The sequence below is a fragment of the Misgurnus anguillicaudatus genome, chromosome 21, assembly GCF_027580225.2.
Source record: "Misgurnus anguillicaudatus chromosome 21, ASM2758022v2, whole genome shotgun sequence".
NCBI lineage: Eukaryota > Metazoa > Chordata > Actinopteri > Cypriniformes > Cobitidae > Misgurnus > Misgurnus anguillicaudatus.
Genome location: NC_073357.2, coordinates 31,661,221 through 31,718,050, shown reverse-complemented (window position 1 = coordinate 31,718,050; position 56,830 = coordinate 31,661,221). Strand labels below are relative to the sequence as shown.

Sequence of the window (56,830 nt, the reverse complement as noted above, 5' to 3'; positions counted from 1 at the left end):
TTTGTATGTAGTGTGACCTTCCCTTACTTGAAGAACAGCAGGCTCTTTTATACTTAAATCAAAATTGAATCCTCATATCTAATTCTAATCTAACGAATTCAGGACTTTAGTCGCCTCAAAAGAGTTCAGAATTGGCTTAGTGCCCATGGAGCTTACACCACTGATTTCTGCCAGAAAAAGCTGTTTAGTTTTGAACAAAATTCAATTTTGTGTACATTTCCTGTATTTTCTGTTTGTATCATCATGAACAGATGCAAAAAATATACAGGTATATGGATTGCTATTTTAAAACAAATTTTAAACAACAAATTTGGTGGTGGCCGAAGACTTTTGCACAGTACTATATGTTTATGTATTTGATAAATACATTTTCTACACAGGGTGGGTTACTCATAGGGGTTAATGCTGAAATCACTACATTACAGTGACAAGTTATAACCACTAGTGGGCAGAAGTAACCTTTCCACAGAAATCTCTACAGTATGTCCACATATGTGGACATCACATTTTTTGTTGTTTTGCACCATAATACTTCATTCTGTGTAACTGGAACATGTTGTACACAAACATGGACAATTACACTGCTTCATGTTCTAAAAAAATATTTGGTTATTATATTTATTGGTTCTTCCTAACCCCCAAAATAGCTGGTAGAAATCTGAAAAAAAAGACAAACAAAAAGGAAGATATACAGTACAGTATAAAATCAAATGTTATCACATATGGCAGAAAATCACATGATGATAGATGTGACAATAATGTCTTCTTAGATCATTTGCAGTTTAGATGCTGAGTGCACAAGATGTTATTACACGTTTTATTCACCAACAACAGAGACATATATGAAGAGGAAAAACTCAAAAACACATACTGCAAAGACCCAACAACACATTTACAATTTAGTCCTACTTCAAACATACTGTGAAATGTGGGTGTGCCACCTTGAATTTCTATGTGTTTTAGTCATAGACTTTCAATAACTTCACAGCTCAGAGCAACACTCGTGCAATGTCCTGCATATACATATAGCTAAGGGTGGCTGTAGTTTGTATGTACATTTGTCTATTTATTTATTTATATGAAGTGAAATTATAAAAAAAAACATTAAAAGCATAATGTGCACTTTCAGTTGACACTGAAAAAAAACTTCTGGACATCAGTTGCACATGATTAAATTAGGTTTTCTTGAAAGGAAATAATTAATAATAATTAATTGAATCCTGTTGAACTGGTGTACATAATTAAATTAAGAAAACTTAATTCAATCATGTGCAACCAGAGATTTTTTACAGTGATAGCTAAAGTAAATATAAAATTATATAAATTATAAAAACAACGTTTTCCTATCTGAGCATGCTACGCAAGTCCTAGTCCAGGCTGGACTATTGCAATGCGCTACTGGCCGGACTCGCAGTCTCCACAACCAAACCTCTACCAATGACTCACAATGTGGTGGTAAGAGTGGTCTTCAATGAGCTGAAGAAAGTGTACGTGTCTCCTCTCTTTGTCCAGTTACATTGGCTTCCTATAGGCGCTTGCATCAAATTCAAAGCTCTGCTCCTGGCTCTCAAAACTCAAAAAAATCAAAAAATTACCTACACTCGGTTATACAAACTTATAGATCCCTGCGCTCTGCCATTGAGCAACGTCTTGGGGTGACATCCCAAAAAGGAAAAAATCGCTATCAGATACCTTCTTTGTATCTGTCCCACATCTGTGGAATGATCTGCCTTTTTGCTCTTAATTTTTTTTCTTTGTATAGGCTTGAGAAAAGCAGTTTTTTGCACTTATGTTGCTCGAATTGCTTGTTTATCTCATTTGAAAGTAACTTTGGATAAAAGCGTCTGCTTAATAACTAAATGTAAATGTGAAAATGTCCCACAAGAGAGATTAAGAAATGAATGTGAAATGAAGCATATTGCAATACAGATTATAATGTGAACCAGTTTATTCTGGAACTTTAACGGTGCCTATAGTAATGCCACTACAAACTTCCTCAAATCCACACTATAGATGATAACTCGGTGTGATAGAAATCCACATTGTCTTGCTGCATGTTTTCCCAAAGCAAGCCAACATCTTCTACATGCTTGTTATATTGTCTAATCTACTGTATAAAAATGTCCATGTAACTATAACCTTATGGTTCCTGGAATGGTATTCCATGTTCCTAGATGCCTAACTTTATAGTCTGAATGATTAGAGCACAGGGAAATGCCATCACTCTGACAGACAGGTTCACTTCAATAGGCTGTACATTTTAAGCATTTAAGCATGCTCTCCATGGTTTCCAGTCCTGGTTGAGTCAATAGAGGACTAACAAACATGCTTGCTGTTTGGGACTTGTCCGTTTATGTCATTTGCGCCTCACGTGTACTAATTTTGAAAAACACAGGACGTCATAAATATCATGTTTAAGTAAAAACACTCTGTGGGTAGGTTTTGTAAAATGTGATGTGATTGTGTGCCTATTTGTGGTCCTACTATAATTAGACTTCATGGCCACGCAAGCTGCAGACTGATTGGAAACAGTAGAGTCTTACGTCCTGGTGTACCACCCCAGGAGCCTTAACAGCACAGAAAGAAACACTGAGTCTCACAAGTCCAGAACGTCTGAACCTGAGGGTCTAAGGAGAGGGGGATCTGCTGCTGAGATGCTGTAATGATGGAAGACGAGCAAAGTTTGGACAATCGATTACATTTTGCTGTTTCACGTTAACAGGTTATACGATTATGTTGGATCCAATCAGCTGACTCCTGTCAGTTTTGTTCCAGTTGAGCTGCTTTGAGTGGACATATGCAGATTGAGAACATGGGGTCAAGAAGGCTCATGAATCGTTCAATGTCGACTGATGGAAAGTATTACGGTGGCAATGATATCACCTCTCAGAATAACAGGGGTGGATGTAGGAGCTACCTAAACAGTGTCCGACCTGAAAGCAGGTACATCTTTCTGATTCCTGACATATATTTACATCATTCAGACTTAGCGCTTTTCTTCTGATGAAGATTGCGTAGCTTTTAAAAGTAGGAATACATTTCATGCTCTCTACTAACGAAGAAGATCCATTTGGTATTGTGGTTTTAGCTATAGTGTATTGAAAGAAAGGTTGCTGGTTTGATCCCAGAAGAAAGTGATGTCATCCATGAGCTGTCAACAGTGTGGCCCTGTGCAATGCTTTTTATTCCCTATAGGTCAATTCAGGGGTGTTGTCCCAATGGCTGCCCTATAATGTTTGCTTTATTTGACCAAAGCATATGCTAAATCAGAGGTTCCTAAAGGTTTTCATTCTGCAATCCACTTATAAAGGTGTAATCTATTAAAAAAAACCATTCTACCCATTCTCACCAAGATGCGTACAAATACGCAGTGTGATTATCGTGCAATAGATACGCCAAATTCCGCTTTTGCGTGCATGATACGCCAGTCCTTCCCATTCACTTATATGGCGAATCGTTTCGTGTCGTTTTATTTATTGTTTTCCCATTTTCGCTTGGGTTTAGGGTTAGATTTCAGATTTGTTTAAGCAGGTTATTTAATATACAGGTTTCTCCATGTTTTTGTCTATAGACGGTTTCATCGGACGCACGTGATACACGTCTGGATCCGAACCCTACTTCCTGTTTAGTTTTTTTAATGGTCTGACTAGTTGCTAAACTGATCTCTTGAACAAATGCCTCGTCGAAAATAACAAATGTTTTGGTTTCCTAGGTAATCTATGTGTTGTTTTTTGTGCTTGTTATATAAATAAACTACGTTTAAAGAACTTTGTTGGTATTTATTCTTAGCGGAGTTTACCGGAAGTTACGTGCGGATCGCGACAGCCGCTTGTTTATGTTGTTACCTCTTTCCCCGCCATTGACGAGATATCTCGTCAATCAAGAGAAAACGCTTCCCCGCCAATGACGAGTATTTCCGTCTTTCCGCAATACCTTCCCACAACTTTTTAAAACCGGAAGTATTGCCCTATGGCAAGCAGCTGCATTTCCGTGTCTGTTTTAAAGATGGCTCTGAATGGGATCTCTATGAAAAGTCCGTCACAAAAATGGAATTATCTCTGCTTTTTGCTCAAAATGTGGTGTTTTTGCAGAAACCTACCCATATTCAAAAGCTGATTACAAAAGAACTACTGAAGGTAGGATGAAACTTTTTTTGTTTGAAAGCAGAGGGTCTGTTCTTTCATTTGGTATATTGTATGTTTATATATTTGAAGAAGAACATTTTCTGGAAGGCATTAAACTTTTGTGAAAATCATGAAAAACGCTGGCGCTGGCTGGCAACTTTTAAAAAAAACGCTGGCGGTGAAAGAGTTACTGCTGAAACCGTCTATATTTAAGCCTTGGTCGCTTGGAGTTGGGGTTAGAGATGGGGTTTGGGTTAGGATGTCATTTTTAATATAACAAAAAGTTGTTCTAACCCTAAACCCAATAGACAATGGTAAAAAAAACAGAAAACAAATGAGAAAACAATAAATAAAATGACACGAAACGATTCACCATATACATGAATGGGAAGGACTGGCGTATCATATGCACGCAAAAGCGTAATTTGGCGTATCTATTGCACGATAATCACACTGGGTGTCATTTGTACGCTTTTTGGTGAGAATGGGTTGATTTTTTTATGTTAATGTTTGGAACACTTATAATTGAGTATTTTTTATTGTCCTTGTCATTAAATAAAATGTAAGTTTAATTGCAGTATCAAAATAACATGGTATATCAAATCAAAATCACCGTAGCCAAGCGACTTTATTTTTTCAATGCATAAACAAGTTTTTAACCCCAGAAAGACCGCAGTAATGCAAGATTCAGTTGCCTCACTTCTCTATTACATCACTGACTGCAGTTCAGAAACCTTGTGGTCTGTTTGGCTCTTAAAGACCTTGTGTGAAGGTCACACTGTTATAAATAAATTTTATGTGCTACCACTGTCTATAAATGTCTATAAGTATTCACAGTGGCCTTGTTGCAGCAACTTATAATCTCCCCAAAACACAACAATCATTCAATAATGGATTCCTTGTTTGCTTCATCTCTGCTTAGCTACGCTGGCCATAGATTATCTCAATTCAAGCCATACAGGTAAACAGATTTCGTAACCAGAACTAATGTCCTGCAGCCCCGAACAAACAGACATATTAATATTTATTTTCTGAGAAACATTACAGCAGAAACACCTAAGGAACTAAACAAAGCCTAAACAAACACACAATGACATTTCTTCACAGATGTGATTTATATGAGTCGTTGAGTCATATAAAACTTTGCTTATGGAAAACAGTGGTGCAGTAATAATGTTATAACTATAAGGGTGAAGTAATGAATTAACTACAATTATCCACAAATAATCTAATTTAATACAATAACTGTTGAGAGTACTGATGTTGGTGATGAAGTTTATTTAATCACACCAATTTAACCTGAGATCAATAATCATGTTTATCTCCATGTTCAGGAGCACTTTCTGCAGTGTGATGGCCCAATTAACTGAGGAAACACAGCCAACATTTGACACCACCTTGAAATCTAAAGCTGTGTCTGAAGCAACTAATGTCAAGTTCCTCTGTGTGGTCTCAGGTATCTAACATAACATGTTTTTATTTGAACGAGTGCATTTAGATACATGAAACATTTCAGGGGTTGTCCATAGTTTCCCGATTTCATTTTCCATCAACACGTGTAGGTCACCCTGCCCCTGAAGTGACATGGTACAAAGATGACGTACAGCTGGACAGATACTGCGGTCTTCCAAAATATCAAGTTTTACGCGATGGAAAGACTCACACGCTCCTTATTTATGAGTATGTTGCTTGTCCAGGATAGATTTTAAATGACTTTTGGTTAAGATTAATAATATTTTGATATTCCTGTCTTAGCTGCACTCTGGAGGATGCCGCAATCTACCAAGCGTCGGCACGAAACATTCGAGGCATTGTGTCTTGTTCGGGGGTGCTGGAGGTGGGAACCATGAGTGAGTACAAGATCCATCAAAATTACTTTGCGAAGCTTAAGCAGAAGAACAAGAACCGTTGTCGTGAGCAGGATGAGCCACGACAAAAAGACAATGAGAACGTTCCAGAGGTCCTTAGGAGCAGTCCTGAGAGAACCCAAAGGAAACGCAGGTCCCCAATGGAAAAAACCCTGAGCTTTGGGACCGCCATCTCTTCGGAGGAGAAAGAAGAGCTGAACGCTCTCAGTCAAACATCTCCGGCAGAAGAAAGACTACGTTCTCCTGTTCAAGCACCTGTTCACTACCACTCTGACTCTGAAATAACTACGGACAGAGACAAAGCCAACCAGGAGCTTACATATATTCACGATACTGTGCCTAATGCCTCAGCCAAAGAGACAGCTAAGGATCATTATGCCAAAAAGAAGATCAAAATCTCAACAGCCACATCAGAAAGAAACAAGCAGACAGAAAGAGAAAAAGGAATAGAAATGAAGGTAAGGAATGAGAAGGGGACTCCCGTTGAGAAGATGGAGGTACAAAACACCGTCATCCAGAACAAAGTGGACACGAAACAGATTGAAAAGCTATCAGTTAAAGCGAGTAAAAATGCCACAGAAATAAAGAAAACACAGGTGGCTCAAAAGCCCATTTCAACCCAGAGACGCCCGTTGGTAAAGGTAGCCATGGCCACTCAAGACACAAAGCAACATGGATCATCTGACAAACAGAAACGTATTGAAAGAAGACCTCTTATAAAAGCACATTCCCAACATGAAGCTCAAAATACTATACATGTTCTAAACCAGACAGCGGAAAACTGTAATCCAAGCTCCCCAGACAACAAGGTCATGGATTTCGATGACAACAAGACTAAACCAGTAGCAGATACATGTGTGAGAATCCTGCCTCATTCTTGCGGCGGGGGTGACGTCAGCGCGGATACAGCGGACAGGAATGTGTCTGCACCCTCTCATAGGGCTTCGGTGAGTGTTTCCTCATGATCTGTCCGTGAGCTCATACGGGTGTAATGTTTCCAAAGGTAGTGGGATCAGAAACCCCCACTTGCTCACATTCACAAACTAAAAATAGAGACGCAAGCATGACTTTGAAGATGTGGTTAAATTACACACAAGCAGGGTGACAGACAATGATAATGATCCCATTACGCACACCTTAACTTCTGGGAAACAAGCTCCATTAGATTTGTTTGCTGTCCCAAATAACGTGGTTTCAAAAAACGACAGCGTAAGAGCTGTAAGAGTTAGTTTGACAGATACGTTCTGCCCAGCTGCTCTCCTTTTAATATCCAACTCTGATCTCATAACGCTTTCTTTATGAGAGTACTCTCTAAATATGGCCAGTCCAACTTCTTCCCCAAGGCAATAGATGATAAACAAGAAGCAAAGATAGATCCTATCAACTGAAGACAGGTGCTTGGCACACTAACGTATAATCAAATCATTATGGTTAAAATCTGACGACAGGTTCTTTCAATTCTGCCTAATAGTTGGAGTCAACTCAGTCATCTTGTCTCCTCTTACTTTTTCTCTTATCCTACCTAAATTAGTTATAATCGAGTGCTAATTTAGCTAATACAAAGCTCTGATGATTGAAAATTAACGAGACAGGTGCTAAGAAGTAAAATCTTCCTATAGGTTTTCAGTGGTTAGGGTTTTGGCATTAGCACGGCACAACAGAACAAGTATACTGATCTGGTTCAGTTATATGGTGAGCAAGTACACGAGTCTTTAATTTTGTTCACACTTCAACTTCTTAAGCTAAGCAACTTCAACTTGTTTTAAAAAGTTGCTGTAACTTATAAAATAACTGAATTTGCTTAACTTAATTTGATAAGTTCAAGTGTAGTCACACCTTAAAACAATTAGTTAAAACAGCCAATTTGATTCAACTTAAAATTTTGAGGCAGCTAAATTTTTTTTACAATGTATAAGAAACAATAAACAAGTATACCCTTTAGGGCTGCAAAATGATTAATTGTGACTAATTGTTTGCAGAATAAAAGTTTTTGTTTACATCATAAATGTGTGTGTATAATAATGTATGTATAAATACATACACAGATGCAAGTAGATATTTAAGAGATATTTACATGTGTATATATTTTTTTTATTTATATATAATTTATATTATATATAATTTATATTATATATAATTAAAAATACTTAATATATAAATAGTTTTTTTTTTCTTAAAATAATACATGCATGTGTGGTTAAACAAAAACTTTTGTTCTGCAAATGATTGGTCACGATTAATCATTTTGCAACCCTAATACATTTACTGTAGGAAAATCATGTTAAACCTACGGAAAAAACGTACAGTCATCTTGTATTTTTATTTAGAAGCAATAAGCAGTAGATTTTACTGTAATGTTTGTTATTAATTATTAACATTCAATAACAATAACATTCAGTTATATTTTGTTTCATACATGTAATTATACACTGCAAAAAATGACTTGTAGAAATATCTAAAAATTCTTAAATTAAGACCTAAAAAATAAGTCTAGTTTTTAGACAAAAATATACAATTTAAGTGAATTTGTGCTTAAAACAAGCAAAAATATCTGCCAATGGGGTGAGGAAAAATCTTTTTTTTTTTTTTAATCATTTTTCTTAAACACTTAATTCAAGCACATGGGGTTATGAGGCCCTAGGCGAGACCTTGAAAATGGGCCCCACTGGTGTAAAAAATTTCATAGCAATGCAATTTGACAAAATGAAAATGTATATATTTAAGTGTAGAAGTAGTGTAGTTTTTGTTAAGTGCAACATATTAAGCAATGTTGCTAGTGCAACAACTGTAGTGCAACAGAAATACAGTACTGTATGTGAAGAGTTTCGTTGCAAAACGAGATAAATCAATTTTTTTACATTTTTGTCAAAACATGATTATTATTATGTTATCATGTTATTATTTTGTTTTATGGTGCTATAGCTGTATGTTTTAAGTTATAAAGGTTTAAATCAAAACAAACCAACTGCAGTTGAATTGATGTTAATTGAAATGCACAACCAGAAAACGAGATTTCTGAACAATTAAAAAAAGGAGTTATCTCGTTTTGCAACGAAACTCTTCATGTATCAATACAAAAATCATAATTACTATAGGGTGATACAGTATTCTGTATACTGTTTTTGAACCCTACTATAGTATATTTTAAGTATCTAAGAATTTTACTATACAGTTTACTGCAGTAAATTATATAATATAATAGAAGTAAGCATGCAGTGGGTACTACCTGCTGATTGCGTCTATGAGATTTGTGTAACGGCAAAATAGTTTTTAGGCATGGAGGGTCCTTGTCTTGTCAAATTCACTTAAATTGTTTAATTTGCTTAGATAATTTTGCTCATCAAGAACATATATCTTTATTTAAGAATTTTTTGATATTTCTACTGAAAACAAGACAAAAATACTAAGTTACAAAGTAATTTTTTGCAGTGTAAGCACATACTGAACTGTGTATACTGTAAATGTGTAAAAAATGTGTAAAACACAATAATGTGATTTCAGGCTGGTGGTGATACTCACACTGAACCCAAAGAGCCAGCAATTTGTGGAAACATTCCTTCTTCAGAGAGAGAGGTGGCCAAGGAGTTAAACCAGCAACCCCCACTGACATCTGAGGTCACTTCCTGTGTTACAGATAAACATTCTAAACTCATTTCCCACCCGCTTGCATCCCAAGGACAAAATGAAAAAGCAGGTGATCAGTCCACAGCATTAACATTCAAAGGTACACCCTCTGTCACTGGGCATCATAAGCCAGATCTCGAAAGTGCTCAGACTGGTGAAAAAAAATCCTTGGGTCATGATCCACACACGATTCAAAATGGCCAAGTTACAACAGCTAAGAGTTCATCATTGCGAGAAGACATGCCAACTAAGATGTGTGAGAAGGATCAAACCAAAGATGGAAAGCGAACGATCAAAAGAGTATTTGAAAAACCGAAGGGCGAAATAAAATCTGTGGCCACATCTCTAAATGATACGAAGGTAAATGAGAGGGGAATAAGTGTAATGCTAAAGAATTTTAAAGAAAAGTCTACCACAAACACAAAGCAACCTGTATCTCTAGTAACAGAATTTGTGCAAGTTCACAACCTTGCAAGCGTCTCAGATCCAGATGTGGTGAAATCACAGACCATAAGTGACTCCTCAACTGATAAAACTCCAATAAAACATACAAAGGCCACAGAGATACAAAAAGACTCTGATGACAATGTTTCTAAAATGGACATACAGGAACAAGAGCCATCTAATTCAATCACATCGAAAGTACCTAAAGCAATGAATCACAAGAGAGAAAGTAACACTTCGAAAGATAACAATCAACACTCTTCCACTTCTAATACTTCAAAAATTGCTTCTGGAGATAAAAATAATGACAGTGATCCTGAAGCAGCTCATTTTGACCCCTCTACATTCCTTTCACAAAATTCGAAAACCTTACCCCCAAAATTTACCATTCCTACCATTTATATTACAGATGTGGACGGCACATCTTCAAATACAGAAAACGTGGTATGCATAATTCCTAGTAATGAATCAGAAACAGTTAAATTCTGCGCTGAAACAAATGTGTCAAACAGCAACACTGTCACTCAAATAATTCAAACATCAGACACTGTGAACAAAACTGCAGCCACCCTGAAATCTGAAGGACTGCCTGATGCGCACGTTGATCTTTCCCTGTCCTCACAACCCTCTATAGTCAACCAGCATGATCAGCAACCATTAGTTCAAGAAAACTTTCAAGAACTCGAAAGTCAGCATTCCTCTGAAAACGTTGCTTTAGACATCACTGGACCAATCAGGAAGCCACTTTGCAATGCTGCGAAAAGCAATAAGACAAATGAGTCAGATTTGGACACCAAATCCCCAACAGTGGTGGCAAAGCCGGATCTTAATCAGAAAGCTGAACCTAATTCTTTCATTAAGCAATTGAAGACTGCTGCGCTGGACTTGGAGACGTCAAATCAAAACTCGACTTGTGCCACGGTAAATGCTACACCAAATGGAGAGTCTGGGCAAGTGAATTCTGAAGTGATCAAACCTGGTATGGAGGAGTCTGCTTTGCTTCAAAGAAAAAACAATTTAAATACTGTTTCTCCGCTTAGTCCAGCTTCAGATGTAACAGTTCAACTAAAGACTACAGATGATCAGATCTTCACCTCGACTGCGACACACAGTGAGCTTACGGAAACAGAAAAGAGCAATGTGGGAATGGCCGCATGTATTAAAAATGCAAATAAACATGCACAACAGGAGGATAAACTGTCACAATCTGCATCTCAAATACAGTCAGTAAATAATTCATCACACAAGACATTTTCAGAGAAACACTCTCCTGGTCTCACTCGGAAGGGTGTCACAGCTGACCTCTCCAAGCCAAAAGAAAACGAGAGCATTAAGACAAAATCATCAGATAGAGACAAAGAAAACCAGTTTAAAGGTAACAATATCAATAATATACAAGTGCAGCAGTCATAATTGAGAGTGTAAACCAGTGCTTCCCAAACTGTGACCAAGGTTAAACCAAAATCTTAAAATATTCAGTTAAAACCTGTTAGCCCTCATTCCATTTTCCGAACCCCCCCACAAAAACTGTCATAGCCAAACTAAAATAGATACAGTTTATAAAGTCTTTGCACTAAAAGCATAAGTTTGGTCTCATTTGAAAGCAGACACTTGGAAGTTTATTAAGAGGTGAACATTAGTTACTTTCATAATGAAAAAAAGTTGTTATAGAGAGCTTAAATTATTCTTTTTTATAAACTCCACCAAACATGTATGAAATATTGTTATGAAAATCTAAATGAAATTGGCCTTGGAGCAATCTAGAAATGCTCTGCAGTTAAAGCCACAGGTCTGACCATGTTCTGTTTTAAATCTGAAGATGATACCTCTAAAACTCTGTATTTTATGAAATGTTTTTTAGACCCATGTCATGTAAATTTATATTTAGAGAAAACAGCAAAAATGCTAAGCTAATGTTTGTTTATTTATATCTCACAACATCCTTTCAGTTTATTGTCCTATTGCTCCGTGTTTTAAACAGACTCATTAAATAAGCATCCGGATGAGTCATTAACAACTTTTAATCCTGGATATGGCTGTCTAAATGTGTATTTTATTATTATTATTATTAATAATAATTGCTCATAATTTCTATTTAGTGTTTTATTTCCTCCTTTTGTCTCAATTCACTTTCTTTTTATTAAAGTCCTTTCTTACAAAAAGAAACTTACCTTAAAGAAGCTTTACCAGTCAAAATTATTCCTAGAAACATATATCTCATATCTCCAGACAGCAGATGTTTACAGAACAGCTAGTACGTTAGCTTAGCATACCATCAAAACACTACAAATAAAAGCATTTATAATAAAACTCACATTATAACATCAAAAGTCGAGTGCTTAAACAAATCATGAGTGATCTGATGTGGCTTTGGATCATAAAATAAGACCGAAAATAAACAATTTTATGTTATTTATGCTGTTAGCTTAGCATAGCATTATAATATACAGTACTGTTATGAAAATAACAGACATAGCGTTAACAATACAGACAAACCATATATAATCTTAATCGTGTTTATTGTCTCCATGGTTTTAAAACATCAAAACATCTTTATTTGCATGTTATTATAAAAACAGCGATCGCTCGTTGCAGGTCACTGTTCAAGTTCACGTCTGACTGACAGCTGAGCTGAGCTCTGACGTCTTGCTTTATGAAAGTTTTCATATGAGACTTTCTGACTTTAGCGCCCTCCGGCTTCACGTATGAATGAAACAAACTGAGTGAGAATGACTGCAGACTCAAACTTGCTCATATCGCCATTTTTGGAATAAAAATGGGTGAAATATTACCCCCACTGCAGAAATTTGAAGTAAACATATAAAATTTAAGTAATATTTCTCCAAATATGCATACTTTGAATTAAAAGCCCCGATGGATGTTGTTTTATCGAGTGCTTTCATGACGATCACGGAGGAGTATTTTTATCAATGAGTGCGGCTGAGGGTTATATTTCAAATTAAAGGTATGTACCGTTTTTCATTTTCATAACGCCTGACAAAAATGAAGAAATTACTGTTACTAGGATTCCCAGATTAAAATAAAGGTCAAAAACTAAATCTGAAATCAAAACACTTTTTAATGATGTATAGTTGTTTAATGTAAGTACATTTAAACTAACAGTAATTTAAATTATGTAAATAAATAGCTCTTCAGTACATCCACGTCCTCGCGCAGGTTATCAAGTTAAAAACATAATTATACATTTTATGATATGCTATTTTTAGGGCTGTGCAAAAATATTGATACAGCTAAATATCGTGGTGGCCATTCGGCTAATGTTTCAGAAGTTAGAGGGAGTGAGAAAATGGCAGAAAACTTAAAAACAATTTAACAAAAAATGTTAAAAAAAGATTTGAAAGCTGCAGGGGTTTTACGTTTTTTATAAAAAAAAAGTATTGCAATGTATCGCAGCATGCAGCGTATTGAGAAAATGTATCGTTAACACATCAGGATACCCATGTATCGTGATACGTATCGAAATAATTTACACAAAAATATATTTGTATTTCTACCTGTATTTACAGTAGCCTATACATAAAATGTATATTTTAAAAACTATAATCATGATTTATTAACGTTATAGGGTTTCTGAAATTTATTATCTGATTTAAGATTGGACAATCGTGTTCATAAGCTTTGAGTCTTACCCTCTTGCGCGTGCGCTCTCTCTCTCTCTCTCTCTCTCTCTGTCTCTTAGTTCCCCAAGTTATTCGTAAAATCCGTCCAGAAGTATTTGACAACTCTGGGCATCTGAAACTCTGGTGTCAATTTTTCAACGTAGTAAGTGACTCAACAATAAAGTGGTACAAGGACGACGTGGAGATTGCTGTAATAAATAGGAGGTAAGCACTCCTGGAATGTTACTGACCCCTAGTGGTTGTGACGTGATTATCGTTATTTTAGAGGTAGGAATAAATAGTTGGGTTTGTGCTGTCATTTTTTGGGTACAGTTTTGAATATTATTATAAATGTGCTAATGCTGCTGGTTCAATGCTGTGTTTTCTGTTTTAGTGCGGGAGTGGAAACTCAGGTGTGCCTGGCCATTGTGCAGATGTCCAAAAAGGATTGTGGGGTTTACAGATGTAGCATCACTAATGAGTACGGCCAAGATTCCACAGAGTACCTTCTTGGCACAGAAGGTAGTCATTACACAAAATACAGTGGATTAAATATTAGTATGCATACTGTATGTAAGAATTTATGTATTTATGTACACTCTCAGAAAAAAGTACAAAGTTGCCACCGGGACAGTACCCTTTTAAAAAGCTCCTAATATGTAGCAGTTTGGTACAGATATGTACCTTTGAGGAACCAGTATGTACCTCTAAGGTACCAATGTGTACCTTTGAGGTACCAATATGCACCTTTTAGGAACAAAAGTGTATTCTGTTTAAAAGGTAGGGACTCAGTGACAACTTTTGTACCTTCTTAAACCTTTATTCTGAGAGTGCATGCATGCATGTATGTATGTATATATGTATGTATGTATGTATGTATGTATGTATGTTTTCTAATTTCTTATTTTCTTCCTTTCTGTTTTTATTTATTGACAGTTCTTCCCAATATGGTCCTATGCCAGGAACTCCAGGAAGGTAGAAAAAATAAAAGCTGTATTTGGTCACAGTTTTTTATTTTTACCCCAGAGTTCCTAAAAATAACTGTTATTATCTATTTTATTCTCTCTCTCTCTCTCTCTCTCTCTCTCTCTCTCTCTCTCTCTCTCTCTCTCTCCCTCTCTCTCTGTGCGTCATGTATGGTAGTTGGGGAGGAGATTGAGATGACTCCTCTGATCTTTAGTAAAGGTCTTGCTGATGCAGGCTGTTGGGGCAAAAATTTCTATGGGCGTGTCACAACAGAGGATGCTCAGGTCGGAACGGGATGCGAGCATAAAACCAGACGGATGAGGGTGATCTATGGATTAGATCCAGTGTTTGAATCAGGCAGCTCATGTTTAATGAAAGTGCGAAGCCCTATTGCATATGAAAGCAGAGAGGAGACTGTTTTGGCTGAAAAGAATCTTCAAATGACCAAACAGGTGACAGATGAAATGTGACGAATAATTAAAAATCAAGATAATTTCGTGTTAGTCGTTACACATGGTTGATCTCACAAAATCATTATAATATCAGACATATTTGTAATATTATAATTGTATTGTTTACAAGACAAATGCATGTATTTCAACGATGTATAGGACTGCAGAATTCAGAACATGGCACGAGAGTACTTTAAGATCTTTGCAGCAGAGACAAGAGAAATAGAAAGCTTTGGTTCAACATTGGAGTGAGTGTATTTTTTTCTACTACACAGTGTCAGAGTGTACACTACGGTGTCCAAAGCAGATGATATAACACCGTATGTTTTATTATAAATTTAGTAATCCATATTAAAGCAATCCAGCATCCCAGTTGATACCACAAGGTGACAGGTACGTTTGTGACTGTATGTATTTTTTCAGGATAATCCCTTTATACTTTATGTATCGGCCAGCAAGCAGTGTTCCATATGCGACTGTGGAGGCGGAGCTTAAGGGTGTCTATTTGCGGTACTGTGGATTGGACCACAGTGGGTCACTGGTATTTAACAACAGATCAGATGTGGCACAAAAGTGTTCCTCTCTTCAACACTGGATACACCAGTGGACAAATGGCAATGTGCTATTCTCCAGACTTGAGGGTATGTTCAAGAAAAAATATTATATTATTTAATTAATGAACTAACTGATGATGTGATGACTCTTGTTGCAGGAGTTGATACAATATTAACAAACATTGGAGTAGTGACCAAGTCAAAGGGGTAGGTACCTGTTAATATTATAATAGGTAGTTGTAAACACCAGTAATATAGCATCACAATGGTGTGATACTGCATCCAATACCCTCATACTTTATGAAAACTAGAAATATGTGAATTATTAAAATACAATACTTTACAAAAATATCATTGGTGTTTTATTCTGATGCAGATATCAAGGGTTCCCCTGTGAGCCTAATCCAAAAGTTTTTGAGCAGTTCCAGTCTCAGCATCAGTGTAATTACTTTTGTGGTCTCCTGAAACTTAAACCTCCTAAAGTCCTAGAAACTTCTAGATTCAGAGGCTCCACCAGTCCCCAGACACAGCGCAAGACCTCAAAGAGCCCCAAACTATCCCGCAAGCCAAATCCTCAGACCTCCACCTAAAGCACAGATGTTGAAAGTTTTAAAAACTCAAGGAAATAAATACAGGGATGTCTACTGAAGGCGCAGCTAAGGTCACTCAGATGTGACTTGGTGTTTTGTCAGAATTTTTTTTTTTTGATATGTGTGACAATTAAATCAAATTATATACATCCATAGAAATAATCTCATATTGTGTTGTGCATTGGTCTTTTTCAAGATCTATTTTATAAGCCCCTAAAAACCTGATCTGTGAGTCTGCAATGTGTACAATGTAAAAAAATGCAGCAATTTTGTCATATCAATATATATTACTTTAACTTAACAAATTAAGTTAAACAATTTCAACTTGTTTTTATAAGGTATGTCAACTTATCACAGGTCAAAACTTAAAATAGTAGGTTTGAATTGACATGCTGCATTGTTTTTACGGTGTATAGGACAATAATAGCGCAACCAAACCAACCTTTTATCTTCTGTGTCTCTAAAGAAAGTGCTGTTGGCTGTCTAGAAATAAATAATTTTTAAAAATTATACATTTCTTGAAATTAGGAATGAGCTTTTTATTGTACAACTTTTACTGTAGTTTTTTTTATGTGTATCAAAAATGAATCATTTTATGTATAATCTATACCATTACCTATTGGATGCTGTCAGTTCAGTTTGATGTGTTTATTGTTCAGACTACAGTACACTTTTCATGGTGAATATTATGTTAGTGTATCTAATATCTAATAGTTCTTACTGTAAAAAGTGTTCATATAGCTGACTTAAGCCGGATATGAGAGGGTATAGGTGGAAACTATTATATTATATAAACTGTATGACAGATTCAAATGCTGAAAGACATGTCTCATAAAAATTATATAAAGATCTGATCTTATAAGATATCAAATCTATCAAATCAAAACTGCAGTTTGAACTCTTGACCCCTTACTCTTGAGTGTGCAATGTGTAAAAGGACTAAACATTTTACAGGCAATGCAAGTCAGAAGCAGGTAACCAATCTGTGAAAAGACCTATTGTAGTGCTTTAAATAATGTAGTAGACAATTATTAAAACTCGGAGTAGATTTATCTGAATTGGTTTCTATAAACATCTGCTGTCAAACTAACAAATTAAAGACAGATTAATCTGCTAACAAAATACAGAGGTGACTAATGACTTTCAATAAGAGCTCTTGCTATATAAGAGGTATATGGAAAACCATTGATAGATGTTGTTTTTCTGTAATTTGTTTAAGCAAAGTTTGTTTTCCATATGGGACCAAATTTGACTCCACAACCTTTTCATTGTTTCAAAGGAAGCGAAAAAAAGATTTTTGATGAAATCTTTTATCTCTTTAGCCCTCTTAAATTGAAGTAAAAGCCGGATTTATGTTAGAGCACGAATACTAAAATTGCATTGTATGAAGGCACATGCTCCTACCATCAGGCCAAAGGATTAAAGAATTAAAATATGAAAAAGTCCATAATTAAAAATAGAATAAATATGATAAAAAATGGACAGAATGTAAAATTTCTGTTCATTTCCTCATTAAAAATCTAATATTCAAATCTGATTTTTTTTTATAAAAATATAAAACATTATTTCATTGTCTTTTGGGCAAATGTTATGTGCAGGGCAAATCAAAGCAAATGTTTAATATTGACAAGACAACACAATGAAATGAAAATGAAACATTTCATACATATGATCTTGTGCAGAATAATGAATGCATTAAGATACTCTCACATATCAAACAGAGCTTTGGTGATGCGAAGTTGTCATGTCCTCTGATTTTGATAATTTACTCCAATGAATGAATTTATATTCCAGCCTGAGATTTTGCAAATGTCTATCATGAAAGATCCCAATTATAGAGCACCGGCATGTTCTTACGCATAATTGCCTGTTCACGTCATGATGAAATGCATTAATAGGATAAGCTACAAAGTGAAGTGTTAGCTTCACTATGAATGGGTATGAATGGTCAAACTCAATTATTTATAACATAAATGCATAGTGAAAAGTCAGAGAAAAGGGGCTCAAGTTCAGTTTAAATTTATAAAATGTGTGCTTTTAAAAGGGCTAGGCAAAATACATAATCAGAAATGAAAAATGATTAAAATGTCAGGTTAATTTCTTTAGGATAACCTGTCTGGTTATCTAATTTACTGTCATCATTCTCATGGCTGTAATCATGATGACTCACAGAATGTAATTTTGTGCTAAATAGGGGAAGCACCTAGAGCTTTGGAAATGTCACAATAGCGCTGGCATTTTGACAATTTTTATCTCTTATGCACTAAAAGTTGGAGGCAGCGATTGTGTCTGTGCCATCACTGTGGTAACTGTCATTGGTGGTATAGGCTATCTAGCTCTGCAGAACGTGCGTGAACTGCACACAGCTCTGACATTCAGGTAACAATCTTGCGGTCTTCATGTTGTGCATCTCAACAAGACGAAAGGCTAAACGTTCTCAGTTTAAAAAACAGCTGGTTTATTATGTGATCATGCTTTTTTAAAGTATAAAGGTTAGATCATGGTTCTTCAATTCATGTTTTATAACTTTGGTATCCTGAATAAACAGCCATTAAAGAGCATAATGCTGGTCTGGATAATTGCATATTTATAATTTGTAACCCTGTGGCCTTTTATGGCTATACAGACTTTTATACCAACGGGCATAGCAACCGTAATTTTGAGAAATTTCCGTTGGGTCATCTAATTTTTGGGAGATAATCAAAATCTAATTCTCCCTACTCCTACACACACACACTACTCCAAATCATTCATGCTTCATATATAAATGCTGGGTTGTTTCAACACATAGTTGACATCCCAGATTCACTGTTATAGAGGTTGTATATTCAGTTATTTCTAAAGCTCTCTTAACAAGTTTGCATTGTTAAAGCAGCTTTACAGTAAATACATATTAGTATAGACAGTTGAGACATAAGACAAAACTACAATTATATTACACTACTGCACAAATGTTTTTATAGGCTAGTACCTGCCTTTGTTGTTTTAAATTTGTTCATATATTACGATCCTACTTTGCTTGGTAGATTATGCTAACTGTTGGCTCTGACAAAATGTTTAATGCTCTCTCATTTGTATGTTAATTTGGATAAAAGTGTCTGTTAAATAAATGAATGTAAATATAATGTAAATGTAACTACATTAAATTTAAATGGCTAATATAAGAAGTAAACGGTACCAGTGATACCGGTCATTTCATCCAAATACCTACCTGAATGCTTTATGAAAAGACAATGTATCAGGATAGCATGTACTTTTTCATTAATTAACATGATAGATGAAAAGTACAGTATTATATTAAACGTTGCACGTGATTCCAGCTTACATAGAAATGGTAAAAAAAGATGGAAGTGATATAAAAGCAGATTTTTAATATAGATGAAGAATTTGCAATAATATCATAAAATATGTAATAAATAATTGACGATTATTCAAAAATAATCCAAAATAAAGAATAAACAGTCCGTGGTATAAACATAAAATATAAATTGGCATTAATGTATACTGCATGCTTTTAGCACCAGAGCTGCAGAGTGCGGGAGTTAATAATGTGCCTTAGTAACTGACTGGCAATTACTTATTAATTGACATTCAGGAACTTTTACAATCTGGGCATGACACGGTCAATGTGTCTGGCTGAATGTGAGTCACATTGCCAGAGTACAGGTGTGTGTAATGAATACGCTCTAAAAACAAACATTGCTAAATAGCACTAAAGTGGTTCACCGGCTCGTAATCATAGGGGAACCATTTTAGTGCCATATAGCCCCTTTTTAGTACCTGTGTAGAACCCTATTGTGCTATATAGAACCATATCTTTTGCTATATCACCCCTGTATGGTTCTTTACAGGTGCTATATATTACTAAAAATGGTTCCCCTATGATTACAAGCTTTTAGTGCTTTTTAGCACCAAGTGTATAATGATGTGCAAAAGTATGCGAGAGAGTTGGGGTTCTTCAAAATGTGATCAATCTAGCTTTACTCCCAACAGGTGGATGTACATAAACAATACATAGACTCACGTGCCTCACAGTCACATCTTTGCATAAGACTGATGACCTGTAAGAAAGTAGCAGATAGGGTATTAATTTAGTCCCTTAGTACCGGTATTCATTGATTTCCGACTGCTTAGACAGGACTCCGAAATATTTAAACTATGTTACACTCGGGATTGTTTATGTTATTCAAGGAGTATGTATGTTATTTGATGGTATGTTGTTTCTTGTCTTTTTTTTAAGGTTTGTCCAGCCTTGCCAAAGTGGCAAAAATATTCTCCTTTACAGTAAAGCATGCAATGGTAATCCAATAAATATCAGTCATATTCAGCTCAATTGTTGGAAACACTTACGGAAACATGCCCACTGTATGTATGCCTGGCAAAACCATAAAGTAACCGAAGATTTGCATCCACAAGTAAACAGTGCCAGATGTTAAGAATAAGGTCAGAATGCGCTGTTCCAAAGATTACTCACAATACTCATTATTTAGACTAATTATCTACTTATATTTTACTGTGTCAGTCTCACTCAGTTGTTTGTGTTTGGTGATCATATAAATTTCTTTCTTGTGTACACAACCATCCCTCCAGGAAATTAGAACTTGTATTTCATGATAAGAAGGAGAAAGAGATTGATTATGCCAACATTTACTTAGTACTGTCATGGTGAGCGCTGACTGATAGAAATAAACAATTGGGAGTAATCATTGTGTGGATTAATGTTTAAATATATGTCTTTATACTGTTGTGACATTTTTTCACGAAAAAACTTTTAGGGATTAAAAATTGTGGAAACATACTGCAATTGCATTAAAAACAAGGTCTACATTTGTGATTAGCAGATATAGGATTTATAACACACACGCACACAATGCATGCACACAAAGTCACAGATAACCAAAATTGTCATTAACATTTCCTAAAAATATTAATATATGCAGACATTTTAATGACAAAAATATTTTCAAAAGCAGGACGCATTTATAAGTTCATCTGACTCAAAGACTTAAAGGAATATTCAATTTTCTTAAAAGAAAAATCCAGATAATTTACTCACCACCATGTCATCCAAAATGTTGATGTCTTTCTTTGTTCAGTCGAGAAGAAATTATGTTTTTTGAGGAAAACATTGCAGGATTTTTCTCATTTTTAATGGACTTTAATAGAGCCCAACATTTAATACTTAACTCAACACTTAACAGTTTTTTCAACGGAGTTTCAAAGGACTATAAACAATCCCAAACGAGGCATAAGGGTCTTATCTAGCGAAAACGATTGTCATTTTTGACATGAAAAATAAAAAATATCCACTTTTAAAGCACAACTTCTCGTCTAGATCCGGTCCAGCGCGACCTAACGTAAATGCGTAGTGACGTAGGGAGCTCACGTGTTACATATATAAAACGCAAATTTGCGGACCATTGTAAACAATAAACTGACACAAAGACATTATCAGTTACAACAACGTAGGAACGGTCCTCTTTCAACACATTTGTAAACACTGGGGCGGAATTTCGCGTTCGTCCTCTGTGACCTCTTGACGTCATGACGTATTGCGTGGGGTCACCTGGCGCATCACGACCGGATCTAGACGAGAAGTTGTGGTTTAAAAGTGAATATTTTTTATTTTTCTTGTCAAAAATGACAATCGTTTCGCTAGACAAGACCCTTATGCCTCGTTTGGGATCGTTTATAGTCCCTTGAAACTCCGTTGAAAAAAACTGTTAAGCGTTGAGCCAAGCACCAAATGCTGGGCTCTGCCAAAGTCCATCAAAATGAGAAAAATCCTGCAGTGCCTTCCTCAAAAAACACAATTTCCTCTCGACTGAACAAAGAAAGACATCAACATTTTGGATGACATGGTGGTGACTAAATTATCTGGATTTTTCTTTTACAAATGGAATATTCCTTTAATATTTTTAATTGAGTTATAGGAGATATGACATAATAAAAAAATAGATTGAATAGATTTTTTAAATTGCTATTAGAGCTAAAAGCAAGACATTGTAAAAGTGCTGTATAAATCACATCAGTTATTGGTTACGGATTATGAGGATGAGGAATGACACCTCTTGCAACAGCTGGTAAAAACTGATGGCTATTGAACTAATACAAGACGAAGAATAAAATAACTTCTCACTCTTAACTTAGAAACCACATTTTAATGCTTCGGTTTGATCCGTCTGTTTGTAAGTAATTTATCCTGACCAAGTTGTGAAGAAAAAGAGTGCTACTGACGCAAAGTGGTAATGAAGTTTTATTTATCACATGTATTGTCATTTGACATGATGCTCTGTGCTTTCACACTTTAAAAGGTGTGTAAATGTTGAAATGGCAGGGGTGAAAGCAAAGGACAAGTTGGAATATTCACTGTTTCTGTGCTCTCCTTGCAACAGCTTGGTGCTTAAATGGGTTATCATAAAAAGGTGTGAGGTAGGGGGAAGTTAGCACCTTTAAATCTTCAACACTAAACAACCTTTCACTGACTCACTTTTGAGTTTTATGCTCTGTCCCTAGAAAACTACTTGCCCGTCTCAGGATGCAAGAGAATAAAAATAACGAATGATGTGTTTGAAGGAGCCCTTCGATTCAAATCTTAGGATATCAAGGCCACGGGGACAAGAGGTGTTACTAGTTATAATGGATCGCATTTTCACACCCTGCCCTTTGTAAAGTGTGTTAACCTGCGAAAGTTACCTTAAGAAGCTATGTGAGTCAGAAACGTAGCTATGTGAAGTTATGTAGTTCTGTTGGTCTAACATTGCTGCTGTTATTCCCCAATTTGGGGGTAGGGAAGGGTTCAGAGCCCCACCTGTCCCCAGTCACCCCAACAAAATGGAAATAAACTAGGCTTTAAGTTTAACTGTTGAAATGTTGTTTATTGTTATGTTTTGAAACATAACAGCATTAAACACTTTCAATAAAGAACATAAACATGCAAATGTATTATCTTTTTGCATGAAATAAGACTTTGTTGTCAAAAGTACATAATAATAATGTAACTGTGTTTGCATTTTGTCTCTGACATTAGTCATCATACTTTCTTTTTAGCTGGCTTTTTGATTTAGTCCACTGTCTGTGTCCAACTCTGTATCACGAAATGATGTACCTATAGTCACGTAATTTTGTGAGTGTTTTCCGTGACACTGACACATTTTTCTGCCTTTTTTGCGTGAACATGTCACGCATTTCTGTTTACGTGTCACTGTCCTACCCAGTCTCCTGAGGATGCGTATAAATAGCACGGAGTGTAAAACTCGTGCAATACATACGCCAAATTCCACTTTGGCGTGCATATGATACGCAAGTCCTTCCTATTCACTTAAACGGGCCATCCTTTTTGTCGTTTTATTTATTGGTTTCTCAATTTTTTTCTGTTTTTTAAACCATTTTCGCTTGGGTTTAGGGTTAGATTTTAGATTTGCTTAATAAGGTTATTTAATATACAGGTTTCTCCATGTTTTTGTCCATATTTAAGCCATGGTCGCTTGGAGTTGGGGTTAGAGTTGGGGTTTGGGTTAGGATGTAATTTTTATATAACAAAAAGTTGTTCTAACCCTAAACCCAAGCGAAAATGGTAAAAAATAGCAAAAAAATTGAGAAACCAATAAATAAAACGACAAAAAAAGATGCACCGTTTAAGTGAATGGGAAGGACTTGCGTATCATATGCACGGCAAAGTGGAATTTGGCGTATATATTGCACGAGTTTTACACTTCGTGCTATTTAAACGCATCTTCAGGAGACTGGGCTCCACTGTCATGTATTTGTTACTCAACTGTTTTTTCCTATTTTCAAACCATTGATGCTTCGGTTTAGGGTTAGATTTGGTGTTTGCATTAGGATGTAACTTTAAGTATTGATTTCAACCTTTTTTTCATGTTTTTTCTTTATATTTTATGATTTTTAAACCATTGTCGTCTGGGATTAGGGTTATAGTTGGGTTTGGGTAAAGATGTAATTTTACATAAATCTAACCCTAAACCGAAGCGATAATGGTAAGAAAATAGGACAAAACAGTGACATGTTCATGCAAAAAGGTGGAAAAACGTTTCAGTGTCACAGAAAACACTCACAAAATTATGTGACTATAGACGGTTTCAGCAGAAACAACACAAACAAGCGGCTGTCGTGGTCCGCACGTAACTTCCGGTAAACTTCGCTAAGAATAAATAACAACAAAGTTTTTTTAACCTAGTTTATTTATATAACAAGCAAAAAAACATCACATAGATTACCTAGGAAACCAAAACATTTGTTATTTTCTACAAGGCATTTGTTCAGGGGTTTAGTTTACTAGTCAGACCATTAAAAAAACGAACCGGAAGTAAAGTTCGGATCCAGACGTGTATCGCGTCAGCGCACGTGCGTCCGATGAAGCTGTCTATAGGTACGTAATTTCGTGATACTGGGCTGCTGTGTCGGTTTTCTCTGCTGGTGCGGGGTCTCCAGTTTTCTTTTCACATGTCACAAAGGTATACATTGTTAACTTTTATACGCGTTACTGCCAATTCCGCCTTCTCACATTAAAGTTTTTTACGCTTCAATTAACATTCTGAAGTTAGGCTACACTCTAAAAAATTACTAGGTTATTTTTGACCCATAATGGGTAAATACTGGCCAGAACACATGCTGGGTTAAAAATTACCCCATGCTGGATTGTTGTTATGCAACCATGGGGTATAATAACCCAGCAGTTGGGTTAAAATAACCCAGCATTGAGTCCATTTTTAAACCAGCACGTGTTCTGTCCAATATTTTCCCATTATGGGTCAAAAAAAACCAGCCATTTTTAGAGTGTATGATTCTGCATGCTATTTTCTTCACAGTCTGATGTTGTTTTAAATTAGGCTTATATTTAAATGTGCCATTATATGGTCAATAAATAAAGAAATTAATAAAGATCACAAAAATGACCAAATTTCCTCCAGTTTGTCCTGTCCCACTTGTAATGTTCCTAATCCCCACCAGTGGGACCCGCCCCACACTTGAAGAAACGCTGGTGTAACTTAATATATTACCAATTGATTCAATGATGTTTAACAATATTTTTGACTTGACAAAAACTTGTTTTGAGATTTTACCACATGTAGGACAAAATATTTTAACCAACAAATCAATTTCATATATTAAACCTACACAGTGGACTCTGTAGAAAGTATGTAAAATTAAGAAAATTGTATTGTATTATACAATCTGTAGCATATCCCATGAGAAGACATGATGCCAAACTGTCAGAATTGCTGTCATGCATACTGTCAATAATATAATTAAATCTATTACAGTGGATTAATGGTATTTAAATGAGTCTAGTGACTCTTAAAATCCTGTATGTAACAAAATCTAAAGAATGAACGCGAGTGCTGTCCATGGTGCTGAACCACTCGCTGTAAGGTTAAGGAAAATTTGATTTTGCAAATCATTGACACGAAAAGTGACAGCAAGTTTTCCTACGATTGGTTTATAGTCACACACCCACAAAACGTTTATCATTGAGGTCATTGAGGATGACTAACTGTACTTAAGCTAACTGTATTTGAATTGAACGCAATAACTCATTATTGCACGACACGCCAGCCCTCCCATCCGCGGCATATAAATACAACGTCTGACGACTCAGCCCGTAACAGATGCGCGCGTATTGAAAGAGTAGCTAAGCGTGAGACACAGACAACGTTTAAAAATGTCCAGTTTTAGTGTAGCTAATTTATGTCACTGTGGATTCTTCACATACCTTGTGATGTTCTCGTTTTACGTTTCTATAACGTCCTCTGTGAGCCTCGACTTGACTGAACTGAGAAACAAAGTTGCAAAAATCAAAGTTAACCCAAGAGGAAATTTATGGGCAACAGGTGAGACACATACATTACTTCATTTTGTCAAGATTCATTATGCTTCTTACCTATAACAGAAATGTGATGTGGCACTTAAGGTCATTTTATGGGGAAGAAAAGTGTTGAAGACACTGAACAATTGCCGACCCAGGAGAACGCTGCGATGAAAGCCTTCGAGGCGGCACTGAATCCACAACAGGTCGAGCCCGCGGATATCTTCAATGAAATACTGAAGAACGCACTTCAGACACACATCGAGTCGCAAGAGATCAGCCCCAAAGATCGGGTAAGATCTGATGTTTTTTTCTCACGATTGTATTTCTTTTCTTCCAAAGCATTTTGTTAATGTTGACGTCAGGGGGATTTGTATTTTATACATTTACAGAATAGATAGGCTACACTGTAAAAAAAATTACAGTATTACTGGCAGCTGGTTGCCAGTAACTTATTGTAGATTTTACATTTATGTTATTAACTGTTATTTACAACAGCTTGTTCAAAGTTAAATTAATATGAAACATTTTCAGTCTTTATCTTCTACAGTAAGTTACTGGCAACCAGCTGCATAAATACAGCTACACTTGTATGATATGTGTTACTTTTCTGAATAATTGTGAATCATTTTTGTTGATAAAAATATTTAAATATTTTAAATTATTTAAATATTTAAGAAAATATATTTTATTAAATGTCAGTTTATAAAGCTGCTTTTCATCAGATAAGCTTACTGTACTTTTATGAACTGTTTAATTACTAATTACTATTTATTCTAGGAGACTGCACTATTAATGAAGATATTAGGCAACTACATCCAAGGCAACAGAAAATGATGATGGCTTCCATTGGCTGAAAACCATAGGTTGTTTCCATCATATGGAAAATTTCAATTGTATTTTCATTGATTGTCATTTATTAAAAAGTATGTCTACCCTTATAATGTAGCAACAAGTTAAATGTTTTTGGACATGCCCAGAATTGTAATTTTTATTTAATACTTTGTAGTAAAGAAAGTTGTTCCACCATGCAGCTACAATGTTAAAAAGTGTCATAATTTAACAGCTATCAACATTTGTATTTAGTTACTTCTTATTCAGTTACTTCTTGCAATTGTGATTTAATAATTATCATTATTTATGTATTTATTTGTATAAAGCAGTAGGCTTGTGGACCATACTGGTTAAAAGCAGCTCAGTCGAGGCAATTATACGAACTATAATGAATACCTAGTTTACCAAAACAGTAAAAAACACACGCATGCTAATAAATAATCCTATGTATGATCTATACATGCATGTATTAAAAGGAAAACATGAATTATCAGCAAACCATGTTTAGGTTTGAAAGTTTTTTTAACGTATAAAATTGGAAAATAAATTGTTATGAGACAAATTGTATATTATTTACAATCCAAACTTACTGTAATTTATAAAAACACACAGAATTATACACTAGTGTGTGCATCCATATATTTAAAAATTGGCAAAACAAACAAACAAACAAAAAAACACCAACTAAAAGTGACCAATCAAAGTGTTATTTTAACCTTATTAAAGGAATATTCCATTTTCTTAAAAGAAAAATCCAGATAATTTTCTCACCACCATGTCATCCAAAATGTTGATGTCTTTCTTTGTTCAGTCGAGAAGAAATTATGTTTTTTGCGGAAAACATTGCAGGATTTTTCTCATTTTAATGGACTTTAATAGACACCAACAATTAACACTTAACTCAACACGTAACAGTTTTTTTCAACGGTGTTTCAAAGGACTATAAACAATTCCAAACGAGGCATAAGGGTCTTATCTAGCAAAACGATTGTCATTTTTGACAAGAAAAATAACAAATATACACTTTTAAAGCACAACTTCTCGTCTAGATCCGGTCCAGCGCGACCTAACGTAAATGCATAGTTACGTAGGGAGGTCACGTGTACATATATAAAACGCACATTTGCGGACCATTGTAAACAATAAACTGACACAAAGACATTAATTAGTATCAGTTGACATACAACAACGAAGGAACAGTCCTCTTTCAACACAGTTGTAAACACTGGGGCGGAGTTTCGCGTTAGTCTTCTGTGACCTCTTGACGTCATGACATATTGCGTGGGGTCACGCTGGCACATCACGACCGGATCTAGACGAGAAGTTGTGCTTTAAAAGTGTATATTTGTTATTTTTCTTGTCAAAAATGACAATCGTTTTGTTAGATCAGACCCTTATGCCTCGTTTGGGATTGTTTAGAGTCCTTTGAAACTCCGTTGAAAAAAACTGTTATGTGCTGAGTTAAGTGTTAATTGTTGGTGTCTATTAAAGTCCATTAAAATGAGAAAAATCCTGCAATGTTTTCCTCAAAAAATATAATTTCTTCTCGACTGAACAAAGAAAGACATCAACATTTTGGATGACATGGTGGTGAGTAAATTATCTGGATTTTTCTTTTAAGAAAATGGAATTTTCCTTTAAAATATTGTTCTGAGCTGTTCTGCCTTTAAATTTTAAAAGCATCACCCCACAATGGAAGGGACCACAATGGAAATTTAAGGACCACAATGGAAATAAGTCTTTGGGCTTCATTGTGTTATCCCTGACTATTTATGTATTTTAATGTATGACTCGGAGTACTGTTTCATATTTTCATATTTAAGTGGTCAAATAAAATCATTAAATCAATCAATCAATCAAATACAAAATAACAAAAAGATGGTCAAAATCAAGACCATAAACTATACATTAAAAATAAATAAATTACACTTTAATACATATACACAATTGTGTCATATACAGCAGAAGAAACATGCAAAAAATGCAGAACTGAAATTGAGATTTTGATCTGGGTTTCAATTGTAGATAACGGTGATTTTAGCACTTGTGTTTTCTAAAAAGTGATTCGTACAATGCAGTGCTTTGAAAGCTATGGGTCGCTGTCCGTTGTTCTGAAATGTCCCCTTATGGAATGGCTTGTATTTTTAAATTTTTAGGCTAATTATCTTGTAATTACCACTTGATGTGGTAATATTGTTTAATCAAGTTTTAATGATTTCTTATGCAATCTGATATAATCTTTTTCATATGTAGTAAGACTCATTCCATAGTGCAATCTCTTAAGTCCTAGGAAACAAACTCAAATCTGCCTGTTAAGGCCTAAGGCCCTATGAAAACAGTATGAGTTTTCTTTTTATGTTTAAAAGTGAATGGCTTATGATAGCTGTTTAAGTATGAACCTTAAAGTCAGAAAATAAATTAGGGGGGTCAATGCAATTTCGTGATCACAGCCTAAAAACCTTTAATGACATGGTTAGGTTCCTCTAAGCAATTACTGTGTATACTGTATATAAAGTTTACACTTCAGTCTTGCAGATTAAATCCTAGCTATACAGTGTTCCTCAACTGAGAGTTAAAGTAATAGCCTACTGTGTACAAAGACAGAGGCGACCATCAAGGCAACTTCGTAGCAATAGTTTTTTTATGTTAAATTAATATAAAACACACGCAAATACCTAATAAAGGTTTGAAGGTTTAAATGATCTTAAAGTCCCATTTAGGTTAAGACTCCTGTAGGCTACAGGAGGTTAGGGTAGATTTTGGTTACACCGGTCGTCTTAGACAACCGTTCTCTGTTTTCTTACGATGCACTTAGAAATTTACGATCACTTTAAAGCGCCCGTGGATTTACGACGAGTTTAAGTATGCTTATGGGAAACGACCCGTACATCTAAAATAATTCGTTTATAGGATCCATGTGGGCTTTTACGATGCTTTTAGAAAACACAGTTGTTACCTGTTTTCTACTGGTTCTCTTGTGTACTGTACGCCGAGTAGAACACAAGCAGCGCAGCGCGCAATATTGAGGTCAGTGGGACACGTGACTGGCGCTGTTCAGTCGCATGCTCTGTTGACAGTCGCGCGCTATGCGGCTGTTATTAATGTGAACGGATCCTTGCAATAAAATCCAGCTTCGTCGCGATCATGGGACAATGTGGTGTTATTTCTTCGAAGACGGTTTTAGTCTTCCTCAATCTGATTTTTTGGGTAAGTTGCATACAGTATATTATCATTCATTTGTTATGATGGTTGCAACGATAGCGGCTCTCTGACACACACTCAGTATACACTTAAGGATGCACGACGAACGAGGTTGTTTACATCTAATGTCGTTTATATATCATTTACATAATATAATTTAATAAGACAGAAATGTACGTTGAGTGCTTGAAAGCATAATAACAGAATCCAAGTGCAATATTGCATCGAGTACCGACAAAATGCAGATATGCATGCGGTTCTGCCTGCATCGTCGGTAATATTGTCACATATGAATGAGCTTAAGCAAAGCTAATGTAAATATTCTCAAAGGAACAGATAAGACTGTACTGTACCTTAATATTTTTGTTTTTATATTGTATCTTTTTTTAGAAGAACACTCTTTTGCCTTTAACACACTGTTTTATTGTTGCACCCTCCCTCTTAGGCTGCAGCAGGCATACTGTGCTACATTGGGGCCTATGTCTTCATCACATATGATGATTATGACCATTTCTTTGAGGATATCTACACCTTCATCCCTGCAATGGTGATAATTGCTGTTGGAACGCTTCTCTTTGTCATTGGATTTATTGGTTGCTGTGCCACCATCCGGGAAAGTCGCTGTGGTCTGACTACGGTAAAGTTTATTTACACAGATTTCATTTGGCTCTGAATCGTTCCTGATCATTCTTCTCTGTTATCTCTGCAGTTTTCTGTGGTGCTGTTGCTGGTATTTGCCACTGAGGTGGTTGTCGTGGTGCTGGGCTATATTTACAGAGCTAAGGTTAGTTATATAGCATGCATGTGGGTTGTTTTATAATGCCATTGTGAAAACGTTAGAACACCATCTTGTCTTTTTCTCTAAAAGGTGGAGGCTGTGGTGAATCATTCTATTCAAAATGTATATAATGAATATAAAGGCACCAACACAGACGCTCCCAGCAGGGCTATTGACTATGTGCAGAGGCAGGTAAGGCCGTGACTTTCTCATTCTCAGTCTGTTTTGTTTTGCCATGTTTCTCTAAATCTTTATATTTTTAATCTCTTCTCCTGTAGCTTCACTGTTGTGGCATTCATAACTATTCAGATTGGATGAACACCCGCTGGTTTAACGAGTCCAAAAACAGCAGTGTTCCTGTGAGCTGCTGCAAACCCAGCATCAGTAATTGCACTGGGACATTAACACGTCCAGGAGACCTCTATCCAGAGGTAACTGTGAACGGATTTCATTTTAAGTTTATTAAAACAGTTTATTTTAAGTTTATTTATTTTAAGTTTATTACATTTAAAACATGAAAAAAGTTTGCATGGATTGTTCTGAGTAAATAATTTAAAGTTATTGTCTTGACTCTTTAAAAAAAATAGCTGTGATAGAACATTCAGTGTAGAAATAAAATTGTCTACTTAGATCAAGAAATAAAGTTTCAACATGAAATGAACACTTTGCAGAAGTTTATATTATATATTATAAAAAAATTAATAAAGTGCAGAGTGCCTGCTTACTAACTATTCATAACCTTACTTAAAGGAACATTCCACTTTTTTTGAAAATATGCTCATTTTCCAGCTCCCCTAGAGTTAAACATTTTATTCTTACTGTTTTGGAATCAATTCAGCTGATCTCTGGGTCTGGCACTAGCACTTTTAGCATAGCTTAGCATAATCCATTGAATCTGATTAGACCATTAGCATCACTCTAAAAAATGACCAAAGAGTTTCAATATTTTTCCTATTTAAAAAACGTCACTCTTCTGTAGTTACATCGTGTACTAAGACAGACAGAAAATTAAAAGTTGTGATTTTCTAGGCAGATATGGCTAGGAACTATACTCTCATTCTGGCGTAATAATCAAGGACTTCGCTGATGTAGCATGGCTGCAGCAGGCATAGTGATATTACACACTGCCCGAAAATAGTCCCCTACCATTGAAAGTAACCAAGGGGACTATTTTCGGGCAGTGCGTAATATCACTACGCCTGCTACAGCCAGATGAGCTGAATGGATTTCAAAAAGGTAAGAATCAAATGTTTAACTCCAGGGGAGCTGAAAAATGAGCATATTTTAAAAAAAAGTGGAGTGTCCCTTTAAAAATTACACAAAAGACAATGGTAACAAAATAAAATTACCAAACAGTCTAACAATGCAACCATATGAAATTATAGGGATCCCAGGAACCTGAAAAAATATTGTGGAAGTGGTTAGCACATGGTTTAGAAAAAGAATTTGGTTTAATATGATGCATTTTGTGCATTTTGCTGGAACAACAGAAGAGAAAAGGGAATGCAAATTATGACAACAAACAAAACCACAGAAACTTGTGCATGCAAATTTGTACAAATATTATTCCAACTCATCTGCTGTGTTTTTTAATATTGAATGTATACTGTATACACTGTAAAAATATTTTTTTTGTCAAATTAGCATATATAATTTTATGTTACTTTAACTTAAAAAAATTCAGTTGACAATTTCAACTTGATTTAATAAGTTATGTCAACTTATCACAAGCCAAAACTTAAAATATTAGCTTGAATGAACTTGCAATACAAAGTTTTAACTTTATGCTGCATTTTTAAAGTGTAGAAAATCTGCATTGAGTTGCCTTATTTGTTTTAGTAAAAAAAAATGTTCACAAAAAGAAATAGAAAGTAAATGCCAGGATCGAGTAAATTGCTTGTTCATTTTTTGTTTGTTTATTTACTTGATCTAATAACAATAGTTTAACAGTGTAGACCTACAGTCAATCAATTCAGTTACTTTAATGTATTTGTACTTTTCGTTACAGGGCTGTGAAGTTCTTGTAGTAAAGAAGCTCAAAGACATTATGCTGTATGTCATACTTGCTGCATTGACATTTGCTGCCATTCAGGTAAAACCATGGGTATCAATTAATGTCATGCACTCTCAAGAAGTTGTCAGTTTTAAGTTATTAATAGTCTAACTATATTAGTTCTTTTTATAAAAATATTTTTAAAGTGGAACATATCTTATCATAATTACACTAACAAAAGAAGGTTCCATTACATTTTTGGTCATTTAGCATTAAATGAATAGTTCACCCAAATATGAATACATACATATACATATATTTCTGAATTGCCTAAAGCTTTCATGAGGCTCTTTTATTTTGAGCTTGTAAACAAAATTAATTGTAAACTAAATTAAATATTTATAGTTGTCTAGTGTGCCTGTTTCGTCATGACATGCACAAGAACCAATTAGATTGTGTACATTTACCCCAAGTATTTTCTCTTTCTTCAGATTTCGAAATATCATGCTAAGTGTAAATGTATGTCTTGACCTTTGCTTCCTTTCACAGATGCTTGGACTGCTGTGTGCATGTGTGGTCCTTTGCCGCAGAGGTCATGACCCTTCATACGAGCTGCTTGTCAACACAGGTGTAGATGCCTGAGTAGCATGACATTTTGGGAATGGCTGGTCCAGCTACTGTGCTGTAAATATACATGCTTTAGGCAAATTGAGTTTTCTATGCTAGTATTAAAACCTATGGGATATCTTGGGAAAATGTATAGCTGATGGTCTAAATAGCCTTATGCTGATTTGATTCTGAGCATAATAATGATGGGCAGAAAACTATAGTTTTGCTACCTGCACTTATTTTATTGTAAACATTTTACACTAATTGATTCCATGTGTCATGGTATTGTGATATTATGATTTTGTATAAGTGGTATTCTTGGACCAACAAAGAAGTCACTGGTTGACATAGTCCATATATTGTACTCTTAGTATTCCCATTTTTACATCCTTTTATTTAAAATGACGGTAAAATATTGCTATAAGATTGTACTGTATCCATTTAAATGTATTTTTTAAATGGCTGTCCTCAAGATTAAACATTTTATTTGAGCTTTTGAAACTCCACTAAAATCTCTGCAAAGGATTTTAACATTTTTCTTAAAAAAAAAGCTTATCTGAGAGAAATTTTGACTTGAGTATATGGACACACAGTCAATCTATGTTGTATTTTTATTTTCTGATCCTAATACATATGTACTATACTCTTTCTACAGTATATATTCACTTAATTCTACATAATTCTACATTACATTAAACAGTAATAAAAGTAATTTATTGGCTTTAGAAATTAAGATACAGTATGAGAATTCCCCAGTCTTAAGATGTAATTTTTCACCAGTCTCTCTGCTTGGTATGATAACGGTTGAGATTCTGTTTTTTTAGTTAGACAAAGTGTTAACTCACAACAGAGTTTTAATATGGACAGTCTTTTTCTTGATAAGGAGAGATCTAGTGCAAGTAGGTTAACTGGACCTAAGCCAATTGGTTCTTTAAAATAGCCTTTGTTTTAAAAAGCTTATTCTGGGATCCTTTGTATCCTAAATTTGTATAACGACCGGGGAGGAACTGCAGAAGCACTTCTTTTTTCAGTTTTTTAACACTGAACAAAACATTAATATTAATGAACATTAGAACAAAATACAGCCAACAAATTTTTTTGAACTGAATCAAAATGTAAAATAAATGTGAACTAAAAAAACTTAAAAACAACAGAAAATGCTTCTGGACCAGTGTTGTTTGCATCTTGCAAAATGGCCTATTGTCCCTGATGAATAAACAAAATACATTAAGAACTACTGACTATTTTAAAAAATACCTTTTGAAGAGTCTTTTTTAGAGTGCTATAATGTTACTCTTACAAAATGGCCACTAACATTAATGTTCATACTGATCACAGATTTCAATTTAGCAATAAAAGCTCATAGACTATCAGCACGAAATATAATATGTACAGTGTATTTGATCAATTTATGGCTTCACTTCACCAATCAGATGTTAAACAAAAGTTTTTTGTTTATTTAAATCAGGGAGTTAAAATACATTTTATAAGGAATATTAAACAGGAATACAGGAAGGAAATTGACTTTAATTTCAGCGCTTCACTTATCTTCAAGTAAGAGTTAATTATTTGTTTTGTAGAGACTGAACTAATATTACTTATCAACACTAACAGGTAATATACACAACATGTTTCAAGAACATTATTCGAAACGACCAATTACAAGAGGATTGAATGATATTCATATGGGTTGATAGATATAAGCAGGACTGTATTCATGCATATTCATCTTCCTAAATGTATAGTGTGTCTACCATAATTTAAAGCTTATTTTTTCATATAACAATATATATGATACAATATATTATATAGGCCTACATTAATTCATTATATTGTAAGCAAAATCTATAGCTATATATGCTTAACTTTAATTGTCTTCATGTCATGTTTTTCTTTTGTTGTCTTCTTAATGCCTTTGAAAAGAAAACAAAAAGATGTTATGAAGGTAAACTTCTTTATGAGATGTTCAAAAGAGAGGTTCAATTTTTACAGCATTTTACAAAGTGTTCCCAAACTTCTTTAATTCTAGGAGATAGATATAATCCATTTCCAGTGCTGGGCAAGCTACTTGGAAAATGTAGTGAGCTAAGCTACCAGTTACTTCACATTAAATGAAGCTTCACTACACTGAAGCTACCCCCCTGGGAAATGTAGCAAGCTGCTACATCAATAGTAGCTTGCTACATCCAAGCTACTTTTTTATTTTTAACCAGTTTTATTATGTAATTATTTATTCAGTTTCCATTTAGAATTTTGATAATTATAGGCAATTAAAGCATAATGTAGACCTAGGTACTTCACATTATGGAGCGGTTTCCTAGACAGGTCTCATTCTACTCCCAGAATAAAATGCATGAGTGAGCTGCCTTAATTTAAAAACACCTTGCCCTGCATACCTTAACACAGCTCCGAAACTTTTCAGAGGTGTACGCGGATCTGGAGCTACCTCTACCATCATTTAAAATCAACTCCAGACACAGTAACGGACCCGCCCTCCCTTTCACCCTGATTGGCCCCGACCTGACCCTGACTGTATGAAACAACTAATCAAACTGATGATGGCAGTGACATAACCCAATCAGTAGTGATGGGCGATACCAGTTATTTTCTTGTCGATCTGATACCAAGTACTTTTAAGACAAGTATCACCAATACCAATTCCGATACTTCTATGAAATATTTTATGTATGTATTAAAGTTTATTAAAGTGATTTTATGGGGTCTTTTGATAGCCATCATTATTAATTTCAAATAAAATAGACATGACAACTTTTTGCACTGAATACTACTACAAGATTTCTTCCCTTTATACATTTTGGAGATAAAACAATTGAATGCTGACATTAACGTTTTCCTCTTGAGCCTTTTTTTTACATAAACTCTACTGCTTTTGAAAATAAAATAAAACCCTGATAAAAGTTAGTAGACTGGAATGCACTGAAAATCAAACCAGGGATGACTGTGAGGCTGCACTTCGTCGTGCTCTGTAACAGGTATTTTGCTTTGTCATATTTGTGGTATTACCACAGTGGCATATTTTGTTGTTGTTGACAAATGTCACACGAGGCTTCGCATTATTACCTGACTGCAACAATTTAAGTGTATTTATAAACAAAATGGTGTCTTAAAATTCTAAAATCACTTGTTAACAGAGGTGGGTAGTAACGAATTACATTTACTTCGTTACATTTACTTGAGTACATTTTTCGGGTAACTAGTACTTTTAGAGTAAATTTAAGGATGGGTACTTTTACTCTTACTCAAGTACATTTCTAGTGAAAAAACTGTACTTTTACTTCGCTACATTCGGCGGCGTTACTGCGCTACTGTCAAACGGTAATAATTCATGATTTTTAAAGTTTATAGGGCGTGTTCGAAAGTTGCGCGAAACAGGCTGCGTCACCCTTTAGCGCGCGACCGCGCGGTCACCCTTTTAGCGCGCGCGGCCGCGTAGATGATAGGAGAAGCAGATGAGGGCGCGGCAGAGGCGATTCTAGGGTTAGAGCTTTAGGGGTGCTGAGCACCCAATGAGCTCCGCTGCCACCACTCGCTCTTTTTTCCTACAGAAACCAATAATATGTATATTGTAAAATAGCTTTCATTTTAACATTGGTTCAACTAACTCCAAAATAAAGATTTTTTGGAGACCTTTCAGGCATGAAAATGGGTCAGGGGTGAAAAAGATGAGAAGAATATTACCCCTAGGGTCCGGGAGCATGCTCCCCCTTAGAATTTTTTTAAAATTACATATTTTAAAGCATCAATCTGGTGAGTTTTCAGATGCATTTTTTGCCAACCTTTTTATTTCTAATTAATGGTGAGCTAGCACATTTTTGCCATTAATGCCATATTAAAGTCTCAGGACAAAAGGTGGGCTACACCAGCAGTGTGGGTATGGCTTTATGTGAATATACAGTGTATCGTTTGCCTTTGTCAAAATGACAAATCTCCTAATTTATAACTTTTATGCCTACAACATATGGTAGGTTTATTAATAGTTTGTTAATTTGCAGCTTTTCTTTTAACAGTCCTTTAATTGAACCTTTACTATATGTCTAAAACAAAACACTTGTGACTCCTGCACTAAGGGTTAAAGACGTTATCACCTTCATATTAGTCTACATGTGACAAACTAAATAAATATTTATTGTCTAGTTTGATAGTCAGACAGTTAGTGATTTCACACATAACTTACCGGTAGCCTACTGGTGGTATACAGTGATATGTAGTTTGTTTTCACTCTGTTCCAAACGCCATGTTTTCATGACGACTGACCAGAAAAGACGCCCGTGATGTCATGTTTACATGACAACCGATTGTTAAAATAAGTCTCAAATTAACGAAAATCATACAATAAACTTTAACAACGGAGACACACGTATGCAACTACCCACTGAGACGCACTGCATGCGTCTTGCGGAAGAACATTGTAACCGGCGCTACTTCTCTCCGTTTAAGTCTATGGACGAGTCACCCAGGTACTGTGCTACTCCGCAGCGCGCGGGTACCCGCCGGACTTAAATAATCCGAAAATAAACACTTATTTATACGTGTACCATGGTGATTCATTATAAGACAAAAACACGACTTGAAAGATTGATTCGTGATGTACTCGCTCATTATAAACATAACGTAAACATTTTGTAAGATTTGAACAAAAAAGTTGCATCACAACACTATCTGATTCTCACTCTGCGTGTGTTTCACGCTGAATGACGGACGGGCTAAGCGATGCAGGTACAGAGAAGTAGAGGAGGATGACACCATTTGCTAAGCGGGGAGGTTTTCATTTTCTACCTTATTATATATTTTAAACCACAAACTACGGAGTATGTTTTGGACATTATTTAACCTGGTCAAAGACGAACGAACATTTTAGAATAATTAAATTTCTTGCCCCAAGTTTTAGGGGTGCTGAGCTCCTTTTTAGGGGTGCTGAAGCACCCCTAAAAAGGGGCTAGCCTCGCCCATGGGGCGCGGTAACTTATGTTCAGTTATCGGAGGCAGATCATGCGTGGCTTTAAGTTCGGTCTATGTTTTCAATCCAAGAGGTCAAAAAGAATAGTTTCATAATGTGATGCATGCTTTGTTCACTAAACGAGCTGACATCTCAGCGTACAGGAATTCAAGATCCAACCTGAAGTAAGTGTCACAGTATGTCTATTTGAACACTATTAATGGTCATTCACACACGCATTTTTTTGCCATATGCACTCTTGTGCAAGCGATTACAAATCCTAGTGTAAGTTAAACCATACAAACAGCACGTTCACATCTGCACATTTATATAATTTCCCCACAACTAAACAAACTTAACAGCATAATGTAATGACTGCATTTATAAACAAATCCGGACACCTCACTAATGTGTAGAAAATACATTCAAATAAAAACGGGATTGTATTTTATTTAAATCCTTCCTAAAGAATGAATGAATAAAAATAAAAGAATAAAGATTGATTTGAAAGAAACATGTATTATATATTATAATACATGTAGAGATGATTTGCAAAAACAGATAAGTTCCATATGAAAATCTAAAATGATCATTTTTATTAAGCTCCTGTTTATGTTCAGTAATTGTGGCAATGAAAATAACCTATATATCATATAAAATGATGATAACAAACAGACACACACGTTTTTATTTGTTTACTTTTTGCATGTTTAAAGGCAGATGCTGACAAGTTTGTGTTGTGAACATGAAATAAATGTGTGTGTGTGTGTTTAAGATTTTTTCTCAAATGACACGTTATGTGATGTTAATGTACCCATTGCAGGACTGAGATAGGCTGCTTTACTTGTATATAAGCAGAACAATGAGACTCTTAAGGAGAGGTTTGTGAAAACCCTCCAAGAAGTCTGAAATTCAGTGCTTTTGCGCTACTTCTCTATCAGATCAGAAGTAACGAGTAACTAACTACTTGAGTAGTTTTTTCATCTAATACTTTTTTACTCTTACTCAAGTAAATAATTAGATTGATACTTTTACTTTTACTTGAGTACATTTTTGTATAAGTACTTGTACTTTTACTTGAGTACAGATTTTGGGTACTCTACCCACCTCTGCTTGTTAAAAAACAAACAAACAAATAGAATCGATACTTGTACTTGAGAATCGATCCTTTTGATACAAACCCAGGATCGGAAATATCGATATTTTGGGATCGATCCGCACATCACTACCAATCAGAGGTAGAGCACGAGTCTTCACATGATGCGAGTGGTAATGTTTTGTATGAATAAAGGCTGCACAACTTGAAAATACGGGAAAACAATGTCCGGGGTCGATTCAAAATGACGCGCTTATTCACAAATTCAGGATGACTTCAGAAATGTTTGGAAAATTGTAGCTTGTGTGGAAGCTACGGCACTACTTGGTCAAAAAAAAGAGCTTAGCTACTAAAAAGCTATTTGATTTAGAAAGCAGCTAAGCTACCGCCAAGCTACTGAAAAATGTAGTTAAACTACTAAACTTCGCTACTTGTGAAGCTACTGCCCGGCACTGTCCATTTCTCTTTTGGCAGAGAAATAATTTCTTATTTTGCAACACCAAAATACTACTGTCATTGTCAACTGCTTCTTTTGTCTCATTCACCGCAACAGCCTGTAGTATTCTTAGGTTTTGCTAAGAGCCAATCATATGTTACTGTTTTGAGATACTGTGTTCCTATTGGCTACGTCATATGTCAATCACTCGACGTAAGCAAGTGTTTAGGAATTTTAGTGTGTGCACTGATGCTGGGAGAGTACCGGCAATATTGTATCCTGCAAGAAGTCAATAAAATCCTCATCTAGATAATATACCGTGTGTCGGATCATCAATATATAAAGAAGAACACAACATGGTGTCAGAGTGAACGGATTGCACGAAAATGGATACGTCTGGAGTCCCGATGCCCACGATGAACTGGGAAGCAACGAACCTGCCGGAAGCATGGCGCAAGTTTCAGCAGCACGCGGAGCTGATGTTCAGCGGACCGCTAAAAAAGAAGGGTGAGGATGAAAAATGTAGCTATCTTCTCCTATGGGTCGGAGAAAAAGGCCGTGATATTTTTAATACATGGTCTCTGTCTGCAGACGAAGCAAAGGTCCTAAAATCGTATTACGACCGCTTTACAGCATACGTAGAACCCAAAGCAAACGTCATATTTGCTCGTTATAAATTTTATGAGAAAATACAGGGAGATCGCGAGCCCTTCGAGCACTTTGTGACTGATTTGCGTCTGCTTGCCAAAGACTGTAATTATGCAAATAGCGACGAGATGATCCGCGATCGCATTGTTTTTGGGATACACTCACCCAAAGTGAGAGAGAAACTTTTGAATGCAGGCTCTGAATTAACACTTGAAAAAGCGATAGACATCGCTAGATCTCACGAGTTAGCTCAAGCACAGTTGAAAACCATCTCAAATAGTATGAGTACTTCACGTGAACATGCAGTGCACTCAGTTTTTCGTAGCATGCCACAAGGGGCTGTTCCAAAGCAACACAAAGCGAAACACACAAAGAAGTACAGTGAAAATCTGCAACACAGAAATGCAACCTCAGTACACCCAAAAGGATGCGGTTACTGTGGAAACAATTTTCATGCTAATCGATCTCAATGTCCTGCAAGAGGAAAAGTATGCAAAATATGTGGCAAATTAAATCATTTTGCAAAAGTATGTCGTTCTAACAGTGAGAAAACTGTGCATGCAATAAGCAAAGGAATCTCAGACCAGACTGAGGAGAGTGATGATGAACTGTTTATTGACTCAGTCACACAGGGCGAACAAAGCTCAGAGACAGAACAGGCTTTTGTAAACCTTAAAGTAGGCCCTAAACAACTCGAAATCAGGTTCAAACTGGACACTGGATCCGCTGCCAACGTCATTCCCATACATGAGTATGCCAAGTTGAGTACCCACTTTACAACAGACATCTCGCCTTCTGATTGGATACGGTGGAGAACGCTTGTTGGTAAAAGGCAAATGTGACCTGAAATGCAAACACAGAGACATTGAAATGTTCATGACATTTTATGTGGTTGACACAGTTGCACCTCCTGTCATAGGTCTAAAAGGCTGCATAGACTTTGGCCTAATTAAGCTTGTACTATCGGTAACACAAACGCAGATGGAAAGGCCAGTTTTGAAGGAATTTGCAGATGTTTTCAAAGGAATTGGACTGTTTCCCGGCGAGTGTACCATACACTTGGACCCAGATGCAACCCCAGTGGTCCACCCACCTAGACGCATTCCTCTCGCACTACGCAGCCGTCTTAAAGACGAGCTTGATAGCATGGAAAAGCAGGATGTTATCATTAAAGTCACAGAGCCAACGGAATGGGTTAACTCAATGGTTGTAGCGGAAAAGCCATGCTCAGGACGACTACGCGTGTGCCTAGACCCGAGGGACCTCAACAAAGCTGTTAAGTGACCTCATTACCCATTGCCTACTCTTGAAGACTTAACATGCAAGCTAGCTGGTGCTCGATACTTCAGTGTTCTCGATGCCAGATCGGGCTACTGGGCTATTAAGCTCACTGAGGAGTCGTCAAAACTGACTACGTTTAACACAGTCTTTGGACGTTACCGTTTCCGACGCCTTCCATTTGGATTAATTTCAGCCCAAGATGAGTTCCAGCGGAAAATTGATGAAACGTATGAGGGTCTAAATGGGGTCATGGCCATTGTTGATGATGTTCTCATTTTTGGAAAGACAAAAGCAGAGCATGATGAGAACCTACTTGCAATGCTCCAGCGTTCCAGACAGAGAGGAGTCAAGCTCAACCCAGAAAAAAGCATCATCTGTGCGACAGAGGTGAGCTACTTTGGACATCTACTCACTGCTGATGGGGTAAAGCCCGACCCTAAAAAAGTCGCTGCTGTAAGAGACATGGAGCCCCCTAAAGACAAAGGAGAACTCGAGACGGTGCTGGGTATGATCAATTATCTCTCTAAATTTGCACCTGGCCTTGCTGATGTCAACGCACCACTACGTCAGCTCCTGAAGGAGTCTAGTGAGTTTGTTTGGGATGCCCAACATGAAAAAGCTTTCAAGAAAATAAAAGATTTGCTCACAAGTGAACCAGGCCCAGTCTTAGCATATTTTGACCCTGTCAAAGAGCTCAGGTTACAGGTCGACGCCTCCAAGTATGGGCTCGGGGCAGTTTTGCTGCAAGATGAAAGGCCGATTGCGTATGCATCGAAGTCCCTCTCTGAAAGTGAAATCAATTATGCTCAAATTGAAAAGGAGCTTTTTGCAGTGCTATTTGGCTGTAAACGTTTCCACCAATACATCTATGGCCGCCACATCATTATCGAGAGTGACCACAAGCCCCTGGAGTCAATCATGAGGAAACCCCTGGCATCAGTTCCTCCAAGGCTACAGAGAATGATCCTTCAGCTGCAGAAATACAACTTCGCCATCGTACATCGACCAGGCAAGGACATCCCTGTGGCCGACACGCTCTCAAGAAAGTCACTTTCTGACCAAGACATGAGCCTTACTGAAGGCATGGACATCCAACTGCACACTGTGTACAGCAGTCTTCCTGTCAGTGACTCAAAGCTGGAGGAAATTAGAGTTGAAACAGAAAAGGACCCTCAGTTTCAGAAACTAAAGGAAGTCATACAAAATGGATGGCCTGAGGAAAAGAAAAAATGCCCCATGATTGTGACAGAATTCTGGAATCACCGCGATGAGCTTTCATACCTGCATGGAATAATCTTCAAAGGTGAAAAAATCGTAATGCCCACAAGTTTTCGGTCAGATATGTTATCGCGTGTACATGCCAGTCACCTAGGCATTGAGAAATGTAAGCAGAGAGCCCGTGACATCATGTTTTGGCCTGGGATGGGAAAAGAAATAGAGAGCATCATTAGCAAGTGTTCAATCTGCCTCACATATCGCCCTTCCAACACCAAAGAGCCCATGATCAGTCACAAAATCCCAGATAGGCCATGGCAAATAGTGGCTACCGATTTGTTTACCTGGAACAATGAGGACTATTTGGTGACAGTTGATTACTACAGCAGATATTTTGAGCTGGACAGACTTCACAGCACAACTTCTGCTGCGGTTATACACAAGCTGAAAGCTGCCTTCGCACGACATGGGATCCCAGAGACCGTCATCTCAGACAACGGCCCTCAGTATAGTTCTGGTGAGTTTGCATCTTTTGTTAAAGCATGGGAATTCACACATACCACCACAAGCCCATATTATCCGCAAAGTAACGGATTGGCAGAGAAATCTGTGCACACTGCAAAAATGTTGTTGGAAGAGGCAAAGGCTGATGGAGGTGACCCGTACCTCAGTCTCCTGGAATATCGAAACTGCCCGGTTGATGGTTTTAAGTCCCCGGCTCAGCTGTTAATGAGTCGCCGCCTCCGTTCAACCATTCCCAATACCAATCAGCAGCTCCTACCAAAGGTCATCAGCTGTAAAGATGTCAGAGCAAAAAGGCTGCACAAACAACAGCGCCAAAAGAGCTATTATGACAGATCAGCTAGACCCTTACCTCAGCTCACAGAAGGACAGGCAGTCAGAGTACAGGAACGAGGATACTGGAAGCCAGCTACCATCATTAAACCAGCCAATACTGAGAGATCATATCACGTGTGTACGTCTGATGGACAGGAATACCGACGAAACAGACGTCATCTCCTGAACGTACCAGAACCGCACATAAATGACTCTAATCAGGTTTTAGGTGATACCGATAAGGAGCCTTGTACAACATCTGAAAATGACATTTCAGATACTCCTGAGCACACCGATGTTTTTTCCAAACCCACCGGTTACAGAACCAGATACGGACGACAGATTAAACCCAGAAATATTCTGGATTTGTGAATGTACAAGGGTGTAGGCGGATCGCTGCCCTTTCAATTGAAGAATGTATACTGTTCATTATAGTGTTATATGTAAATGCTTTCAATATGTTAGCGCTGAAAGTAATTGTTCACATTGTTATTTTGAATGCATAATAATTTAATTTTTTTCCTGTAATGTGAACAATAATATTTTGTCTCATTTAGAAAAAGGGGGATGTAGTATTCTTAGGTTTTGCTAAGAGCCAATCATATGTTACTGTTTTGAGATACTGTGTTCCTATTGGCTACGTCATATGTCAATCACTCGACGTAAGCAAGTGTTTAGGAATTTTAGTGTGTGCACTGATGCTGGGAGAGTACCGGCAATATTGTATCCTGCAAGAAGTCAATAAAATCCTCATCTAGATAATATACCGTGTGTCGGATCATCAATATATAAAGAACAACACAACACAGCCAAATGATTTTGCATCCCCAATCTCACTGGGGAACCAACAAGTGTGTCCCAACCAACAGTATTATACAAGTATAATATTATGTAACCATTGCAGAATCAATCTTTATTTGTACTGGATAAAGAAAACAATGAGAATATATTCACACATATGAAAGCACATCTTTATGAACATAGCATGGCATTAATCAACCCATCATATTTGACGACACTTGACCATTCGTCAATATGTGACGGGGAGGCTATACCTTTCGCGTCATTTTTTGACGAACTGGGGACTTCAATACTATTACGTCCGTTGCATTCTCTTTCCTATTTTCTTACCATTTTTGCGTCGGTTTAGGGTTAGATTTACATAATGACATCCCTACCCAAACCTAACTCTAACTCCAACGCCATGTGACAACTGTCGTACCTAACTCTAACCCCAACGCCAGGTGACAACTGTTTAATTTCGCGTACACTGTTTAATTTTGCGTAATCTAACCCTAAACCGACGCGAAAATGGTAAGAAAATAGGAAAGAGAATGCAACGGACGTAATAGTATTGAAGTCCCCGGTTCGTCAAAAAATGACGCGAAAGGTATACCCTCCCCGTCACATATTGACGACTGGTCAAGTGTCGTCAAATATTGACGACATGGGGTGAGGATGTGTTGGCATTAATCTATGGTTTGCTACTTACACTTATCTTTAATAGCATAGGAAGTAAAGTTTATCCATACAGTCTCTGTTCTCCCAACTTTTAGCTGTATTGTTTCGAGCTCCACAATTAAAGCGATTGACAGGACATGATGGCAGCTGGACCAGGTCTCCCAAAGCTTCTCCACTCACCCAGAACCACGAGACTCCCAGAAATCGCAGCCCTGTCCATACGCTGCGTGTGTCAGTGATTGTAATGGTTTGGTTTGCTTGGATGAGATGTGAATATGTAGGCAGACTGGCCAAATCAGTGTAGTGAGTCCTGCAGTGTTGTAAAGCATCCTCCCAGCTCTTGTTCTCTTTTACAAAAATCATAAGCATCTGTGATGTATTGAATGTTTCAAGTTTTGCATTTTGACTCAGTATCTTCCCGTAGCTAAGGGAGGCGTGGTCTGTGTATGTTGTACGAGTGTTTCTGGTTCAAGCAGCAAGTAAAAAGTAATCTGAGCAAAGTGATTGACGGCCTCTTGTGTGTTTCCTTAAATTGATACATCACAGTAAAAAATTGGCGACGAGGATAAAGTTTAAATATGGCGCTTGTGGGAAACTTAGGCGAGTTTGTCCCGAAAGTGGAATCTTGGTCGGCGTATATCGAACGGCTGGAACAGTTCTTCGTGGCAAACGATATTAACCAGGAGAAACAGGTTGCGACCCTGCTGAGTGTGATGGGAGCATCCACCTACGGTTTACTGAGAAACTTGGTGCAACCTGAAAAGCCAAAAGATAAGTCGTACAAAGACATTGTGGACATCTTAAAGAGCCATTTCGAGCCGAAACCATTGCTGATTGCGGAAAGATTTCGTTTCAATCATTGCAACCAAAAGGTTGATGAATCTGTGACGGACTATGCAGCGGAGCTGAAACAATGTGCTGTGAGCTGTGAGTTCGGTGCAACATTGGACGAGTCATTGCGTGACCGTTTTGTAAGCGGAATCCGCAACGAAGCCTGTCAGAGACGACTGTTGTCAGAATCGAATCTGACGTTTGCACGTGCGTTTGAAATCGCATTGAGCATGGAGACGGCAGAAAAAGACACGCAGCAGCTGAGAGGATATGACTCGCGCCCAGGGGAAGTGCATAAAGTGGATGCGCGTGCAGCACGACATCCCGATCACAGAGGAAAGATGTGTTACAGATGTCATGGCAAAGATCACAGCCCGCAGGTGTGTCGTTTCAAAAGTGCACAGTGCCATAATTGTGGGAAAATTGGCCACATTAAAAGAGCATGCAGAGGAAAAAGGGGAAAAAGTAATCGTTTTGCTGACAAAAACACTAAGTATGTGGAAGCAGAGGAAGCTGAGTTGCCCATGTTTTCGCTGTTAAGTGATGAGAAGGAAAAAAAGTCATTCACAGAGACATTTAAGGTAAATGGCAAAGAAATAATGATGGAAATTGATACTGGAGCAGCCGTGAGTATCATATCGGAGGAAATGTTCCAAGCAGCATTCGCAACTGAGCCACTAGAGGTCGCAGGAGTCAAACTTAAGACTTATACAGGAGAGATTATGCCTGTATTGGGACAGTTTAAAGCGCAAGTGAGCTATGAGGGACAAAGTGAACAGCTACCCTTAATTGTAGAAAAAGGGGAGGGGCCAGCTCTGTGTGGCAGAAATTGGCTACAAAAGCTTACCTTGAATTGGAAAAAAATTAAACATGTCAGTCAAGTGCCTCAACCAAAGACACTTCAAGAGGTGTTAGATTCGTGTCCAGATGTGTTCAAAGATGAACTAGGCACACTCAGTGGGCTTAAGGCAAAGATACTGGTAAATCCTGAAGTCTCCCCACGTTTTTGTAAAGCTCGCCCACTGCCTTTTGCCATGAAGGCTCAGGTTGATGCAGAATTGGACAGACTGGAGAAAGCTGGAATAATCTCACCTGTAAAACACAGTGAATGGGCGGCACCTATTGTACCGGTAATAAAAAAAGACAAAACCATAAGACTGTGTGGAGACTATAAATTGACAGTGAATCAAGCAGCTATCACAGAAACATATCCATTACCCCGGGTTGAAGAGTTGATGGCTACGCTCAGTGGAGGAACAGTGTTTTCTAAAATAGACCTAGCATCAGCATACCAGCAGGTTCTTGTTGAGGATGAGTGCAAACTGCTGTTGACCATTAACACACACAGAGGATTATTTGTCTACAATAGATTACCATTTGGTGTCAGTTCAGCTCCCTCGATTTTTCAAAGAATCATGGAGAACATAATGAAAGATCTGGATGTTGTCGTATACCTTGATGACTTACTGGTCACTGGAAGGACAGAACAGGAACATCTGCTGAGGCTACAAGCAGTGTTGAAAAGACTTCAGGAGACTGGTTTGAGAGTGAAGAAGTCAAAATGTGAGTTTGGAAAAAAACAAATTGAGTACCTGGGATTTGTGTTAGACAGTAAGGGGCTTCATCCATCGCCAGACAAGGTTACAGCGATCAAGGACGCACCTGCACCTACCTGTGTAAAGGAGCTAAGAGCATTTCTGGGTTTGGTAAATTACTATGGACGTTTTTTGCCTAACCAAAGTACCATGGCAGCTCCTCTCTACAGGCTGTTGAGAGATAATGTAACCTGGGAATGGAAACAGTCAGAACAAAGTGCGTTTGAAAAATGCAAAGATCTGCTGACGGACGAAAGCGTTCTAGTACATTACGATCCCAGTCTTCCACTCACTTAAGCCTGCGATTCGTCAGCATATGGTATTGGAGCAGTTTTACAACACACCATGCCCACTGGAGAGGAACGTCCTGTGGCTTATGCCTCACGAACACTTGCGCCAGCCGAGAAAAAGTACTCCCAAATTGAGAAAGAGGGACTGGCGCTCATTTTTGGAGTTAAAAAGTTTCACCAGTATCTGTGGGGAAGGAAGTTCAAGATGGTAACTGACCATAAACCTTTATTGACTTTGTTCGGAGAACATAAAAGTCTACCTACCATTCTTTCAGCTTATGATTATCATATTGAATACTGTCCCTCTGAGAAACACAGTAATGCGGATGGACTTTCACGGGTTCCCTTACCCGACACGACGGATGTCGGCACAGCGGCTTTGTCAGAGAATGTTCATGCTTTAATTGCCGAACATTTTGAACAAGCTCCTCTGAATGCTGATCAGGTGGCACGCGTCACACGTAGAGACAAGGTGTTATCCAAAGTCCTGAAGTATGTAATGGATGCTTGGCCAAGGAGTGTGGACGAGAGTTTGAAAGCTTATCACTCACGCAGGGATGAATTGTCTACAGAAAGAGGATGTGTGCTCTGGGGCACCAGAGTGATAATCCCAGATAAACTGAGAAAAATTGTGCTTAAAGAAATACATGTGGGTCATCCAGGAATTGTGAGGATGAAAGCTCTCACTCGCAAATATGTGTGGTGGCCTAAAGTAGATGCAGATCTGGAACAAGTCAGTAAAACATGTGAGTCGTGCCAGATGGAACAAAAAACACCCCGTCAAGTTCCATTACACCCATGGGAATTTCCAGGTCAAAGCTGGAAAAGACTACACATAGACTTTGCTGGTCCGTTCCAGGGACACACATTCATGATACTTGTAGATGCGTATTCAAAGTGGTTGGAGGTGTTTAAAATGCCTAGCCTTACCTCACAAGCGACCATCACAAGACTAAGGAGGTTGTTTGCAGCATACGGACTGCCGGAGCACATTGTGACAGACAATGGAACACAATTTACATCTGTGGATTTCAAAAACTTTATGCAGCTAAATGGTATTCTCCATTCAACGAGTGCTCCGGGTCATCCTTCTACCAATGGTCTGGCAGAAAGGTATGTGCAGACTTTTAAAAATGGAATGAAGAAACTTGCACATTTGACAATGGACTTGGAAGATAAGATCTCGCTTTTCTTGATGCAGTATCGCACAACCCCAAACTGTACTACTGGTCAATCACCAGCGGATCTTTTCCTGAACCGTCATGTACGCACTCGTCTGGATTTTGTTCATCCAGATGTCACTGTCACTGTTCGTAGGAAACAGTATTTACAGAAGTTCTATCATGACCAACGTGCAGTGGAGAGGTCTTTTTCTGAAAAAGACTCAGTTTATCTTCGTAATACCACAGGAGGAGGGAACAAATGGGTTCCAGGTGTGATAGGAAAGCAAACTGGTCCAGTGTCTTACCAGGTACAGGGACGAGACACTGATGTCACTTTCAGGAGACATGGTGATCAGTTGAGACCCAGGTTTGTAGAAGATGAACTTGTTAAAGAGACTGATGACTCTGAGGTGGACACTTCTGTTCAACCCTGTGCATCAGAAGAGGAGAAACAAGCAGTTTCTGAGTTTCCTCAAAAGGACTGTGGGGGGGTTACGGGGGTTACTCAGAGTCCACGTCGTTCTTCCAGGATTAGAAAACCACCTAAACGTTTGGACTTGTAATACATGAAACTGACATGTTTGTAATAGCTACAGTATAGGACTGTTAGTGTCTTGAATGTAGTTTGGCATTTTTCTGTTATAAAAAAAAAAAAAATTGTTATTGTTGTTGTTAGTTGAAACAATAATAATGGTGTTGGGGTTTGCTATGTGCAGTTTCTGATGAAGCCGAGTGTACCTTTGTTTAACCTGTTAGCCCTCATTCCATTTTCCGAACCCCCCCCACAAAAACTGTCATAGCCAAACTAAAATAGATACAGTTTATAAAGTCTTTGCACTAAAAGCATAAGTTTGGTCCCATTTGAAAGCAGACACTTGGAAGTTTATTAAGAGGTGAACATTAGTTACTTTCATAATGAAAAAAGTTGTTATAGAGAGCTTAAATTATTCTTTTTTATAAACTCCACCAAACATGTATGAAATATTGTTATGAAAATCTAAATGAAATTGGCCTTGGAGCAATCTAGAAATGCTCTGCAGTTAAAGCCACAGGTCTGACCATGTTCTGTTTTAAATCTGAAGATGATACCTCTAAAACTCTGTATTTTATGAAATGTTTTTTAGACCCATGTCATGTAAATTTATTTAGAGAAAACAGCAAAAATGCTAAGCTAATGTTTGTTTATTTATATCTCACAACATCCTTTCAGTTTATTGTCCTATTGCTCCGTGTTTTAAACAGACTCATTAAATAAGCATCCGGATGAGTCATTAACAACTTTTAATCCGGGATATGGCTGTCTAAATGTTTATTTTATTATTATAAACAATATAATAATTGCTCATAATTTCTATTTAGTGTTTTATTTCCTCCTTTTGTCTCAATTCACTTTCTTTTTATTAAAGTCCTTTCTTACAAAAAGAAACTTACCTTAAAGAAGCTTTACCAGTCGAAATTATTCCTAGAAACACATATCTCATATCTCCAGACAGCAGATGTTTACAGAACAGCTAGTACGTTAGCTTAGCATACCATCAAAACACTACAAATAAAAGCATTTATAATAAAACTCACATTATAACATCAAAAGTCGAGTGCTTAAACAATCATGCGTGATCTGATGTGGCTTTGGATCATAAAATAAGACCGAAAATAAACAATTTTATGTTATTTATGCTGTTAGCTTAGCATAGAATTATAATATACAGTACTGTTATGAAAATAACAGACATAGCGTTAAAAATACAGACAAACCATATATAATCTTAATCGTGTTTATTGTCTCCATGGTTTTAAAACATCAAAACATCTTTATTTACATGTTATTATAAAAACAGCGATCGCTCGTTGCAGGTCACTGTTCAAGTTCACGTCTGACTGACAGCTGCTGCTGTGCTGAGCTCTGACGTCTTATTCTTTCTATGAAAGTTTATGAAAGACTTTCAGACTTTAGCGCCCTCCGGCTTCACGTATGAATGAAACAAACTGAGTGTGAATGCTTACAGGACTCCAGCTTGCTCATATCGCCATGTTTTGAATAAAAATGGGTGAAATATTACCCCCACTGCAGAAATTTGAAGTAAACATATAAAATGTAAGTAATATTTCTCCAAATATGCATACTTTGAATTAAAAGCCCCGATAGATGTTGTTTTATCGAGTGCTTTCATGACGATCACGGAGGAGTATTTTTATCAATGAGTGCGGCTGAGGGTTATATTTCAAATTAAAGGTATGTACCGTTTTTCATTTTCATAACGCCTGACAAAAATGAAGAAATTACTGTTACTAGGATTCTCAGATTAAAATAAAGGTCAAAAACTAAATCTTAAATCAAAACACTTTTTAATGATGTATAGTTGTTTAATGTAAGTACATTTAAACTAACAGTAATTTAAATTATGTAAATAAATAGCTCTTCAGTACATCCACGTCCTCGCGCAGGTTATCAAGTTAAAAGGGAGGGTAAATGTGATGTATTGAATGTTTCAAGTTTTGCATTTTGACTCAGTATCTTCCCGTAGCTAAGGGAGGCGTGGTCTGTGTATGTTGTACGAGTGTTTCTGGTTCAAGCAGCAAGTAAAAAGTAATCTGAGCAAAGTGATTGACGGCCTCTTGTGTGTTTCCTTAAATTGATACATCACAGCATCCTCCCAGCTCTTGTTCTCTTTTACAAAAATCAGTTCAGGATCCCACTTGTAGCAGTAAAAAGGATGTTGACTGTTGCAGTCTATGCCAGTCAGCTGGTAAGTTTCATATGTAACACAAAGGTAAGGGTAGGAAATATGATATGCCCATATACCAGAAATTGGAGTTCCATCACTCCACTGCCAACTGGATGAAGAGGTCTTGTTTAGACCAATCCAGATCGGTGTAATGAATAAAGAAGTGCTCATTATGGTATTGGTATTTATATCTATATCTATTGCTTCTTTTATATCCCATAAGCTTGCTGAATTGTCTACACTAGACAGGTCATCATAGTTCTCCATGCAGTATTGTCGAGCATCACTCCATGTCTTGAGCTTGTTTATAAAATAATGTTGCCTGTTTAGAGCTAAAGTCAGCTCACAATGAGCTGTAAGCAAAAGAGCAAACACGACAATCTTCATCTTTTCTGTGAAAGGCAAGTTAGTCAACTCTCACTGTCTTAAGAGGCACTCAGATGTTAAAAGCAGATTCTTTATTTGTTATTCAAATATTCACTTTGAGGGAAAATAACAATCACTTAAACAATGCAAAGATATTGAGGTAGCACTTTATTTTACAGTACGTGTACTTATCTTGTACATATATGGTAAATAAGTTGTACTTACCGACAAATGTGTAGTACTTACTTTTAGGTCTCTTCATGGTAATTAACTGGCATCATATTTGGGGGATAGGGAACAAATAGATGTGAGTGGGACTATATCAGCTCCTCTTCCACTTACATGTGGGGTTCCTCAGGGAAGCATCTTAAGGCCAGTTCACACTGGTCAGACAACTACCAACTCCAACAGACACCAACAGACCCAACAGACACCAACAGACAACCACATTCTAAAGTCTCATTGACTTTGATCCAACAACTGCCAACAGGGGTTTCACACTGGTCAGACAGAGTCCAACAGACTGTTGGAGTCTGTTGGAGTCTGTCTGACCAGTGTGTAGTGGCCTTTAGGTCCTTTATTCTTTCTACTGTATATAAATGACATGAAGTCAGCATGTGATTGCAATCTGTATCTTTACGCAGATGATTCAGCTCTTTTAGTGTCTCATAGAAATAAAACCGAAGTAGAGAAATTACTTAGTTTAGAACTTCAGAAAGTCAGTATTTGGTTATCTGAAAACAAGCTGTCTCTTCATCTCGGTAAAACTGAATCAATACTATTTGGATCAAATGAAAAGCTAAGGAAGTCACCTGGATTCAATGTAGTAGTTGGTGAATCTAAAATAGCAACTAAAGAATCAGTAACTTATCTAGGTTGCATACTTGATAATAAATTATCTGGGGAGTGCATGTCTTTAAAAGTTCTGTCTAAAGTAAATCAGAAAATAAAATTTCTAGCTAGAATATCCACATTAATAGATAGGCAAGCTCTCTCTTGCTGGGGCCCTAATACAATGCCATTTTGATTATGCCTGTACTTCATGGTACACAACCATTCCTAAAATCTTTAAACAGAAGTTGCAGACATCACAAAACAAATTAGTGAGGCTTATTTTAAAACTACACCCGCACGCACACCTCAACCCAGCTCATTTTAGTACCCTTAAGTGGCTTAAAGTAGAAGAAAGAGTAACATATATAAAAATGTGTATGGTACATAGAATAGTTAAAAATCAAGTACCTACATATCTTTGTAATTCTTTTTCTAGGGTGAATGCTGTACACAGCTATTCAACAAGGGGTAGTACCACTGATTTTGTTTTATGCAAATGTAAAAGTTGTAAGGGCAAGGGCTCTTTTATGTATTCAGCAGCAGTCATATGGAATGCGTTACCAGCAGCCTTAAAGTTAACAGACAATACTAATCATTTTAAGTCAACGCTAAAGAACTGGCTAAGTAGTAGACAGTAGTAGTGTTATAAGAGTCACGTGTATTGTATGTTTCTTATATGTCTGGGGATGTTTTGTCCACGTTTTATGGTTTTATTGTAACAAGTCTGTTTGAATATTTTTTGTTTTAATCATTCGCATATTCAAAATATATAATAACATTTATACCATATCCCTACATTTATAAACATTCACACGAACTATCAAGTGCATACATTTTGAAGTACCACAATGGAAATAAGCCAATGGCTTTATTGTGTCTATCCTTTTGACTGATAATTGTACAAAGCCATTTTATGTATTTATTTATTTATTTATTCTTTGTACAATATATATTATGTCAATAAAGATTTTCAATCAATCAATCATTGCTGTACTTACCAGTGGTACATACTTGGTAGTTATTATGTAAATCTAGATAAGTACTGGGTAATAACAGATACATACATGTAGTGTAGGTATACTGTAACTAACGAGAAACATTACTGTACTTACAAATAAATGTACAATTTAAGTATTTAGTATTTACAGGCAAGTTAGGGATGATGACAGGTATTTATAGTGTACATATATGATAACTAAAATTAAGCACTTCTGTACTTACAAATTGTATATACACAATAACTGTGTACTAGTGAATGTACCCAGTAGTTAATGCATATGATAGTCAATGGTTGGGATTGCCGGACAGTGACATGTATATGATGCTATATCTTAGGTGTTAGGTCCTATGTAATAACTGTAAAAAGCATCACTTTATTTTACAGTCCTGTTTCCATGAAGTTACCATGGACGTACTAGTGAATGTACCCAGTAGTTAATGCGTATGATAGTCAGTGGTTGGGTTTGCTGGACAGTGACATGTATATGATGCTATATCTTAGGTGGTAGGTCCTATGTAATAACTGTGAAAAAGCAACACTTTATTTTACAGTCCTGTTCCCATGCAGAACCATAGACGTACTAGTGAATGTACCCAGTAGTTAATGCGTATGATAGTCAATGGTTGGGTTTGCCTCACAGTGACATGTATATGATGCTATATCTTAGGTGGTAGGTCTATGTAATAACTGTGTAAAAAGCAACACTTTATTTTACAGTCCTGTTTCCATGCAGTTACCATGGACGTACTAGTGAATGTACCCAGTAGTTAATGCATACGGTTATTTAATGCTTTGTTTAAAGGACAAAGATACTGAGTCTGAGTACCAAAATGGCACATCAGTAATGTTTGTTTTTAGTTATCTTATACGTATGGTATAAGTATAACTTACACTTGCCTGCAGGTACCACACACTTATCGTGTATATACAATTTGTAAGTACAGTAGTGTTTCTCGTTAGTTACAGTATACATACACCATATGTGCCGGTCATTAACTTAGACTGGCCTACAGGTACCACACACTTATCAAGTATATACAATTTGTAAGTACAGAAGCGTTTGATATTAGTTATCATATATGTACACTATAAATACCTGTCATTTACCCTAACTTACCTGTAAATACTAAATACTTATATTGTACATTTATTTGTAAGTACAATAATGTTTCTCTTTAGTTACAGTACACCTGCACTATATGTATGTATATGTTATTACCCAGTACTTACCTAGAGTTACATAATAACTACCAAGTATGTACTACTGGTAAGTACAGTTATGATACCAATTAATTACCATGTAGATAACTAAAAGTAAGTACCACACATTTGTCTGTAAGTACAACTTATTTACCATATATGTACAAGGTAAGTACACGTACTGTAACATAAAGTGCAACCGATATGGAAATGATCTTTATCATGTTATGACATCAGAAAGCTTTTGTTCTGGCCTGAACCTTAGGGTAAAAAATAATAGGTTCGTTCATATTAGAAGAAATGTTGTTTTGGGTTTTGGTTACTATGGGAGAAGATGAAGACCACAATGAAAAAATAAAGAACATAGGATGCACATCAGGTGTGTTTTCCTTTTTGTATTTTAATCAATTTATGTGGCCAGATGATATAAATTATTTATGTCAGCTATTAGGTTAGCTTAACTCATAAACTTGTGTTACACTCGTATTTATGACTTTGTTATACAGTATGAGTATGGCCCAACTATATCTCATAGCTGCTTTAATTTTAGTTGATTTGAGACCTCCTAAAATTATAAATAGGCATATCCCATCAGTACGGGTGTGCAGTGGAGTGAGTATCACCTTTAAGCGTTTATTGTGTCAGTACAGTTCCATTATGTGACCCATGCTGTCTAAATGAGTGGGAGGTCTTCATAAAAAATAAGTAGCCTACATTGATCCCTCGTCTAGCATTCCCAATAGTAATTAAACATCTAAAATGATTGTTATTTGTACGTTTTCTGAGAGGTGCACCGTCCTAAGTGATTAACCTAATACTACAAAGATGCGTGTCCATCCACATACATCTGATTTTGGTTTTGGTTTAAAAACATGCAGGAATTTGAAAATAAAATGCAGGACTTGCTTGATGTTTAAAGATTTACTAAGAAAGATAAAGTTCGGGAAATGATTTATGTTGAAAAGTTATTAAGATTGACAAGGTTTGAAAATGACTGCCCTTAACAACCTCTGGTTACACAATTTTACAAAGAAGACCTGAAAACAAACGCTCAGCTTAATTTAGTACAAACAAATACAAACCTTATGCAAAATATGCACAGCATGTATCTGCAGGAAAAGACAAGAATACTTTTGTTATCATCTGTTGCCTCTTTACTTTAAGAAAGGATAATTTTGTGTTGATTTTGTGTTAGAATTCATAAAAGAGACAACACAATATGTGTTAAAACGTGGGGTAACTGATTGGCTAATTATAATTTTTGTCACAAATCAACTAAAAATGAAAGACATCTGCGACATAGGGCCACATCTGTACCTTATAGTGCATTAGCACATAATTTTAAAATCTTTAAACACACTCTTTGTACTTCCTTTATTAAAACAACAGTAAGGAAAGGCTTAATAGTCCA

The 56,830-nt window shown here is 36.6% G+C and overlaps 3 protein-coding genes across 4 annotated transcripts; all 3 read left to right on the top strand.

Annotated features, from left to right (window-relative positions):
• Positions 1 to 2,666: 2,666 nt before the first annotated feature.
• Positions 2,667 to 16,301, top strand: alpk3b (alpha-kinase 3b). 2 transcript variants are annotated; one of them, XM_055202944.2, is made up of 14 exons: positions 2,667 to 2,943; positions 5,047 to 5,085; positions 5,459 to 5,580; positions 5,687 to 5,804; positions 5,880 to 6,939; positions 9,494 to 11,435; positions 13,761 to 13,905; positions 14,075 to 14,202; positions 14,617 to 14,655; positions 14,824 to 15,098; positions 15,258 to 15,346; positions 15,522 to 15,739; positions 15,811 to 15,859; positions 16,029 to 16,301. In XM_055202944.2, the coding sequence occupies exons 1-14, from the start codon at positions 2,798 to 2,800 to the stop codon at positions 16,240 to 16,242; spliced, it is 4,584 nt and encodes a 1,527-aa protein (XP_055058919.2). In that variant the 5' UTR covers positions 2,667 to 2,797; the 3' UTR covers positions 16,243 to 16,301. The 2 variants fall into 2 exon arrangements, with proteins under 2 accessions (XP_055058919.2, XP_055058928.2); XM_055202953.2 differs by lacking the exon at positions 5,047 to 5,085.
• A 9,377-nt stretch (positions 16,302 to 25,678) lies between these two features.
• On the top strand, positions 25,679 to 27,393 carry nmbb (neuromedin Bb). The gene is made up of 3 exons (XM_055207902.2): positions 25,679 to 26,093; positions 26,174 to 26,361; positions 26,849 to 27,393. Exons 1-3 carry the CDS (start codon positions 25,925 to 25,927, stop codon positions 26,903 to 26,905), a joined length of 414 nt encoding a protein of 137 aa, XP_055063877.2. The 5' UTR covers positions 25,679 to 25,924; the 3' UTR covers positions 26,906 to 27,393.
• Positions 27,394 to 29,920: 2,527 nt separating this feature from the next.
• On the top strand, positions 29,921 to 33,984 carry tspan3b (tetraspanin 3b). The gene is made up of 7 exons (XM_055202917.2): positions 29,921 to 30,109; positions 30,549 to 30,740; positions 30,813 to 30,887; positions 30,972 to 31,073; positions 31,160 to 31,312; positions 32,890 to 32,973; positions 33,424 to 33,984. The coding sequence occupies exons 1-7, from the start codon at positions 30,047 to 30,049 to the stop codon at positions 33,514 to 33,516; spliced, it is 762 nt and encodes a 253-aa protein (XP_055058892.2). The 5' UTR covers positions 29,921 to 30,046; the 3' UTR covers positions 33,517 to 33,984.
• Positions 33,985 to 56,830: the final 22,846 nt, after the last annotated feature.

Excerpts from the sequence above, each read along its gene's own strand:
- alpk3b (XM_055202944.2), top strand. The coding sequence starts at position 2,798 with ATGCAGATTGAGAACATGGGGTCAAGAAGGCTCATGAATCGTTCAATG. Across the intron at positions 15,099-15,257 it reads ATCTTCAAATGACCAAACAG|GACTGCAGAATTCAGAACAT; the intron begins GTGACAGATGAA and ends AACGATGTATAG. Across the intron at positions 15,740-15,810 it reads GCTATTCTCCAGACTTGAGG|GAGTTGATACAATATTAACA; the intron begins GTATGTTCAAGA and ends CTCTTGTTGCAG.
- nmbb (XM_055207902.2), top strand. The coding sequence starts at position 25,925 with ATGTCCAGTTTTAGTGTAGCTAATTTATGTCACTGTGGATTCTTCACA. Across the intron at positions 26,094-26,173 it reads AGGAAATTTATGGGCAACAG|GTCATTTTATGGGGAAGAAA; the intron begins GTGAGACACATA and ends GTGGCACTTAAG. Across the intron at positions 26,362-26,848 it reads AGATCAGCCCCAAAGATCGG|GAGACTGCACTATTAATGAA; the intron begins GTAAGATCTGAT and ends TATTTATTCTAG.
- tspan3b (XM_055202917.2), top strand. The coding sequence starts at position 30,047 with ATGGGACAATGTGGTGTTATTTCTTCGAAGACGGTTTTAGTCTTCCTC. Across the intron at positions 30,888-30,971 it reads GCTATATTTACAGAGCTAAG|GTGGAGGCTGTGGTGAATCA; the intron begins GTTAGTTATATA and ends TTTCTCTAAAAG. Across the intron at positions 32,974-33,423 it reads TGACATTTGCTGCCATTCAG|ATGCTTGGACTGCTGTGTGC; the intron begins GTAAAACCATGG and ends TTCCTTTCACAG.